The 72,089-nt window shown below is 44.8% G+C and overlaps 1 protein-coding gene across 1 annotated transcript; it reads right to left on the bottom strand.

The window, feature by feature from the left end:
- Positions 1-13,734: 13,734 nt before the first annotated feature.
- Positions 13,735-65,175, bottom strand: LOC124613683 (skin secretory protein xP2-like). The gene is made up of 3 exons (XM_047142400.1): positions 64,957-65,175; positions 13,930-14,400; positions 13,735-13,806 (listed from the first exon to the last, which is right to left on the bottom strand). Exons 1-3 carry the CDS (start codon positions 65,173-65,175, stop codon positions 13,735-13,737), a joined length of 762 nt encoding a protein of 253 aa, XP_046998356.1.
- Positions 65,176-72,089: the final 6,914 nt, after the last annotated feature.

The raw sequence follows: 72,089 nt of genomic DNA, 5'->3' as shown, positions 1-72,089 counted from the left end.
CATCTGCTTGTAAGGAACAGAAATCATTTTAGCACAATGTTCGCCACATTTTTCTATATTAAGTGTGGTCTCGCGTATAATTTTGTGCTTTCTGTAGTAAAAACCTCTAGCAGCTGAAGGACGTCTTACGCTCGTATCGAAATTTTTTTCACGTATTCTTTCAAAATAAATATGGGTGTGTTTTTACCGCACTTATTTCATTAGGCTTACTGAAGACATTGAGGACACATGTATCTGGAATTACATTCCGCACTCTTTCGAGTCACCAGTCTTCTGACTGGTTTGATGCGACCCGTCACAGTTGTCTTTCTTTTGAATACCTTCTCATTTCACAGTCGCACGTCCTCAGTTATTTATGGTATGTATTCCAGTTTTTGTATTCCTCTGAAATCTTTACCCCCTACAGCTCCATCTAGTACCCTGATGTAACACATATCCTATCATCTTATCCTTTCTTCTTGTCAATGGTTTTCCAAATATTCCTTTCTTCTACGATCCTGCAAAAAACCTCCTCATTCCTTACCTAAGCAGTTCACCTAATTTTCGGCATCCTTCTGTTGTTGTTAATGTTGTTGTTGTTGTTGCGGTCTTCAGTCCGAAGACTGGTTTCATGCAACTCTCATGCTACTGTATACTGTGCAAGCCTCTTCATCTCCGAGTAACTATTGCATCCTGCATCCTTTTGAATTTCCTTACTATATGCGTCTACGATTTACTTCCTACCAGTACTAAAACCCTTAATGTCTCAGAATGTCTCCTATCAACCGGTCTCTTCTTTAAGTCATATTGTTTGATAAATTTCTTTTTCTCCAATTCTATTCAGTACCTCCTCATTAGTTACGTTATCTACCCATCTAATCTTCCGTAACGCCACATTTCAGAAGCTTCTTGTCTAAACGGTTTATAGTCCATGTTTCACTTCCACACATAGTTAAAAATGGTACGTTGTCGACCTACACAACATCAGTAATTTTGGTTCCTACTGGCATCAGTTATCCAGGGTTAAAATTTCGTGACACAATTTTACTCCACTATATATATATATATATATATATATATATATATATATATATATATATATATATATATAACTCCGCAATTGCCCGTCCCAAGCCCAGATGAGAAAGTAGGAGGGTTAGAAGATGGGCCAACCTCCCACTTCTGTAAAAAAGAACCTGGTTAAAGAAAAAGACAAAAGGAACAACCAGATGAATCAAAACATTGACAAAACCGGATATGTGAATGGATTCTCTGGACTTAGAACTGGAATATGGAACGTAAAGTCAGTTATGACCGTGGGAATGAAACAATTTGGAGAAACACTCGGTAAATATCAATGCCTAGTGACAGCAATTCAGGAAACAAGACTATCTCAGGGAGTCATGAAGATTGAAGATACGCACACGCTCTTCAGCAGCAACGATCTAAGTCAAGCCCGGACTTCGGGAGTTGGATTTGCTGTCCTTAATAAAATTATACCAGCTATCAATATATGGTCTCCAGTAAATGACCGCATCTGCTGGATGATATTAAATGCTAAACCATATAAGGTCTGCTTAGTCAACTCTCATGCCCTATCAGAGGATGCTGACGAAGAAACCATCTCTATCTCGAGCTAGAAAATGTAGTAGATGGACTACCTAGGCATTCAATCCAACTGGTAATAGGAGATTTCAATGCCAAAGTGGGAAGAGAAAAGGAATATCGTCCAACAATTGGCACTGATAGTAGCCATGAAACAAGCAATGAGAACGGTGTCAGGCTAATCAACTTCGCTGAAACAAAGAGAATGACCATCAGAAGCATGTACTTCCCACGTAAAAAATACATAAAGTTACCTGAATGTCCCCAGATGGAAGTACGAAGAACCAGATCGATCATGTTCTAGTTGACCGAGGGCATCACGGAAGTGTCGAGAATGTACAAACCTTCCACGGGGCAGATATGATCTCCGACCACTTTTTGGTTATAGCAAAACTACCTTTGAAACTGTCCACCAAATGGGGAAATATTGCGGAAAGGACTGTCCGCTTTGACAAGGAAAAATTGAAAGATGTAGCAGTGAGACAGCGCTACCAAGAAAAAATTGCAGAACATCTCACAACATCGGAAAACCCTAACAACGTCGACGGTGCATGGCTGGCACTGTGGAATGCAATGCTACTGAGCGCAAATGAAGAGCTTGTTTGTCTTCCAAAACGTAAAAGTAAACCTTGGTTTGATGAAGAATGTCGGAAATCCATAGAGACCAAATCAGCCAGGAGGCTGAAGTGGCTAGAGCGACCTTCAGATGATACAAGAATCGCTTATTGTGGGGCGAGGAGAAACACAGACCAGCTCAGAAGTAGGAAGAAACAGGAACACCAAAAAATCTGTCGATAGCCGTCGAAGAGCCAGAGTCATCAACACACTCCTTTTTCCTGGCCTCGAGATTTCCCAGAGGTGTCTACCGGCGACATACGTTGGCTTTAACGAGTCAGACTGGTGAAGTGGTACCACCACTAGAGCAGGAAAACCTATTTAAAAACATTTTGAGTGTTTATTGAACCATGACAGCCCAACAGTGTTGACAACTCAGATACGGGTCCAGTTTGATAGAGAGGAAATCCCTGAACCAATAGAGGAAGAAATCCATGTTGCACTAAAGGCCTTCAAGAACAATTAGGTTCCAGGTGGTAGTGGTGGCACAGCTGATATGGTACGCCTAGGGGGTGAAGCACTGATGGAGGCGTTGAAGCGGCTAAGATCTACCATCTGGACAGTGGAAAAAATTCCTGGAGAATGGAAGGGCGCAATTATATGTCCCATCTTCAAGAAGGGAGATGCCACACAGGTATCCAACTAACGCAGGATTACCCTACTTGCGACTGAGTACAAAGTATTTTCAATGCTGCTCCTAAACTGCTTGAAACCATTGGCTGAAGAAATTATAGGCCCTTATCAATGTGGGTTCATCTCTGGATGGTCGACTCTTGATCACCCTCTTACCTTGTGGCAAGCAACAGAAAAATTCTACGAGTTTGGTCGGGAAGTTCACCTCATCTTCATTGATTTTAGACAAACGTACGACAGCAATGAGCGCTCCATGCTATCGAAGACATTAGAAGAACTCGACATTCTACCTAAGTACAACCGACTAATAGCACTTTGCTGCTCCCAATCAATTTGCCAAGTAAGGCTCGGCAGCCAACTATCATCACCATTCGGTATTCAAATTGGATTGTGACAAGGAGATCCACTGGCGTCAATACTATTCAACTTGACCTTGGGAAAAGTAAGCCGCGACAGTGGTCGAAACAGAGAAATGGAGATGGTGGGAACAGACACAATCCTGGCATTTGCTGACGATGTTGTGATCCTTGGCGAAACTCAGGAGCACGATTCCTCCGCAACGCGAAACAAATAGGGCTGGTAGTGAACGAGAGTAAAACAAAATACCTCGTTGTCTCGCGACATCTAGCTCCTCTCTCCTCCATTATTGTTGACAGGCATGTCTTCGAACGATCAGAGAATTCAAATACCTGGGATCCATACTAACCAACAAAAGTGAAGTGACGAAAGAGGTGCAGCAGCGAATGACAAACGCTAATCGCTTTTTCTTCAGCCTAAACAATTTATTCAAATCCCGGCTGATATCGCTAGAAAACAAGATTCGGCTATACATGAGATTAGTACGGCCGGTACTTTTATATAGTTGTGAAACCTGGGCAACTTCAGCAACAACTGAAGAAGCAACTTGTGCGTTCGATAGAAAGGTACTTCGAAAGATATAAGGACCCGTATACAATACCGTGGAAGGTAAATGGGAACGAAGAAGAAAAGAAGCCCTTTACCAGCGGCATGGAAAGCCACAAATCGGCCAGATATTGGGGCAGAAGAGGTTACAGTGGTTTGGCCACATCTTCCGACCCGGTGGATCCCTCCCTAACTGTGTCTCCGTTCCCAACCTGCTGGGAGACGCCCAAAGGGACGAGCGAGGACGTGATGGAATGATCGGGTACTGGCCATACTCAAGCAAATGAAGCCGACAGCGGTAGAGGATGAGGCTGGGGACCGACAGCGATGGACCGCCATCAGCAATAAATGTCTCCTGCACTGAGATTGTGACTGATTTGTTTTTTTTTTATTGTAGTTTGTATCCTTTTTATTCTGCAGTAGGTCTTAAAGGCCCGTAAATTCAATAAATGATTATATATATTGAACTGGGGACCTAGAAACGACGGAGAGGCTTGTGTTCCCGAAGTAGCCCGCAGTGGTTCACAACCCCACAACAGGCTACAGCAGTTCACTTACCCCACCGCCGCCCCAAAGCGAACCCAGGGTTATTTTGCGATTCGGCCCCCCAGTGCGTCCTCCCCCCCCCCCCTCCCCTCCCCGGGAACGTCTCACACCAGACGAGTGTAATCCCAATGTTTGCGTGGTAGAGTAACTATGGTGTACGCATACGTGTAGACAGTGTTTGCGCCGCAATCGCCGACATAGTGTAACTGAGGAGGAATAAGGGGAACCAGCCCACATTCGCCGAGGCAGATGGAAAACCGCCTTAAAAACCATCCACAGACCGGCCGGCACACCGGACCTCGACACTAATTCACTGGGCGGATTCGTGCCGGGGACCGGCAAGCGTTCCCGCCTGGAAAGCAGTGCGTTAGACAGCACATATATACCTGATCGTTATACTAATTGAATAACATCAGGGATAGGCTAAAACAATGCCTTACTTTCTTTTCAACCCCTGCTTACCTCTCGTGCTCCTCGACTCATAACTGCCGTCTGTTTCCTGTAGAAGTTGTAAATAACCTTTAGCTCCCTGTATTTTACTCCTACTACCTTCAGAATTTCAGAGAGTGTATTCCACTCAGCATTGTCAAAAGCTTTATCTAAGTCTACATTAGCTATAAATGTTGGTTTGCCTTTTCTTAACATAACACTCAGCATCACCCGATTTCTTTCGACTACCTTCCATTATTTTTTTGAGTATTCAACATTTCTATCGAATCCAAACCTATCTTCCCTGAGATTAGATTATATCAAATTTTCTATTCTTTCGTAAGAAATTCGTGTCAGTATTTTGAAACCACGACTTATTAAACTGATACTCCTGTAATATTCACAACCGAGAGCCTCTGTTTTCTTTGGATTTGGAATCATTTCATTCTTCTCGAAGTCTGAGAGTATTTCGCCTGTCTCATACGTCTCGCACGCCAGGTGGAATAGTTTTTTCATCGCTGGCTCTCTCAGCGATATTAGTATTTCTGACGGAATGCCTTCTATCACGGTGACTCGTTTTGATTTACGTCTTTCAGCTGTCTGTCAAATTCTTCTTGCAGAATCATACCTTCCATCTCATCTTCATCTAGATCCTCTTCCTTTTCTATGTTTCCCTCTAGTTTATCTCTCTTGTATAGCACCTCTGTAAACTCTTTCCACTTTTCAGCCTTCCCTTCTTTGCTATGTACTGGTTTTCCATTTGAGCTCTTTATATTCATACAGCGGCTTCTCTTTTTTACAAAGGCCTCTTTAAGTTTCCTATAAGTGGCTTTTGTCTTTCCCCTAGTAAGGTATGCTTCTTTATCTTTACACTTGTCCTCTAGCTATTGCTGCTTAGCCATTTTGCACTTCTTGGCGGTCTCATTTTTTTTAGAACTTTGTATTCCCTTTCGCCTGTTTCACTTGCTGCATTTTTAGATTTTGTGCTTTCATCAACTAAATTCAGTATCTCCTGTGATATCCAAGGACTTATGGCCTTGTCTTTTTACCTATTTGATCCTCTGCTGGCTTCACTATTTCTTCTCTCAGAGCTACCCATTCGTCTACTACTGTATTCCTTTCCCCGGATTAAGTCAATCGTTGCGTAATTCTCCCTCTGGCACTGTCAATTACCTCTGGTTCTTTCCACTTATCCAGGCTCCAACTCTTTAATTTCCTACACTTTAGCAATTTCTTCTAAAGAATGAACTTTGTGTAGCTTCTTTTTCAGATTAATGTCAGTGCATTCCTTGAAAATATGACATATTGCAAGTGTGCACATGTTCTATTTGCGAATTACATTCGTAAATTTCAGCTTAGTTTTTAAATCTTTTACTTGGCAATGCGGTTGGCAATTTCTCAAACCATAGGATTTAGATATTATTATTATTATTATTATTATTATTATTGGTTTACGTTGTTTCAAAATTAAAAGACGTGAAATTTCGCCTTCGAGTCATTGTGGCATCACGAAGTTTATTCATGGGAAGCACTGTGAGACAACAGATAATAATAAAAAGTGATTTACTCACCTTTGGAATGGTCCCATTCAGTGTCCATTGTTCGTCGTCGCTCAATGGTCCTACTCGTCGTGCTCCGACTCTCGACCTTTGATTGTATGGCGCGTGCTTCGTGCTTCCTTAAAAACGTAGATAGCCTGGAGTGTGTAAGGCGGCGTGTTTGTGTGGTACGAGGTTTCGCTAAATGGAAGGACCTGCAACTTTTTATTTACTACAGTGATTTGTATCTTTCCTACGAGTATCCAGGCTACATTACAAGAGCATCGGAAGTTCATTTATTAATGAACATTTTTTACCATCTATGACCTTCATATCTACTGAATTAGTGAGACTGAAGGGTGTGATTAACCCAGGAACAATACTTTCAACGTGAGAGGAGGGATGTAAAAGTAGTCATATCGTGTTTTAGTGTAAGGATGGCCACTTACCTGGAGCAGGTAGCTGTAGGGTCGAAGAAGAAATCCTTTCCAGCCTCATATCAGTCACGTTGTTATGGTGAATGCTTTATAAAATTACTGGGACGTAAGTGTGTGATCTTCTGTTGTTGGTGTAGAATAAATGCCATTAGTTAGCATATACTGTTTTGAAACTCTTTGTTACCCAGATACTGAATTTATCCAACCTGATGACTATGTAATGTGTATCAATGTTGCAGTTTATGTGCTCGAGCTCTTATTGTATGAAATGTGAATCTCAAACTGTACTATTATGTTCTTCATTTGTATGGCCGTGTTATCTGTAGTTGCATTACAGTTATTGTAGGCATCTAGAAACCATCTTCTCAAGTAGTAATTTTGTAAGACGGATTTTAAATATCTTTAATAATCGTAGGCTACTATTATTGTTGTTACGTTTAGTAAATTATCGATAAAATTTTACAAACCATTTTGATGTTGAATATGAATTGTAGGTGACGGCATGTTTTTTGTGTGCAAGCTAATATTTCCACTATACCACAATGAGTTCTCAGTCTTCATCCTCGCCATCAGGGTTAAAGGTTATTCGCTGCCGCTGCAGTTTTTTTCTACCGTGACATTAATGGTGATAATGCTTACCAATAACTGCAGTTGTGATGGTATAGCAACGTGGTCTGTGTAACGATAACATTCAAAGAAACGCTCTGGATTTACTATTAAAGCAGCTTCCTCAAAAAGACACAAGATTAGAGTTCAGCTTCACTAAGTTTGTTCTGAAATCTGTAGTTTTCTTAAGATCAATGGAAACAGTCTTCCTCTTCTTCACTTCAAGGAGTAGGCTTATAGCAAGCCTCTTCTGTTTTCAAAGAACCTACCTTTCCCTTGGTCGACCTGTATCTCTCTTTCCTACAGATCTATAATCTATTACATTTCTGCCTATCCTTTCTGCCCCCAATCTTTCAATATACTTCTTCCATTTTGTTATGCCGTTTTATATTCTTTCGTTCACGCAAAATAAATTGAAATTTTTCCTTATCTCAGAATTCTTTGTTTGATCTCTCAGAGTATACCATTTGACTTCCCCACAAAAATGTCACTTCAGCTGACTGTATACTTCTTTGATCTTTGTTAGTTATTTTCCAGCATGTGAGCACAGGCGTTGGCATTACTTGGCAGAATGTTGTCTCTGTGTCTTTACTGGTTTTATTGGATGGTGTTCTATGTATAGTGTGACGTATCATTTGAAACTTATTTAACTCATTGGAGACATCATTATAATATTCGTAGATTGCATCACATCCTTATAGCTAAAACAGTCTTCCAAATGAAAATATTGAATTGTGAGATTGTAACATACCGATAATATTAGCATAATAGTGTAAAATTTTGACACCCAATTAGTACGTTATGTTTTCAAAAGAAATCAAGAAGAAAAATGAAATTAGGTAACCAACTCATAAAAGCAGTAGCAAGAAGGTTTTCCGAATTTCAGTACATTATTCACAAGAGAGAGGTTTAAAGATGTGTCAGAAAAACTGGAAGCGGTGAAGTAAAGGGCGATTAAAATGGGAAATGTCTTGGACTCGCCGAAAACAGTGGATTGTGATATTTACTGGTGAGTCTTCTGGGTTACATGGCTGGGGTCCAAGACTTCTCGATTTCTCACGTTTCTTCCCGGGCTGCGCTGGACATCTTCGGAGGTACTCCTGGCGGTGCTGAGCCTTGCCAACTGATGAGTTGGACGTCGGAGAGAGAATAAAAACTGTGTAAAACAGGCGTGGTCTAGTTTACAAGTGATCGGCAGAGAGAATCCTTGTCAGTGATGAAACATAACTATCGATTGTCGCCTGTCAAGGATAAAAACTTGTCTACCGATTATGCAGAACCACTAGCAATATATCACTAAGTTTCATGGCTTCTTCATTTCTGTTAAAATCATGCCATATGGTTATATATTTCACAGAACATAAGAAGCAATGATACTCAGTGATATATGGACAATGGGTCTGCAGAATCTATACATAGGTTTTATCCTTGAGAGACGACAATCGGTAATTAAATTTCATCTCTGACATGGATTATCTCTGCTGATCACATGTAAACTAGACCACGCCCATTTTACACAGTGTTTAAGTCGCTCTCCAACTTCCGATTCGTCAATCGGCAAGACTCAGCATCGCCCCAGGAGCACCTCCGAAGATATCCAGCGCAGCTCTGGGTGAAATGTCAGGATCCGAAAAGTTTCTTGGACCACGTCCACACAACCCGGAAGATTCACTAGCAACTAAGACATACGCTCGTAAAGGCCTTCACTGTATGATCAGTGGATTCTGAGTTCGGATAAAAACATAACAAAGACTTTATCACAACAAAGAAACTGAAAATTTACATCAGAAAAAGAAGCTCGTACATGTGGAATTAAAGAGATCGAATGGCAGGATTTTCAGCCAGACTCGCCATTGGAGAAGCGGCGATTATAGAACCAAGGAACAGAGATGTGCGTCGGATAATAAATGTGTAATACTGGATAGAATGACATGCATGGAGGGAATACAGAAAATCGACTATGTTTACAGGAAACAAAAGAAACATTAAAAAATGCATGGAACAGAGATGTGTGTGTGTGTGTGTGTGTGTGTGTGTGTGTGTGTGTGTGTGTGTGTGTGTAACGCACTGCCTGCCATTACCGTTTCAAAACATTTTGTTCATCATAATGTGACTGCATTGCATTTACATGGCTAGCTACTTACCAGTTGTGTTTTTTTGGTGCGATGGTGTCATTGAAAGTGTCCCAGTTATTATTGATAACTTGCTTGTTTTGTGTAGAGCAAATCATGGCGTTGATATACTTATCACAGTATTACGAGCTTTTGTCAGCAGAGCCGCTTATGTAATGAGTTAAAATTTTATTGGCAACCATTTGCACTTGGACGATGAACAACTTCGTTTCACACTGGCAAAACAGTTTTTTTTTTTAAATGCTATGTCATCAATTTAGTGGTTGTTATATGCTATGTAACATATCCTCTTGTAATAATGTTTAGCGAATATCTTTTTTCCCGAAACTGTCTGCACTGTATAAGCGGTAAGGAACACTGGTTACAGGGAAATACGATTTACAAAACAACAAATAGAGAAGACATCTTTCAAATTTAATTTATTTACAAATTAGTAATTTTTCTTTTCTATTGTATATATTTTATCATAATAAAGAATAAACCGAAACACAAATTAAATATATTAGAGAAACTTTTTGCCACAATAATGGACACAGCCTAAGACAATCGTGTGACCGAACAAGAGAACAGATCATACGTAATAAGTATTTTTAAGTGACTGGGACGACAAAATTCTAAGCTGTAACACTCCGACGACAATATCGTAAAAAACAGACTCGTTTGAGCTTGTGTGCAGTTTGCGAGAGTGGTCCACGGTACTTTGCGACAAGTTCCCCGCCCTCCGTATTCCGGAAACAGAGTTTTACTCTAGGAATTGCTTTCAGAAAAAAAATATTTATATTTTTCACATTTCTACACAGAACTGTTTTCAAGTCGTGCCTAATGCTGATTCCGTGTGCTAACTTCCTTCTAGATTCAGCCAGTACCTGACGAAATCTCGTATCAGTGTCGGCGCATTTGCCCGTGTCCGGTCTAGAGCATGAGTCCGGGGGTAGGCTATGAAGGGTTAATAGGCGACCGACGTAGTTACCGACGACCGTATTTGGAACTCCGGAGCTCGTCTGGCGCGACAGTTATGGGCCGGGAAGTGATTACATCTTGTTTCACATTGCCGATATTTATGACAGCGATTTGCATACGTTTGTCGTTAAGTGCGATATAATCGAGTGGCGAGGCCGCAGAGCCGGCCGCGACCGCCGCCGATCGGAGATTAGGGCGGTGAATTGTGTGCGGCTGGGACCGTAAGAGCGCCGCTGCGATGTTTACTGCCCAGCCCGATACGTCATACTTAATAATTTACTTAGCGTGACGTTAAACAAATTACAGATAGGGCACAGATGTTGCGGCAGTGGCTCCTGCCCTAGAGATACGAGGCTCCCGTACTAATGCGACAGCGGCGATTTAAAATGGCTCTGAGTTACAGAGTGGCTCGTAATTAAATGATAAGGCTCCCAGAGTACCATTGTTGTAATGAGGAATGTCACGAAGCGAGAATCGTGCGCTTAAGAGGACCTCCATAAACATGTTGCAGTCGTTGTACTCATCTGCACATTAGGACAATTCTAAAGCTATACATCCCAATTGCTAAGCTATCATAGTCTCTAAAGTGAGCGTTGTCTTGCCTTCCATTTCATGAATCATTTCCAGGTGCACACTAGATACGTATGTCCGAATTTTTGCTGGCTACTTATCCTTTCAGCAAACATCCAAACACAAGGCAAGATTCATAGTGGTATAGGAATTCTTGAAGGCCAACATTTTCATCGTTGACTCTCTGTCGATAACCATATTGCAATCGTCATTTTCAAGAGCAACATTTCCTGCCTTTTCAAAAAATTTAAAATATTTTTTCGTAAATAAACATTTACTGCTGATATTTCACCTAGTTCTAACAACGGAATCCACAATAAGACTGTGTAAAAATCTTCCTGTGTGTGTGGGTGTGGTTATGGCAAGAAATGTTTCTATATTTCAAAAGATTTCTAAACGTTTATATAAATGCGTTCACTACTGAAAATCAGTATAAAAACGAAGCTGCAGTCTTGGTGATTGGTACTAATCAGTCAAAAGTGAGAATGATGTCCTTCAGCAAGGTAATTATGCTAACGCCGGGCTCAGTCAAATGAAGATTACTAATTTATTCGACGAGTATGGCAAAAAATGACTTTTCTAGTGTCGCAGACTTCTGCGACAATAGGAAAAGGGACGCATAAGCCATATACATCCATTTAAACAGCAAAATTTCCGTTTTACTAGCAGGAATTTACAAAAGCAGTACAATATTTCGTCCGTACTTCGTTTTCACTTACACAGGAATTTCTGCCAAATTTTTCTCCATGTAGCAGGAAACATTCCCCGAATAAAACAACAGAAACCTTTTCCAGCCGTTACCGAAAAGCTTGGTTCTATTTTGCAGCTTTTAATGTACCCGTAGCACTAACGAAACGGATTATTTGTTCGGCGTTCATTTGACTTTACACTTTAGCAATTTTCTTGTTGACACATTTCGTCTCAACAAACAGCCATTTTTCTTCTGCACCCCGACTATTCGTCCGGTCTCTCCTTCGCACATCCTTGTCTACAAAATTCCTACACTGGCACCTCTTCTTTTAAATTCTCGATTCGGTAATGCCTTAACCATTTTTATCTCTTTCTTTCGATAATATTTTCCCCTTCTCTCTTTGGATCACCTTCAGTTGTGAATAATGGTATCAGTCTCGTGTCACCAGAGAGGTTCCCTTCGCTCACTATCTCTTGTCTTAACAAAGAACTTCGTTTCTGTCACCTGTATCTCTCTTGCGTGACGTAAGCATTTGTTAATTTCACAGTGCTCGTGCAGCACCTTTCTTTTTGCTGTGAGTTATCTTAATTACAACCGATACCAAATGTTTGTTTCCAACATAGCTTGTTGAACAGTTTAAATTTTTTTTTTTTTTCAATCAGTACAAACTTCGACTATGCCGGACTGCTGTGTGCTCGTTTATTATTGATACGTAGAGAAGACGACTCAGGTCAGTTTGGCAGAGCGGAAGAGATGTCAAATTTGTGACAACACAGTGGCCGCCTACAAATTCTAGAGTCATGACGCTGTGAGCCTCTAGCGTATAAAATAAAATTTGTGAGCGGAACGTGAGCAGAGCCAACAGCGTCGCGGTAAGTGTCCGAGCGGCCTCCGGCGCCAACGCTCTCGCCTAACCTGCCGGCCCTTCCGACTCGCTGGCCCTCGCGCGTGGCCGGGCAGCGGGGGAGGGAGAGCCGCCCCCTTTGTGTGCCACCCCGCCCTCGCAGTGTACACTGGCCGTGGCTGGCCGCGTCCGCCGGCGTTTGTTTTAGTTCCCCCCGACAGCAGCGCCGCACCGCCGCTGTCTCATCCATATTTGCGAAATTAAGCTTCCGGTCGTCTGATCAGGGTCGTCGTAAAGAGAAAACACGACCCGCTCAACGCCACGGGCTCTCGGCCACCACTCTCAGCTCTGGCAAAGCTTCGGGACGAAAATTACTACACGAAGGACTCGGAAACACTGGACTGAAATTGAAACGTAGTAGATGAAAAAAAAAACCATCATAGATACGTGCGTCCCTGCGCTACCGTGCGTGTACAATAAAGGACTTTACCTAATTAAAACGCCTTTTTCAACGAATGCTCAAGGAAATTCGAAGTCCGAGAGAGAAGTCTGTTGCTTTTTGGAGCTTGTCGCAGTACCGTGGACCAGAAGGACCAACACAGAAGATGATTCTACCTCCAATAAGGCCTACACTTAGATTACAGTTTGGACCAACAGTATAAATAATTTGGCATCCGACGTATCGCTGCGAGATACCCTTCCCCTTCATTTTTCCCCCTCCCGTTTTCTCGTTTACCCCCCTCATTTTAAGTGTCCTGGGAGACACTGGGCTAAGAATTAAAAAAAAAAAAAAAAAGTAAGCATCTGACATGCCCAGTTTTAACTATCTCTAACGGTGGCTTACTGAATATGTTGGCAAAAGAAACAACTATTCCAGTAAATTTGGATCGTTATCCGATAAAAGCAAGAAAATGATTGGTGACGGCGCGGTACAAAGAGTTTACCTGCCCTGACAGTAGTAACTGTAGTAACAAACACTGTAACGAGAACGTAAGGAAAAATAGCATCGTGAACGTATGGCACACGTCTGTCATGTCCTGTCCCCCGTATGGGACCTGAAACGCTCCGTCCTGAGTCATTTCGTCACAAGCGTGGCACAACACTGCCGTCGCAAATTCCTCCAGCTTTGGCGAGCCTCGGGAAGGACCCTCCTCGGAGCTACAAAGACACAAGTTTTGTAGGGAGTGAGCGCTCAGAGCTCGCGGTGCGCCTGCAGTCCTGCTTGTCGGCGCTGCTTGTCGCGTAGTTAGCTGGAGGGCGACACGGGCCGCGGCGCCTCCATCAGCTCGGGCTGCGCCAGCGGAGCGGACATCTGCATCTGCACGGCGAGGGGCGGCGTCGAGACGGCGGCAGGGGCGGGCGTCGGCGTCGGGGGCGTCGGCGCCGGCAGGGGATCCACCACCATGGGCACGGGGGCGGCGACGGAAGGCGGCGTCGGCGCCAGCGCCGGCGTCTTGGGCGGCGACACGGTGGGCGACCGGCTGTTGTCCTGCACGCTCACCGTCAGCACGTGGTGCGGTGGCGGCGGGGGCGGCGGCTGCGTGGGGTCGCCGAAGCACGACTCGGAGGCGGAGCCGTCGCCGGCCGTGAAGACGGACGCGTTGGAGTGGTCCTCCCCGCTGCTGGGCGACGGCAGCGACGCTGGAGCGGCCGCGGGCCCCCCGCCTCCGGTGGACGGCGCGGGAGCTGGCGCGGCGCCGCCCCCCGCCCCCAGCTTGGCGCCGGGCAGCGCAGCCAACGGCGCCGCCTTGGCCCCCGGCTGCGCCGGCTTGGCAGGCGCGCCCTCCTTGGGCTTGGCGGCGCCGGCCTCTGGCTTGCCCGTCGCCTGGTTCTTGTGCTCGGCGGCCTCCGCGTTGCTGATGTTGTCCTGCTTCTTCCACTTGGTGCGCCGGTTCTGGAACCAGATCTTCACCTGAAACAAGACAAAGACCACACGCCACCTCAGTCGATTCCCCTGGAACAGATGGGAGCGGTGCTACAGCTGCAATGGGCGCTGAGCGCTGTCTGTTTTGTGCTGCCTCCGCCTCTTAATTCTGAGTGTGCAATTTTGATGATGAAGACAGCTAGTGCCAGGCACTACTACCAATAAAACGACTAAAGAGAGAAAGCATTCGCTGTGGCCACAAAGATTATCTCTCCGACTAAATCAGATACAGTGGTCGTTTCATAGTCATAAAATTGAGAACACTGCCGAAGAAGTGGTACATGTCAGAAAATGAACGAATCTGCTGATGTTCCAGTCACTGATCGAAAGCGAGGTGGTCCTCAAAAATAGGAAAAATTTTTGTTGAACTCGTTTCGGCGACTGGTGTAATGTATAGTGATCCAGGAAGCAGTACACTATTATGCGGTCATCATATCTGGAAGCCACAAAAACCGCACTACTCTTCCTAGGCATCGCTCACAGTCCAGGACTAGTATGCCACGCAGACTTATTTGCAAAATAGCCAACTTCCCAGTTCAGAAAAACTGAAATCTACGGGGTAGTTATCAATTGTAATTAAACTTCCGCTAGTTGAGAGGGCTCCCTTGAAAAACGAGTGATCGTAGAACAATGAAACTTTCGAGGAAACACTTGTATGCACTTGCAGAAGAGAAATAACGAATAAACCATCAAAAGAAACACATTTAAATTTCCAAATGAGAGGGTAAGATTTGTTTACAGCCGGCCGTTGTGGCCGAGCGGTTCTAGGCGCTTGTCCGGAACCGCGCTGCTGCTACGGTGGCAGGTTCGAATCCTGCCTCGGGGATGGATGTGTGTGATGTCCTTAGGTTAGTTAGGTTTAAGTAGACCTCAGATGTTAAGTCCCATAGTGCTCAGAGCCATTTGAACCAGTTGTTAACAGCATACTATGTCTATACTCCAGCTTATAAACTTTGCTCAATGTGACGACGAACTGCATCCGCGACATTATCGAACTGCACTACATGTACCATTGCACAATAGTTCGCAGCGCTTTTCAAACGGTGGACAATGGAATGTTAGCTTTCGAAACACACAGCTCGTGCAATTTTTAAAGATCGCACATTGCATCCAGCATTCTCAGCCATGGCGACACCAACTTGTTCAACAATTTGTGGCGCAATTGGTTGTTGGCTCCTCCCAGGAGCAGATCCCACATCGCCAGTTAATTTGAACTTCCGAATCCTTTTCTTTAACCCCGGAATGAAAGAGAGGACCTTTCCGTATTCCTTAAATGCGTCGATTCTCGCAAAGAGCAACAGCACAACTGCTGTTGTTTTGGGAAAACAGCTTTATGAGTAAAGCCCTCTTCACCTTGTCCAGACCTTTGTTGAGTGCGAGCAACTGTAAAGCACGCTGATGCTTGTGTTTCGGCCCTTCGTCGTCGTGCTAGCACCGGCACCTAACGACAAATCACGACACTGACACTACTAACAAGGCAAATCCTGCAGCGCACAGCCTGAATATCATTCCCATGAAGATGGGTACTCATACGGTAATTAGTGGGGTGAGGGTATCATCTGGAGTGCCCCAGGGAAGTGTGGTAGGTTCGCTGTTCTTTTCTATCTACATAAATGATCTTTTAGATACGGTGGATAGCAATGTGCGGCTGTTTGCTGATGATGCTGTGGTGTACGGGAAGGTGTCGTCGTTGAGTGACTGTAGGAAGATACAAGATGACTTGGTCAGGATTTGTGATTGGTGTAAAGAATGGCAGCTAACTCTAAAGATAGATAAATGTAAATAAATGCAGATGAATAGGAAAAAGAATCCTGTTATGTTTAAATACTCCATCAGTAGTGTAGCGCTTGACACAGTCACGTCGATTAAATATTTGGGCGTAACATTGCAGAGCGATATGAAGTGGAACAAGCATGTAATGGCAGTTGTGGGGAAGGCGGATAGTCGTATTCGGTTCATTGGTAGAATTTTGGGAAGATGTGGTTCATCTGTAAAGGAGACCGCTTATAAAACACTAATACGACCTATTCTTGAGTGCTGCTCGAGCGTTTGGGATCCCTATCAGGTCATATTGAGGGAGGAAATAGAAGCAATTCAGAGGCGGGCTGCTAGATTTGTTAGTGGTAGGTTTGATCATCACGCGAGTGTTACAGAAATGCTTCAGGAACTCGGGTGGGAGTCTCTAGAGGAAAGGAGGCGTTCTTTTCGTGAATCGCTACTGAGGAAATTTAGAGAACCAGCATTTGAGGCTGACTGCAGTACAATGTTACTGCCGCCAACTTATATTTCGCGAAAGGACCACAGAGATAAGATAAAAGAGATTAGGGCTCGTACAGAGGCATATAGGCAGTCATTTCTCCCTCGTTCTGTTTGGGAGTGGAACAGGGAGAGAAGATGCTAGTTGTGGTACGAGGTACCCTCCGCCACGCACCGTATGGTGGATTGCGGAATATGTATGTAGATGCAGTTTACCATCCAACACTGGTTCAAGGGGCGAAAATGTAATTATAACCAGACTGCACAGTTATCAATGTCGCCTTAAACATGACGGTGTTTCTCAGTAGGGTGTCGTACCACCCCACATGGCGCACCTCAGGCAGAAGAATGGTGCGAGTTGTCCGATGTGTTGCATGAAGCGACGCCACTCGTTCGTGGAACACGCAGTTGACTTATGGCCAGTGATAAACCACAAGATGTCGGCATGGACGCATTCAGTTGTGAAGAAAATGATGTCAGTGACATTTATAGATTAGATTTGATAACTGTTCGCTCTGTGCATCCTAGTAGGATGGGGAACATGTCACAAAACAAAACTACCTTTCGCCGACGACGTGGCCATACTTTCGGATAACGAGGCAACAGCGACCAACAAGCAGAAATACTAAAAGAATGTGCAGAAAAAGTTGGCCTGTAAAAGTCTTGCCAGAAGTCTGAATTCTTCTGCTCAAAATTTAAAATACAAAAATTAGACGCAAAATACGACAAGGTAACCTGGAATCTACAGGAGGAGTAAAGATCTCACAGAAGACTAGACTACAAAAAATGAAGAGAGCTTATGGCAGGACACAAGACATAAGAAATGCATGTTTGATCAAAGAAAGATCAGACACTACAGCACAGCAATGAAGCCTGAAATACTGTATGGAAGTGAGACACTTAACACTCAATGCGAAAAGTGACATTGGAAGTATACCGAAGGAAGAACGCAAAATCGTGAGAAAAATTCTTTGCCCGAAGCTTACACTCTAGGAAAACCACGGAGAAGATGTCAAAGCTAGCAGCAGATGTCAGAAAAAGAAGGTTAAAGTTCAAAGTTCTATGTGTACATAGGAAGGCTACCACCAACGAGACACACCAACAGAATTCTGACATATACACTAGGGGGCAAGACAACAACACCATGGCTCACTCAAGTCAAACTCGACCTAGAAAAAGCACACATCCATCCAGCACCAAGTTCAAGAGAGGAACATATTCAGAGACAAACTACACAAATGGAATGTTGGGTCACAGAATGTAGGTCCAAAAGGAACCTGGGACAAAGTGGCCTGAGAAAAGAAAAGGACTCCATGGAGAAAAAAATAAGAGAATCGTGGAAGATAAGAAAACACGCTCAAAGGAGGCAGAATTCTCTGTGGGATCCTATAGGGTCCCAACGCATATATATATGAAACTGCTTTATTTCGAGTTATGGTAGGCATTAAGTCATGATCCAGTGCAGGCTTTTGGCATGTCCTGTTCACCTGCATATCGACAAATTTTACTCTGTCAATGGTGCACCTACACATTTCAGTTGGGATGCAAGAGAGCATCTCAAAGTGGCCAGGTCATGAAGGACCAGTTGATTGGCCTGCAAGATCCCCAGATCTTAACTCCTGCATCTCTAATTTTGGGTCCGTCTGAAGGCGCTCATGTATGGTGTTGCAGATGAGAATGTGGTACAAGTACAATGTTCAATATGTGTGAAATCTTTTGGGACTTAACTGCTAAGGTCATCAGACCTTAAGCTTACACACTACGCCGGCCGGAGTGGCCGAGCGGTTCTAGGCGCTTCAGTCTGGAATCGCGCGACCGCTACGGTCGCAGGTTCGAATCCTGCTTCGGGCATGGATGTGTGTGATGTCCTTAGATTAGTTAGGTTTAAGTGTTTCTAAGTTCTAGGGGACTGATGACCTCAGATGTTAAGTCCCATAGTGCTCAGAGCCATTTGAACCAGTTTTTTTACACACTACTTAACCTAAATTATCCTAAGGACAAACACACACACCCATGCCCGAAGGGGGACCCGAACCTCCGCCGGGACCAGCCGCACAGTCCATGATTGCAGCGCCCTAGACCGCTCGGCTAATCCCGCGCGGCAGCTCAACTACAGCAGTGAACTGAAAACAGCTGTGCAGCTGCGCAGAATGAGATGAACGGAGCCTGCAACATGCCGAGAGTGGTAAGAAGTCGAGCAGATCACTCCTACTGTCTACATGGACATCATTTTGAACATGTCTCGGTCAGAGTTGAGTTGAATTACGGATCGTTTCACGTCATTGCTCTCCGAGAATAATTAATTTTGTGTTCTATATGTTGCACTTGTGATCCCTGCTCTCCTGCATGTTGCTGAAATAAAGTTGAGACAAAACTTTATTTAACGTTTTACTTTTATTTAATTCCATACATTACGCTCACGAAGTGTGGACAGCTACTTTTGAATCACACAGCTACACACTGCAAGGTAGCTCTGCGTTCTGGTGCAGACCATCGAATTGGGACTGGCCTCTGTGTCACTTTCAGCCAGTTGAGTCATTTGGATGTTGTGTGTAGAGGCATGGGCTTAGTAAAATACTCTTCCGGCCGTAGCCACTACTTCTCACTCAAATGGCTCCTCTACTGGTATCACGAGACCCGAGTGCAGCTCGTTCCAGCCCTACCACCGAGGAATTACAAGGGATCGAACTCTGGTCCTCCGCATAGGAACCAGACGTGCTGACCACTGAGCTAGACTGGCAGACACACTCTGCAAAGACCCCCATACATAGGCCGACTAGTCGGCCGTCCACCATTTGCGTGCGCATCTACCAAGCCGCACGCCTGTGTGTGGGAGACTTTTTAGCGGTCGGGTCCGTGGTTTGGCTGCGTCCTCTTGACGACGAAACCGCTACCTACTAGCTCCGACCGCTACCTGCTAGCCCACACTCCGCCAGTGCAGACAGCAGGTAGGACCCGCCAAGCAGCCGCCGTTGCCAACAGTCAGGCAGGACGGCTAGCGCGTCGTAGCAAAGGTCAGCCTGTGAATGGACGGCCTTAAGGTACCTTGCAGATTATAGATATCTGGAAAGAAGTAAATTTCCAAATAACATTAAGTGTATTTAAATATGTATTGCAAAGCCATTTCCTTTGCCAACGTGAAGACTGCCGGAGAGAGCCCGGTGCAGCTCGTGCTAGTGCGTACCCTAATAGAGCGCGCTGGTGCTCCCGCAGTTGCGCAGGCCGATTGTCACTCGCAGCCGGACAAAGAGGCCAGCCTGCCCTACACGTCAGGTGGGGCGGGAGCCGGCGGCAGCAAAACACGGCGCCAGGCCGTGATTTACGTCCTGCTTCGCTCCTTAACTGCTGCCCCAGTCATTCGTCATACCTCAGCGTAGCTCTTACTCTCGCATTAAAGCAGTGTCCAGCATCGGTGAGCCGGCGGAGTCATTAGCAATTATCAAGCGACGTTGGAGGTAGCGTCGTTCGTGCCGCATCTAAATGCCGGCTCGGCCATAAATCAGGTCCGCGTTCTGCAGTTGATGCTGGCGGCAGCTGCCAAACTGTCTCTCAGCCACTCGGCAGCTGACAGGGCTGTTAGATGGTGCGTCATATTCCTCCTCTCCGTAAAAACTAGTCGTATCCTCTGTTTAAACGTATATTCATGAGAGTTTCACTTATAACGTAATTAATGTTTGTACTCTCTGGCTAATCCTGGATTTGTGTGTTCTAGAAAGGTACTACCGTGGCTGGTTAGCCATTTCCCGTATACTACATCTACATCTACATCCATACTCCGCAAGCCACCTCACGGTGTGTGGCGGAGGGTACCCTGAGTACCTCTATCGGTTCTCCCTTCTATTCCAGTCTCGTATTGTTCGTGGAAAGAAGGATTGTCAGTATGCTTCTCTGTGGGCTCTAATCTCTGATTTTATCCTCATGGTCTCTTCGCGAGATACACGTAGGAGGGAGCAATATACTGCTTGACTCTTCGGTGAACGTATGTTCTCGAAACTTTAACAAAAGCCCGTACCGAGCTACTGAGCGTCTCTCCTGCAGAGTCTTCCACTGGAGTTTATCTATCATCTCCGTAAGGCTTTCGCAATTACTAAATGATCCTGTAACGAAGCGCGCTGCTCTCCGTTGGATCTTCTCTATCTCTTCTATCAACCCTATCTGGTACGGATCCCACACTGCTGAGCAGTATTCAAGCAGTGGGCGAACAAGCGTACTGTAACCTACTTCCTTTGTTTTCGGATTGCATTTCCTTAGGATTCTTCCAATGAATCTCAGTCTGGCATCTGCTTTACCGACGATCAACTGTATATGATCATTCCATTTTAAATCACTCCTAATGCGTACTCCCAGATAATTTATGGAATTAACTGCTTCCAGTCGCTGACCTGCTATTTTGTAGCTAAATGATAAGGGATCTATCTTTCTATGTATTCGCAGCACATTACACTTTTCTACATTGAGCCTGCAGACGATGTTTATTTGCACCAAACTTGTGACTGCTATCACTTTCGTTTTATTATGCACCAGTTGCTGTGCCCGGCGTCACCTGGGACGTTTAATACCTGCCATACGAAGTGATTGGCCCTGTGCCTTGATACAGAAAATGCAAGCTGCATGGAAGACTACAGTCGCATAAAATAGGAGAGCATATTTGATTCACTGGATGTCAACAGAAAGCGACGAATGAATACTTTGGTTTTCACCTGTATGAAAAAATGATTTTTTGCGCCATCTGTTATTACATTATGCGGTAAGTATCTCGTTGAGTTTTTGTAAAATTCGTCTCCCATTGTTTCAATTCAGTTTTCACTGTTTCGAGTAGGGCTGTGTTTGAGCACGACTCGAATTGTTCGAACAGTTTACGTCACAGTCCGATAAATCTCGGGTTCTGTTCGATCTTTTGATGAGACGGCGATCTAGTGGCTTTTGTTGGTACTATATCCACCTGTCTTAGCGTTTGTATGGCGCTGTGGATTTTAATAATAAGATTAACAGTTGAACACGGAGTAAAATATCTTCTAGGGTATATGCCATGTAGAACAATGGCAACTAATCAATAAATAAGAGTTAGGAATCATGCTTGTGTTAAATACTCGAGCTCTCGTTCCGCGATCTAGTGACGTCTGATGGTAGCCTGCTATCTCCAAGATCGATATTGCAGCTGTAATTTATCCTCGCAGTATAAATTACAGTCAAATGGCTCTGAGCGCTATGGGACTTAACATCTATGGTCATCAGTCCCCTAGAACTTAGAACTACTTAAACCTAACTAACCTAAGGACATCACACAACACCCAGTCATCACGAGGCAGAGAAAATCCCTGACCCCGCCGGGAATCGAACCCGTAAATTACAGTCAGTTTGCCACGATATACACTGACGAAAAGAAATATCGGATCATCAGGAAGGAGTTGTGCGACATAAATGACGGTTGGTAGGAGTGTTTCTACATCTTAAGGACGACGTCTATTCAAATTTCACGCCAGTTGCATAAGAGCGGCGCTCGTAACGCCACTATGAGGATGCATATGAGGTTTGCTTTAAATACACGGTCTAACGGTCATCAGCCTTAGTTGTCTTTGAGATTGGACGTGGTGAGTTGACGTTAGTCAGGAATGTCTTCAACGCTACAAAGACGTAACTATCAACACCTCACTGATCTTGAACGAGATGGAGAAGCTGGATGTTCCTTCTGCGATACTGCAGAAAGACGTGGTAGGAATGGAACCACTGTACACGATTGTTCGCAGAGGTGGTCACGAGAAATGTACCGTCGCAAGAAGACTGGGAGCAGGAAGGGCATGTGGCTTCCAGGATGGAACACCATCGTGTTCTGCAGACAGGTCTGGCGCATCGTGCAGCATTTGCAGCAGCAATCTGAGCGCAACAAACTGTCATAAATTGATCACTTTGAGGACAGTTCCGAGCCAGATGCCCTGCAGCGTGCATTCCACTGACCACAAACCACCGCCATTTGCGATTACATGGGTACCAAGCAAGGGCTCATTGGAAGGCAAGATGAAGGTCTGTTGAGTTTTCTGATGAAAGCTGGTTCTGCCTCGGTGTCAGTGATGTTGGTTAGAAGGAGACCAGTTGAGAGCCTGCAACCAACCTGTCTGCGTGCTAGACACACCGGACCTGGAATTATGGTCTGGGGTGCGACTTCGTATGACAGCAAGAGAACGCTCGTGGTTACCCCACACACCCCGACAGTTTGGTGATTCGACCTGCTGTGCTGCCATTCATGAACAGCATTCCGTGGGGTGTTTTCCAACAGGATAACGCACGCCCACATACTGCTGTTGTAAGCCAACATGTTCTACAGGGTGTCGACACGTGTCTTGGCCTGTTCGGACACCAGATCTGTCTTCAGTCGAGCACATAGGAGGCATCATCAGACGACAACTCCAGTCTCATCCACAAACAGCATTAATCGCCCCAGAATAGATCGACCAAGTACAGCCGGCACCTGTACAACACAATGCTCGCCCGTTAGCATGCTTGCATTCAGCATTCTGGCGGCTACACATGTTATTAATGAACCAGTATTTCACATTTTCAATGGTTTATCTCGCAGTTACATTAACCTTTGAACTTGTGATATTAACCACTTAAAGATGTTACTTCGACAAAAATTATCCTCGAAAATTCATTACATGTAGAAATTTCAAGCGCATCGGCCAAGAATTACCTTTTCGAGTCGTTTAAAGTACAGCGTAGGCTGCATTGTAGTACGTCAATCACATCGTGATTACGAGCAACGTAGAGTTCAAACTTGCATCTCGGGATGTGCAACAGCAGTGCGTTTCGTTTATTTCAAGTGTCAACTTCACTTTGCAATTTCTCGGGAGGTAATTGACGTATTGCGTTGCAACCAACAGCATTCTTTTTGTGGTTTTTCATATTATTTATTGCGTAAGAAATAGTACCTGGTGTCCATTTAAAAAACATAAGTTTGCGTTGAAAATAATATTTGCTTACGTTTTAGAACGTCCCATAATACTTTCTTTCATGAGCCCGTGTCTTACGTTCATACCCGTGAAAGTCTTTTTTCAATATCTGTTGTTGTTCCAGAGACATTTGCGCTCAAACGTTTAAGTTCCCCACCCTGTGTACGTAATCATATAAAGGTAGAGTGTGAAATCTGGGTGCTAGCGAATGGCTCTCAGAAAGTAGGAGTGGGAAGTCGGACAGATTCGACAAAATTCTCCATCTACACACGGAGAGCAATTTCATTTGTACACGTTTAGGAAATGACTAAAAATAGTAGACGAGCTTTGCTAATTGGACACGAAAGCAACAGACGACAGAAATAAAGAAGTAAAATCCAGACACAACATAAAGAAAGGCTCTTGTGTAAATGAGAAACACGTTAACACCGAATATAAATGTAAGTAGTATATTATTAAGTCTTTTTCTGAAGTGCTGAAGATTAACTTGGCTGGTAGGATAATAATGAAGGGGCTCTTTATCGTACTGCTAGAACGAGGCCGGAGAGAGTAGGGGGGGGGGGGCGAGGGGGGGGGGAGGAGAAGGAAGGAATGTGTAGGTTGACATAATATATCCTGGGACTTAAGAGAACAGTTAATTTGCAAATAGATGGATATATTGTAGAGAAGAGTGAATATCAGTATGTTCAAGAAGAACTGTTTGTTGATTTCAAAAAACCCTTTGGCAGTTTTAATAGAGACTATTTGTGGCAGACTATGACAGAATTCGACAGTGACAAAAAATTAGAGATGAAACCAAAATACATACAGAAAATGTAACGTTCCTCGTCAAAATTAAAAATTTCATTCTAGATGGCAGCAATATACACTCCAGTGTCAAAAAGGGAAATTCCCTTCACCCTAGTGTCAGAAAAAAATGAATCCACACCTCAGACAACTAAAATGAGAGCACAAAATTATAAAAATAATATTACAATACTGACTAAAACTGATGGAATATTTGGTTTAGGAAACAATAAAAGAGGAAAAAAAAATGGTTCAAATGGCTCTGAGCACTATGGGACTTAACATCTGTGGTCATCAGTCCCCTAGAACTTAGAACTACTTAAACCTATCTAACCTAAGGAGATCACACACATCCATGCCCGAGGCAGGATTCGAACCTGCGACCGTAGCAGTCGCACGGTTCCGGACTGAAGCGCGTAGAAACGCTCGGTCACACCGGCCGGCTACAGCTTTACAGTGAAAGAAGAAATGAAATTTATTAGTGTTTAACGCCCCGTCGACATCTCGGTCATTAAAGACAAACCGCAAGCTAAACTTTAAATGAGTGTGTACCGAGGCCGTTTTGGACAAAACGACCTGACTTCCAACGCAGCTGATTTCGGGAAACTACGGGCGTTTTATGTCAGCAAGGCCGGACGGCGAACTGAACGTCGTTTCTCACCAGTACATGAGCTATGTCTGAATTCCTGCAGCACATGGCTCGGTTCGTCAGTGTAAAAAAAAATTTTTATAACAAAATTTTGTAAAAAAAGTCTACAAAATTCTAGAACATTACAAAAAAGTCCATATTATCTGAGTAATTAAAAAAAAAGTAGCTTCGTTACTTTTCACTAAAGCTGACATCGGCTCAGAAACGGGCCAGTTACGGCGTGATATAAATGTGCGATCACTAATCAGGAATGAAGTTAACTAACAGACAATAGAAAAATTTTCTTTTTCCAAGTTTCTGTGCAAAGATCAATTTTCTTTCGCGAGCAACTTACAGCTCACATAAAGTGTTGGAAACGAGAACCGCAATCTGAGTGCACACACTCACAGAGAGTCGTTGCTGATGATCTGAGACGAGAATGAATTTTCATCATTTCAGATATACCGCAGTTGAAATGGCTCTTATCGATGAATAACAAAAACTATAGGTAGTTGGGCACTGTTTTGCCGCGCTGGATAACCCAGTGACAGACATGAAGTCGAAGTTGCAGATAATTACAACTATTGTCCCAGTATTTTCCATACCTTACTCTTCAAAATATGCAATTCAAGGACAAGTTGACTGGGACTCATGATGAATCTCGATCACTCTTCTCCCACATACTGTCACATCACATTCTCAAAATCTACTGTGCTAACAATTACTGCCGAGAACCCTGGCTCTCACAGCGATACATTTCTTCCGATTAAGATGATGCCTGTTGCGGATATTTTCTCTGTACATTCTTTCCGTTTCCGGGCACAAAGTCCTGCTGCTCTAAGCAGTAAATATACTGTCCAATCTCGTTAATGTGACCACCTGTCAAAAGCCTGAATAGCCACACTGTGCAGCGCAGATCGCAGTAAGAGAGCCAAAGAACTTCTACAAGGTACCGGCAGGGACGTGGAGCCATGCCAACTCAAGTGCGGTGGCCAGCTGCGTTAGGTTTCTTAGTTGAGGACCCGTGGCGTGAACAGCCAGATCGAGATGGTCCCAACGGATTCTCGGCTGGGTTTAAATCCGGGGAGTTTGGTGGCCAGTCGTCTGCCCTACGAACCACGCACGTACACTGCCAGCTGTGTCACACTTGTGCATTGTGGTGCTGGTAGATGACTCGTGGCGAGGATAAGCAAACTGCACTTACGGGTGCACATGATCCTAATGATAGATGCGTACTTGTGTTAATCCACTGTGCATTGCAGAACGACGAGACCACCTAGACACTTCCTACAACTGTTGCAGGTGCTTGCTTTCGAACGTTTCACGCCGTACACGCAAACGCCCATCTATCCAGTGGAGCATAAAACGTGTCTCATCTGCGATGGTCACCTGTCGCCACCCACTGGACGTTACTTTGCAGTACTGGCGTGCACCTATCAGTGGAATCTAGGTAGTGGCCAGGTTAATGGGTATGGACCGTGTATGTGTTTGATAGTTTATGAAATGAGTAATGTTCAGTTTTCGACAACTAGTAACGAACTACGCACACTGCTTAACTCCATCGTGGACACATCAGAAACGGTTGCGTTTGTTTTTTGAGATAGCGCCACCATCATTTACAGGGTGAAAAGTATTTAAACCGACAAACTCTGGGAGGTTGTAGGGGACATCAAAACAAATATTTTTCCCTAATGTCATTTTTTCCTATGAGGATTATTTAAACCGGTAGAGGCCGTATTACGCTCTTCAGTTGTTAGAGGGCGTATTACGCTCTTCAGTTGTAGGTAACAGCTCTCCACCAGTGTAGTAGTGCATTGTCTCTGTTTACTAATGGAGCGATACACCTGGAGTGAGTACACTGATATGGTTGGTGCGTACTACATAGCACACCACAACGGCGAGCTGCACAGCGGGTTTATCAACAACAATATCTTAATCGGCGTATCGCGCATCATAAGACCTTTGCTGCTGTGTATCAACGTCTGCGTGAGTCGGGTCATTTTGCAGATTACCTGAACAGGGACGCCGTCGCACAGTAAGAACGCTGCAATTTGAGGAAGCTGTCTTGTAGCATTTGGAGCGGGATCCTCAGATCAGCACACGTGCAATTGCACGTAACATGGGGACGAATCAGACGAATGTATGAACAGTCCTTCGAGAGCAATTGTTACGTCCATTTCACATACAGCGTGTCCGCAACCTGGAACCAGTTGATTATCCACCTAGCGCACAGTTTTCGCAGTGGTACGTGGAACAGTGTGAAATGCATCCTACATTTCTATCATCTATGTTGTTTACAGATGAAGCAACGCTCGGGCGAGAAGAAGTGTTCAACATGCACAGTTCGCATGTTTGGAGTGAGGATAAACCACATGCCACAGTTACTAGCGCTCATCAAGTTCGTTAATATGCGGGTCGGTGTTGTTGGGGACTGTTTAATTGCGCCGTATCTGCTACCTAGGCCATTAAATGGCAGGCACTACTGCAATTTTCTCGCCAGAGCATTGCCAGTATTGCTGGAAGACGTCCCGCACCCTACAAGACAACGCATGTGGTTCCAACATGACGGGGCGCCGGCACATTTCAGTCGTCGTGTGCGTCGATTCCTGGACCGACGGTTCCCAGAAACGTGGATTGGCAGAGGTGGTCCTGTACCATGGCCTGTTCGATCCCCAGACATGTCCCCTCTGGACTTTTTGTGTGGGGAGAGATGCGCAATCTTGTTTACGCAACTCATGTTGCATCAGAAGAGGATCTGGTTGCCCGGACAGTAGCAGCAGCAGCAGCAGGAACAATTCAGGGTACTCCTGGGGTTTTTGCCCGTGTCAGACAGAACATGATCCGACGGTGTAACCTTTGTTTACGTGTCAACTGAGGCAATTTTGAAAATCTACTGTAAATGAAATTGGGTTGTGTTTATGTGTTGTCTCTTGGTCATAAAAAAATAGAAAAGTGTTTGTTGGTTTAATTAATTTGCCGCCAAAGAAATCTTCCTCTACCGGTTTAAGTACTACTCATAGGGAAAAATGATATTAGGGAAAATATTTGCTTTGATATCCCCTACAACCTCCCAGAGTTTGTCGGTTTAAATACTTTTCACCCTGTATATGGCAGGCAGTTGTGTATTATGAAACATAAGCATTTCGCAGTCGCGTGATCTACACGAATTTCTCATTCAAGCTTTGTTATCACCTGAAATATTCTCTTCTGACCACAGGATCGTTATGTCAAAATATAAAGTTTAGTTCAAACAGCTTACGGGAATGCAACTGGTTGACGTCTTACGCCGGCCGGTGTGGCCGTGGGGTTCTAGGCGCTACAGTCTGGAGCCGAGCGAGCGCTACGGTCGCAGGTTCGAATCCTGCCTCGGGCATTGATGTGTGTGATGTCCTTAGGTTAGTTAGGTTTAATTAGTTCTAAGTTCTGGGCGACTGATGACCTCAGAAGTTAAGTCGCATAGTGCTCAGAGCCATTTGACGTCTTACGCAAGAAAACCAAGATCATACTTTTCAGACCCTAAAAGGGTCCCAGTCTTAGACCTACACCGTTTTTCCGCTGAATGCTGTCTGCGTAAGGTAAAAAAGTGCCACCTATGTACTTTCACTACTCACGCAATTTGGAATGTGCGTCTGATCTAGGATGATTTTGGTTTGCGGATGTCTACCGTATCCCTTGGAGTTGTGGCATATCGTACATTCGTCAGACCGTCAGCACCATGGAGGACCGGTATATAGAGCATAACCGTCACACATGCTTTCAACGGCCCAGTAAATTATCTGTTCCAGTGCATTCATTGCCTTGGTACCGATCATCCTATGGAATACGACAACACGGAGGTTTTGGTGTGCACTTCCAGTTACTGGGCTAGTGTTGCTAAGGAAGCATTTGAGATTAAATTCGCGAGTGATCTTATAAATAGAGACGGAGGTTTCTGCTTAGATTGTACAAAAATCCTGCTCCCTCCCTGGTCAGGCAACAGAGGGACGGAGTTCTAGCTTATGCGTTGGGTATTAATATTCACAGTCGATAACTTCTGAAGTTGGTCGTCTTGACGCTAGTAGTTTACGATGTCTGTGTGTGTGTGTGTGTGTGTGTGTGTGCGTGTGTGTGTGTGTGTGTGTGTGTGTGTGTGTGTTGCCTTTCTGTATGTGGTACATTATTGAAGTTCCTCGCACAGCGGTCTCTCACTGCATTTGTACTGTCGAAATACAGGCGGTCGCCGCAGACGTCACTCCGCTGCATTCCCGTAAGCTCTTTCAGTATTTTACAAATGGCTCTGAGCACTATGGGACTTAACGTCTAAGGTCATCAGTCCCGTAGAACTTACAACTGCTTAAACCTAACTAACATAAGGGCATCACACACATCTACGCCCAAGGCAGGATTCGAACCTGCGACCGTAGCGGTCGCACGTTTCCAAACTGTAGCGCCTAGAACCGCTCGGCCACCCCGGCCGGCTCAGTATTTTACACGCCGAGAGAAAACACGAGTCTCATAGTCAGTTTAGGATTATGTACCGTCTTGTACAACGGTTAGGTGCTTCCTGTATTTAGTAGTTCGCTACACACATACTTCAAATGCTTAATGATTTCATTAAAGTGCCTCTCAACTGATGTGTAACCGGCTCTGAGACACTACAGCCCTCCAAATAACTACCGGTATTGCCTACATTTTTATCGGCACCGTTATTGAAACCGACTTCCTCGTCTTCGAATAATCGTGATTTGAGCACAAAGGTATGTCATTATCTGTTTCTATCATAGGAACAGTACGTGCATATACTAATATTCCGCCTATGTAGGTAGGTCTTCACGTCGTGTCTTACAAACATTGTACGACACACGCCACTGGTAGTAATATAGCTAGCAGACGGCGCAGTGTAACTAAATGCCTATTGGCTTCATGGAAGGCATGCATAAGACTTGACAGTTCATTTCCTTTCGTTAATTCCCTTCTTAATCTTCTGTGTCCATGTGTGAGCGGTGTCGTAAGCAAGGATAACTGAGCGGTTATCAGTTTGGAGAGCAAATGTCATAACGGAGCAATGTGAAGTTGATTCGCCTCGGTTGCCGGACTGGAGCGCGCAGTTTCCGTACGTGGCAGTAGCGAGGATGTGTGCCCGCTGAAGTCGTAGAGGCGCGACCCGCATCGATTCGGTCTGCAGTCCCACCGGGGACAAAGGCTGCCTACCTGTAAAGGCGGGACCGCGCTGTTTGCAGGCACCGCTCCCATGAATAAATGGAATGGGAGCCCGGTTCCGCTGCCACACAGGTGCTGGAAGTGTAACCTTCAGCTTGTACGGGAAAGCTTTCGACATAATCTATCGCCTAGCTGCTCCACTAAAACAAGGAGAGCATTACCGATCTTGAACGCACACTATGTACTGTTTAGCTACGCGAGTCGGACGGCCATAATGTTAAGTTTACAGGATGGAGGGACGGTCGTTATTCGAGAAACGCTCGGTGAAAGGAAACGGCGGCTACCAGTCTTCCAGAGGAAGGAAACGCAAGTTTTAGTGATGTGCCCTGTGCTCTAGAAAGGAAAGTACGGTTTAACGTCACGTCGGCGATGGTGTTATTGGAGATGAAGCACAGTCCGGGCAAAGATGGGGCTGGAAATCGGCCGGAAAAACGAAATCTGTATTTTAAGTACTAATATAACGTCAGCTGGCAATTACTTTTGACTCCTCTTTGTTTATTTACAATGCGTGACTACACTGTCCAGTCACACTGATGTGACGAACTGTCAATAGCCTGAATAACCACCTTCTGCAGCGCGACCCGCTGCGAGACATCAAGGAAGAGCGTCAGTGGGGTTCTGAAAGGGTCAGACAGGGACGTGGAGCCACACTGACTCCAGGTCCGCGGCCAGCTGCGATAGGTTTCTAGGTTGAGGATCCACAACATGAACAACCCGATCTAGCTGGTTCGACATATTCTCGATTGGGTTTTAATCCGAGGAATTTGGTGGCCGTGGAGTACGGTAAACTCGCCCCGCTGTTCTTCGAATCGTGCTCGTACACTGATATTTGTGTGACAAGTTGCATTGTCCTGTTGGTAGATGTCGTCGTGCCGAGGAAACACAAACTGCATGTATGGGTGGACATGATCCACGAGGAGAGATGCACACTTGTTTTGATCCACTGTGCCTTCCAGAATGACAAGGTCACCCAGGGAATGCCACGAAAAACATTCACCAGACCATATTGCTCCCTCCTGCGGCCTGGAATCTTCGTACGACTGTTGCAGAGTGTTTGTTCAAAAATGGTTCAAATGGCTCTGAGCACTATGGGACTTAACATGTGAGGTCATCAGTCCCGTAAAACTTAGAACTGTTGAAACCTAACTAACCTAAGGACATCACACACATCCATGCCCGAGGCAGGATTCAAACCTGCGACCGTAGCAGCCCCGTCGTTCCGGACTGAAGCATCTAGGACCGGGGTGTTTGTTTTCAGACGTTTCACACCGAACACTCTAACGGCGATCTGTCATCCGAAAAGGCCACCTGTACCCACATAGTGGACGTCCAGCTGAGTGCAAATGCCAGCCCTCGTCGTCGATAAACAGCAGTCAGTATGGGTGCAATAAGCAGTCGCCTGAACGGTCGTTAAGGAGACATTGTTGGCAGTATATGCGTGTTTGCAGATGGGGATATTCAGCCGCCATACAGCTGTTAAAATTAATGCTGAAACCTGCAGCTGTCATTTATTTTGTACAATTCGCTACTAGTTCCGGTCAGTGAGCATTACCGAGCTTAGCTGGCATAAACGGCACGAAAGCTATACCATAATTTGAACAAAAGTAATTTGCTCTTTTAAGCCCACCATAGTACGTAAAAAATTTCTCAGCATAATAACTGTGTACGATAATTTTCGTCAAGAAGCAAGTCCACATCGACAGCTAGTAACACAGTGTTTCACAGCAAGTAATACAGTGCGAAAGTAGCTGCCGATGTGGGCTTGCTTCTCGACGAAAATTATCGTACGCAGTTATTATTTACGTACTATGGTGGGCTTAAAAGAGAAAATTACTTTTGTCTATGCCACCTACGCTTGATAATGGTCATTGACCGAAGCTACTAGCGAACTGTGCAAAATAAATAACAGCTGGAAGTTTTAGCCATGAATTTTAACATTGTTGGTAGTCTCTTGGATTATCTGGGCAATTAGTTGCTCAACAACTGCACGTCTGTTCGCTCGTACACACTCCGCAGCCGACGTTCTACCCTGTCATCTACGGCCACGGTGTACCACAGTTGCCTCGGTGCCAGTTCTAGATAGCACCATTTCGCTATGCACGATATATTTAACAACCATTCCAACACGCGAACAAGTTTTCAAATTCAGTAGTATCGGAAATGTTTCCTGAAGATCATATTAGCTTTTTGACGTCAGATAAATCACTCCGTTTCCGCATTTCCCCCCCCCCCTCCCCCCCACACACACACGCTTGTATACCCTCCACTACTGCCACGTACGGATACTGCGCGCTCCAGTCCAGCAACCGAAGCGATATCGCCTTCACATTGCTCCATTATGACATCTGCTCTACAAATTGATAACAGTTCAGTTGTCTTTACGCACGACACCACTCAAACATAACCACAGAAGACTGAGAAAGGAATTAAGGAAAAGTAATGAACTTTCAGGTCTTACGCACGCCTTCCGTGAAGCCAATAGGCATTTAGTTACACACTGCCATCAGCTAGCTATATTACTGCCCGTAGCTGGTTCGTACAATATTTGCAAGGGACGACGTAAAGACCTACCTACTTAGGCGGTACCTTAGTATATGCAGGTACTCCTCCCATGATAGAAGCAGCTCACATACCTTTGTGCTGAAATAACTATTACTCGAAGACGAGGAAGTCGGTTTCAATAACGGTGCCGAGAAAAATGTTGGCAGTACTAGTAGTTATTTGGCGCGCTACAGTTTCTCAATGCCGGTTAAAAGACTAGCGTACACAACAGTTGAAAAGATATTTTAACAAAACATTTGAATTATGTGTGTAATGAACCAGTGACTACAGAGAGCACCTAACCATTACACAGACGGTAGATAATTCTGAACTAGTATGGAACTTGAGTTTTGTCTCGGCGTGTAAAATAGTCAAACAACTTACGGGAATGCATACCGGGTGATGTCTGCGACAACCGCAGATATTTCGACAAGGCAAATGCAGTGAGAGGCGACATGTGAGAAAATTTAATGACTGCGAGTGCTCCCATCCACCCTCTGTGAGTGGTTATTGTACGTTGATGTCGAATATAGGCGGCGGTCACATTAATGTGACTGGACTGTGTAGTTTCAAGTAGGTAATCACTCGTCTTCAGATGTTCAGAACATGGGCTTTCATGTGCACTGCCTGAAAGAAGAACTGAAGCACCCAGGAGGGAGGACAGAACCCAAAAAAAAAAAAAATCTCAGGTGATGTTATCTGAGTGACTACAATACCGAGTCACAGTTACAAGGAACTTGCCAGTATGAGCGCACTTGGAAAAATGACATTGCACCTCCTCTGGCCTGGACGCGCTGATGCACTGACTGAGTTGGGAAAGGTGTCTTAAAGCCGTTTTATTCTCTCCGGAGGCAAACTGGCCCACAACTGTTGCGACAGGACCTTGATATCCTGGACACTGAGACGGAGTTGACGTCTGACCTGGTCCCACACTTGTTCCATCGGAAATAGACCTGAGGATCTTGCTCTCCACGGAGTACCTCATCATCACGCAGACAGTTCGTAGAGACACTTGCCATGTGTGGATGAGCACTGCCCCGTTGAAAAATGGCATACTGTCGCGTGAGAGGTAACACATGAGGGCGCAGGATGTCAGTGACGTACCGTTGTGCCACCAGAGTTCTCTCGATCACTACCTGCCGTGACCTGCAGTCGCACCCCACGCCAGCAGGAACACTGTTCTGCCTTTCCAAAACGTTGTCATCGACGACGACGACGGCCATCACTGAAGACAATGGGACGCAATTCACCAGCAACCAATGCTTCCCTGTTACTGCTCAACTGCAAAAGCAGCCGTATGTGTTGTGTTAACGGCAACCTGTGCATGGGACGATACTACCATAATCCGCTGCTGCTAGTCCTCCACCAATGGTGCGGGATGACACAGAACGTTCCAGGGGTGCATTACAATTCTCAAATGGCAGGCGCGGCGAAGTCACGGTTTTACGATGTACTTGGTGCACAATACGGCAATCCAACCTTTTGGTAATCAGACGTGACTGACTGGAACCTCGACGGAGAAGACGCTTGGCATCACGTTCCCAAGCAGTCCAACATCGAGCAAATGTTACAATGCCCCACAACTCTGGATATTGCGGTTCATGATACATACTGCGTGATGTCGTTTCACAATTCCCAAGAAAATCGGAAATGAAATTAAATAAACTGTTTATTCGAAATAAGAAAACGCCTCGCGCTGTAAAGTGGGTTCTTTCCAGAAATTTATAGCAGCTGTTGGACGAAATAACAAGAATACTATTGCAGAAGGAAAGATACACATTTATGGAAACTGAGCAAGGAAATGTCCCCTTTTGTCGAAGCAAAACAGGTCAGCCGACGATTGGGGAGTTATGATTTAGGTCTACCTTAGATGCGTGTAAATGAATACATTGTTTAAAGCAGTAATAGCGTAACGGAAGGCGGAGAGAGCGGTGATGATGTTCGGCACTAAATTAAATTTCACCGCTCGGAGGCAGCAACGCGGATTACTTCTGCCGCCTATCGCACTAACACGTGCCACTTCTCGGAAGCAGATGAAGAACGGCAAACAGTCACGCACAGTTATCTCCGGAAATAAAGTGCTAGAAAGAACTTCCGACGAAAAACGCCGCATCCTACGGCGGCTAATAAGCGAGGGAGATAAGGGCGCGCCGTTCCTGGAAGCGGCCGTGAGCGCCGTAATTGGAGAGCGGCTCCGGCCGACGCGTGTTGCGGGCGGCGAGTTATGACGCCGGTTTTTCCGCCGCGCTATCAATGCCTGCGATGAGCGTTTCGGTTGTGTAAGGAACGAGGAAATACGTTTGAAGTCCTGTCGACGGCGATGTCATTTGACAGACCACAGTCTGGGTTGGAGACGGAAAATGGCTGTGTCCTTTGCCCGGCATTACTGTTCAGCGATTTAGGGAAACTGCAGAACTTAAGCTGATGGCCAGAAGACAAATGGCTCTGAGCACTATGGGACTTAACTTCTAAGGTCATCAGTCCCCTAGAACTTAGAACTACTTAAACCTAAATAACCTAAGGACATCACTCACATCCATACCCGAGGCAGGATTCGAACCTGCGACCGTAGCGGTCGCGCGGTTCCACACTGTAGCGCCTAGAACCGCTCGGACACCCCGGCCGGCCGCCAGAAGACAGCTGAACATTACGCCTCCCATATCGCACCCCGGCGAGAACAGCGAAACAAATAAAAATGCAACACTTGAGAAAACACGACTTAAAGAATTAATTCCACAAAACGTATTGAAATAGTATAAGCTTTCCAGAATGAGATTTTCACTCTGCAGCGGAGTGTGCGCTGATATATATAAGCTTGCTTTAAATTTCAAGTAAGTATTGTTGCCAGTAAATTCCATTACATTTTTAGTGCACTCTGGGCATAACAAATAATGCTCCGTTTCACTCGCTTCTGTTACACGAAGTCGAGCTTACAAATGGACGCTCGTCATTCAATAAATATGAGTCTTTTTGAACTTTAAAGATGAGACCTTATTTAATGCCTATTCCAATCGCACTCTGTGTCTATTATACTGCATACTTCCGTGAAGTATTATATGCTATATGAAATATTGAGGAATATCACTTTTATTTACTCCTTAATGCTTCAAGGGAACGAAATTTCCTACCATGCACAAAATTACTGCACAGTACTTTACACATTCAGGAGCAATTGAAACTAAGCGTTTTTAGTAACAATAATAATAATAATAATGCCTAGGAATTCTACAATTAGGACAATATCAAGCATGGGCACGTAAGAAATGTGGTCAGCAAACAGCAGAGACAAAGGATTGGAAAAATTCTGAAAATCAAACTAAATCGTGTTAATACTATCAAGGCACTCAATACCTGGGTCATTCCCTTGATCAGACATGCTGTAGTCATTTTCGACTGTACACAAGTATAGCTGCATAACATGGACAGGAAATGCCGGCCAGTGTGGCCGAGAGGCTCTAGGCGCTTCAGTCTGTAACCGCGCGAGCGTTAGGGTCGCAGGTTCGAATTCTGCCTCAGGCATGGATGTGTGTGATGACCTCAGGGTAGTTAGGTTTAAGTAGTTCTAAGTTTTATCACTACGGCAAGACTATTGGCATCTAGAAATGAGAGGAAGAAACTGGAAGTATTTGAAATGTGGTGCTATCAAACAGTGTCATAAACTGAGTGGACGAATTCGTACAAAGCGCCGTCAGCTGCAACATACGTAAATGCATACAACTGTTTCACTTTACAAGTAATCCAGTAGAGACACGTTAGTTTTTTTTTAATACAACTGTTTCACTATACATGTAATCCAGTGCAGACACGTTAGGTTTTTTTACTGTAGAAAAAAACATAAAAAGTGGCGCTAAATTTTCAAATATTCTTGTGCAGTGCACGAGCGGACGGCATGCTGCTGACGAAAACATTAGTGCAATCGGAAACACTCGTCATGGGCGTGGTGGTCCGAAACGAGTTACGGCATTGAAATAAAGTTTTTTTGGAAGTATTTGTGGCTGGATGCGTTATCAACGGCCGCGGAGTTCACGAGATCCAGCATGAAAACAATGAAGAGGGACGGAACATTGGTCGTGTCCTTTTCAATCGAACTGTCAAGCTATTCGGCTTAAGCGATATAAGCAGACCATGGAAATGAACCTGAAATTTATTTTCACCATACTTCCCTTGTAAACTTCAACAGTCGCCCACCGTTCGACAAGGCGTTGAAAGCCTGCAGCATAGAATTCTTTTGACAGCGTTCGAATCTAACGAGTGGCATATCAGGATATAACATGTTTATTTGGTTCCTTAAATTGCTGCAGCCCACAAGACCGATGTGTCCAAATTCCCTAGACTGGATAACCAAGGTGGCAAAGACGTTTGTGATTTTTTCTTGTCCTTTGTGGAATTCCTGTATCTAACTGAACATGTTGTTGTTGTGGTCTTCAGTCCAGAGACTGGTTTGATGCAGCTCTCCATGCTACTCTATCCTGTGCAAGCTTCTTCATCTCACAGTGCTTACTGCAACCTACATCCTTCTGAATGTAATTAGTGTATTCATCTCTCGGACTCCCTCAACGATTTTTACCCTCCACGCTGCCCTCCAATACTAAATTGGTAATCCCTTGATGCCTCAGAATATGCCCTACCAACCGATCCCTTCTTCTAGCCAAGATGCGCCACAAATTTCTGTTCTCTCCAATTCTTTTCAATACCTCCTTATTAGTTATGTGATCTACCCATCTAATCTTCAGCAATCTTTCGCAGCACCACATTTCGAAGGCTTCCATTCTCTTATTGACCAAACTATTTATCGTCCATGTTTCACTTCCATACATGGCTACACTCCATACAAATACTTTCAGAAACGACTTCCTGACACTTAAATCTATACTAGAAGTTAACAAATTTCTCTTCTTCAGAAACGCTTTCCTTGCCATTGCCAGTCTACATTTTATATCCTCTCTACTTCGACCACCATCAGTTATTTTACTCCCCAAATAGCAAAACTCATTTACTACTTTAAGCGTCTCATTTCCTAATGTAATTCCCGCAGCATCAGCCGATTTAATTCGACTACAGTCCATTATCCTCGTTTTGCTTTTGTTGATGTTCATCTTATATCCTCGTTTTAAGACACTGTCCATTCCGTTCAGCTGCTCTTCCAGGTCCTTTGCTGTCTCTGACAGAATTACAATGTCATCGGCGAACCTCAGAGTTTTTATTTCTTCTCCATGGATTTTAATTCCTACTCCGAATTTATCTTTTGTTTCCTTTACTGCTTGCTCAATATACAGATTGAACAACATCGGGGATAGGCTACAACCCTGTCTCACCCCCTTCCCAACCACTACTTCCCTTTCATGCCCCTAGACTCTTATAACTGCCATCTGGTTTGTGTACAAATTGTAAATAGCCTTTCGCTCCTTGTATTTTACCCCTACCACCTTCAGAATTTGAAAGAGAATATTCCAGTCAACATTGACAAAAGCTTTCTCTAAGTCTACAAATGCTAGAAACGTAGGTTTGCCTTTCCTTAATCTATTTTCTAATACAAGTCGTAGGGTCAGTATTGCCTCACGTGTTCCAACATTTCTACGGAATCCAAACTGATCTTCCCCGAGGTCGGCTTCTGCCAGTTTTCCATTCGTCTGTAAAGAATTCGTGTTAGTATTTTGCAGCCGTGGCTTATTAAACTGATAGTTCGGTAATTTTCACATCTGTCAACACCTGCTGTCTTTGGGATTGGAATTATTATATTCTTCTTCCAACTGAGCATTTATTACTTTGACATACGGTTATAACGGTACGTGGGACGAATTTCACGATGGGCGTGCTCTGTGGACAGTCCGTCGGTTCGCAAAAGTCGCGTTGTTCTTGTCTGATACATACTCGTAGCTCATCTGCCATCTTAACCTGATTGCAGATCAGTAACCAATTATCGCGGAACGCTTTGTATTGGCTACTGTCCACGCGACGTCTGCTGCCACCTTCTAGATACGTACAGGCGCCAAATTTAAAGCGTTATGCGGTACTCTGTCTCTTGCGACTTATTTACTGCCTGACTTTCGCGCGAATCGGGATAGCCTGGGAGGTCTCAACTCCGCTCCTTCCGAATAGAAGTCCAGAACCTTAACCATTGCGTCACCTCTATCAGCTGTTTAAACTGGCACACGTGTCATACATATGCTGTTACTGGAAGGATCGATGGACAATCGTAACATGTGCTACATTTTGTCAACGTATAAACTGCACTTGGACGAACTGGTCTGGTTTCCATAGGCGCCTATGCTCTGTTAGCAGTCGTAGGCGTCGTGCTGATATTACGCTCCTTTCGCGAAGGACGAAGCCGTTGAGTTACCTCGTCTCGCTGCAATTGCGTTACCTGAGCCAACTGACATTTTTCACCGTTAATTGGAAAGCCCGGTCCGTCCAGAAGTGGCACGGAGCTGCAAATATAATTACCGGCGGCCCGTGTAGAAGGCGAGGAGCACAGACGCGAGCGCGCCCAGGCGCCCGGCGGGGAATTTAAAGCTGGCGGGCAAGTTGGCGCCAGTAACTTGCCCATCTAATCACGCAGGTAGCCGGGTGGCCGGGCAGCCGCGCGCAGGCTAATGGATTACTGCGGGCCCGCTCATTGTTGTGAGTTGTGCGGACTCTTTGCGGGGTAACGCGGTGCCATTCTCGTGAGCCAGTATCGCGTCCGGTAACTCTGCGCGGACCTGCGGACCTTCTAGCCCTGCATACAAATGAGAGCGCGCACTGCACCCCTGCGAAATGAGTACAAGCCGGCACGTGCCGCACTTCCCCTATTTTGCTGCTGTGCAACACTACCGGCGTCAGATTAGTCAAAAGCAACGGCACCGTTCTAGGCGCTTCAGTCTGGAAACGCGCGAGAGCTACGGTCGCAGGTTCGAATCCTGCCTCGGGTATGGATGTGTGTGATGTCCTTAGGTTAGTTAGGTTTAAGTAGTTCTAAGTTCTAGGGACTGACGACCTCCGATGTTGAGTCCCCTAGTGCTCAGAGCCATTTGAACCATTTTGAAAGAAATTGTGGATCGTTGACACTGCCATCCCATGTGATAGCAGAATCGGTGAGAAGCCAATTTTTTTCAACGGCACCAGCTGACCGAATTTCCGTAATGATAATATTCGAAAAAAAGAAAAAAATAGTTGTGGAATGATCCTGGACTTTCCTAAATGTAACCCCCACTATGCTGCGGCGTGTCTGTTGCACTGAAACCTCCTGACGGGGAACTGAAATGGAAAGACTCCAGATAGGAGCGGAATATTTCGCTTTACAGGTCTGTTTAATCAGCGCCATAGCAACACTGATATGCTCCACAAACTTCAGCAGCAAACGTCACAGGAGAGACGTAGAACCTCAAGAAGAGGTTTGCTGTTAAAATACGCAAGGCATGTGTCAAAATATTCAGGCAATGTACTACTTCGTTCAAGATAAAAGGTGGTATCCTCTAACTCCAGAAATATATTAATTAAAATTGTTACACCTTGCCTAGATCTTATTGTGCACCATAATCTTCAAAGCTTACACTTTCGGAGCGAATACACCAATCCCAACGATTCTGCCAATTTTAAAATGAATACTTGAAATTTGTCTTTGTTCGTGCTTAGTTCCCTTTACGGATGCGCTGGTACAGCGTCCACTGTACCAAATCTTTGATAACTTGACTGATCTTCTTGCGTAAGAGGAAGAAGTCACACGAAATCTAGTGACTACTGCGGGTATGAATCAACTGTCATCACATTTTTAGTCAAACTTTCCTGAATAATGAAGGCCTCCGGTGGTTGTACACCGACATGGTGGAGTACTCAGTCGTTTTTACGCCACTTTTGTGGGCCTTTCCTCTCATATCCTTCCTCAAACGTCTCAGGACATCTCGACAGAACTCTTTTTAAATGTTTGACCACGAGGTTCGACCTCTCTAGAAAAATCCCGTCGATATGAGGACAACACTGGTCAGCAAGGACTTACTGTTACTTTCGACCTGTCGAACTACTCGTATATTTGGCAGAAATGAACAACGACTCTTCCGTTGCTACGACTGCTGCTTAGTTTCAAGGTCGTAGCCGTCAATCCAACTTTCATCACAATAACAACCTCTGAAAGCAAAATTTCGATCGTCTTGTGGCTCTTTTCACACGATTTTAATTCTGACTGTCTTAAAGCAATCTTAGAACAAACTTTGCCGCAGATCTTCTTATAACAGTTCTTCTGGCAAGATACGGATTTACATCAACAATTTGTGGTAAGTGACGAATGCCGTGTCGGCAGTCGAACCTGTATTTTCCGCTTATCGCTAATGGTCACCTTAATCACTTGGGCTATAAAAGCATGCTTCCAGCATAGATCCAAACCTCCATATATCACGGGGTTTACAATCCGTATGGTCGTACGTTTCTTGATTTCCGCACAGAGAGGAACAAATATAGGTGTATCAAAAAGAATCATCCGAATTTTAAAAAATCGTAACTACGAGGGTTGCTCAGAAAGTAATGCACCGCATTTTTTTTTCTTCAACAATTCTTTATTGAACATAATGAGAATTACACACACGAAAGAATGGTGTTTTATCTAAACATCGTATTTTTCCACGTAATCTCCAACCCGTTCTAAGGCTTTCCTCCAGCGCGAATCCTTTTATGCCCTTTTGGTACAATTCCTTGTCCTGGTGCCGGAGCCAGTCCTTCACGGTATGAATCACATCCTCATCGTCCTGAAAGTGTCCTCCACGAATGGCGTCCTTTAATGACACAAACAACTGGAAGTGCGAGGGAGCTAGGTCAGGTGTGTCAAGGTGTGACAGCCGTGGATGGTCTCCCCGACCGCTGCAAATCGTGGATCTCCGCCGAACCGCCTTCTGATGTCCTCACCCTTCGTGCCCAGCGACTAACTGTACTTCTGTCGACAGCAGATGCTCCATAGATTTTGCACAAGCGTTTGTGAATATTCCCCACAGTTTCTTTCTCTGCAGTGAGATATTCAATGACGGCACGTCGCTTGTAACGTACATCACCTATAGATGCCACTTTGAAACTGTCCTGCAGATACGTTACCTGTCGCAAGTGACGGAAATTTGGCGCACCCACGCAGAAGACTTCAAATAATACATACGTAATGTTTTGCATTCGTAGCATTTTTTTCAGCTACCAGTTTATTGTTTTACAAGAACCGAGATCGCTCCCACGTGAGCACAATGTGCTCTCTACTAAATATTATTGGCAGTTAAGTGAAAAAGACGATTTTTCGAGAGAATTGTTGCACTATACGATACTAAAGACGCCAAAATCGATCCATCGATTTAGCTGGAGACTGTGAATATGCATCCATTCAGACGGATAGGTATTGCGTTCTGTATTTGTAATCTATACATGGATTCCCTTTTAAATGCTGTCACTCTTTTCACTTTTGTCTTATTCGAATGTGATTCACTGAGTAACGTTGTGGTTTGAAAAGACAGCGAGCGAGAGAGGGGGTGGGGGTGGGGGGAGGAATGTCGCGTTCTCGCATCCTCGCTGTATACACTACTGGCGATTAAAAATGCTACACCAAGAAGAAATGCAGATGATAAACGGGTATTCATTGGGAAAATATATTATACTAGAACTGACTTGTGGTTACTTTTTCACGCAATCTGGGTGTATAGATCCTGAGAAATCAGTACCCAGGACAACCACCTCTGGCCGCAATAACTGCCTTGATACGCCTGGACATTGAGTCAAACAGAGCTTGGATGGCGTGTACAGGTACAGCTGCCCATCCAGCTTCAACACGATACCACAGTTCATCAAGAGTAGTGACTGGCGTATTGTAACGAGTCAGTTGCTCGGCCATCATTGACCAGATGTTTTCAATTGGTGAGAGATCTGGAGAATATGCTGGCCAGGGCAGCAGTCGAACATTTTCTGTATCCAGAAAGGCCCGTACAAGACCTGCAACATGCCGTCGCGCGTTATCCTGCTGAAAATGTAGGGTTTCGCAGGGATTGAAGGAAGGGTGGGGCCACGGGTCGTAACACATCTGAAATGTAACGTCCACTGTTCAAAGTGCCGTCAATGCGAACAAAAGGTGACCAAGACGTGTAACCAATGGCACCCCATACCATCACGCCAGGTGATACGCCAATATGGAGATGACGAATTCACGGTTCCAATGTGGGTTCACCGCGATGCCGCCAAACACGGATGCGACCATCATGATGCTGTAAACAGAACCTGGATTCATGACGTTTTACCATTCGTGCACCCTGGTTCGTCGTTGAGTACACCGTCGCAGGCGCTCCTGTCTGTGATGCAGCGTCAAGGATAACCACTGTGCTCTCCGAGCTGATAGTCCATGCTGCTGCAGACGTCGTCGAACTGTTCGTGCAGATGGTTGTTGTATTGCAAACGTCCCCATCTGTTGACTCAGGGATCGAGACGTGGCTGCACGATCCGTTACAGCCATGCGAATAAGATGCCTGTCATCTCGACTGCTAGTGATACGAGGCCGTTGGGATCCAGCATGGCGTTCCATATTACCCTCCTGAACTCACCGATTCCATATTCTGCTAACAGTCATTGGATCTCGACCAACGCGAGCAGCAATGCCGCTATACGACAAACCGCGATCGCGATAGGCTACAATCCGAACATTATCAAAGTCGGAAACGTGATGGTACGCATTTCTCCTCCTTACACGAGGCATCACAACAACGTTTCACCAGGCAACGCCGGTCAACTGCTATTTGTGTATGAGAAATCAGCTGGAAGCTTTCCTCATGTCAGCACGTTGTAGGTGTCGCCACAGGCGCCAGCCTTGTGTGAATGCTCCGAAAAGCTAATCATTTGCATATCACAGCACCTTCTTCCTGTCGATTAAATTTCGCGTCTGTAGCACGTCATCTTCGTGTTGTAGTTCGCTTGCAGTATACACTTGTACCCACGGCCACTTGTGAGTGAAACACGAAGATGCCCTTTAACACCGGCACGAAGACGCTCGTGTCACGTGCTTAACAATGCCTGGCAGCTCGGTGGTCAGCCCCCGCCCCCGGCCTGCACGCAGCCGGCTGCCCCCTGCGCCACGGCCGGCAGTAGCGGCGCAGTCGTTGCCACCGCACCGCAACTCCCCTGGCCGGCGTCGTAAAGGGGCGGCTTTACAGCGCTCGCTTTACGAGCCGCCGCCAACGCCGCTGCTGAAATGTTAATACCTGCGTTATAACTTCATAGCGACTTTTATTTGCGCCAAGCTTTCCCGCGCCGCAGTTGAGAGGGCGCCGAGTGTCGTCGCGCCGACGTATCGCCGGGGAGCCCCCGAGGAGGCACTTTATAACGCGGCGGGCGGCTAGCAGCTGGTCAGGGCCGCTACTATTCTGCTCTCGTACGGCGAGGACAGAAACATGTGTCTCTGCCGTTAAAGTGTCCGTGGGAGGGGGAGAGGGGGAATGGGGAGGGGGTTTCGCTGTCCATCACTTCCGGGTAATGAAACTGTGGTTGGAAATGCGACATCTCTGATATCAGAGAAACGTGCTGACCAGGCACTTCTTCCACCACGGCTTCCCACTGGCCCAACGTTTTTACTACCGCCATATCAGTAACATCGTGTCGTGCACATCTCCCCGAACACATTCGATGCCCTTAGCGCCTTCAAGATTCAGGCTGGTACTTCCGTCTGTGACTGTATCACTTTAAAGCACCTAGAGTGTCAACTATTTCTTAATTAGACTGCCTCGGGCATGGATGTGTGTGATGTCATTATGTTAGTTAGGTTTAAGTAGTTGTAAGTCTAGGGGACTGATGACCTCTGATGTTAAGTCCCATAGTGCTTAGAGCCATTTGAACCATTTCTTAGCCGGCCGGTATGGCCGAGCGGTTCTAGGCGCTTCAGTCTGGCAGAACCACGCGACCGCTACGGTCGCAGGTTCGAATCCTGCCTCGGGCATGGATGTTTGTGATGTCCTTGGGTTAGTTAGGTTTAAGTAGTTCTAAGTTCTAGGGGACTGATGACCTCAGAAGTTAAGTCCCATAGTGCTCAGAGCCATTTGAACCATTTTGAACCCTTTCTTAATTAGATGCGGGCGACTAGTGATCTTGGCGATCAAGCCTTGTGGATAAGTAGGGACTCCAGGAAAGATCTGACAGTCACTGTCTCCTTCTGCTGGTATGCAAGCGACAGCATACGTACCTAATACGATCCAAAACACCGCACATAAAAACGGGATTTTCCAGTAGTCATACCTCGGGTTCTATAGGTGATAGAAAGGTAGTGTCAAGTGTTTCCGATGCCCATTGGGCTAGGGACCATTTATTTACTGAACAGACAAATCGTTTTGGTATCAGTGTCCCACAGTATAGGGTCAAAGCATAAATATTACACACTTCCTCCTGGTTAGGCTAATGAAACAGAATTTTTGAATTTGATATGATCTATGGTGGGCTGCATGGGAATTATGGAGGCACCATTATATCATAGTCAGTTCCTCGGAAAACCACCAATAAAGGACTTTTTTAATGTGTTTTCTCCGTCACCGGCGGAACAAAACCCAGCCGAGGATTCAAAGACGCTGGCGCAACAAATGGCTGAAATTTTCACGATGTATTCCAAAGACCCCGATATCGAACAACCTTGAATTTTTTCTTCGTAACTTTATCCATTTCCGAGACGCAGAGACTCAAAGTTAGCCTACTTGTACACTTTAAGTACGGTGTGAGATAAGAATGTAGTTGAAAAAGTTATGAAGCACTGAGAAATGTGCTGTAAAGTGTCTCAGTTACTATCTGGGAACTCTCATGTTGTAGTACTGAAGCACATGCAGAGCTCTCAGAAAACTATCCACAAATGGCTCTGAGCACTAGGGGACTTAACTGCTGTGGTCATCAGTCCCCTAGAACTTAGAACCACTTAAACCTAACTAACTTAATGACATCACACACATCCATGCCCGAGGCAGGATTCGAACCTGCGACCGTAGCGGTCACGCGGCTCCAGACTGTATAGCCTAGAACCGCACGGCCACTCCGGCCGACTAAAACTATCCACATTTTACTTACCAATACATTTGTTTTCATATGATTCACATGCCCTGCTGCAGCAGGGAAAAAGAAGGCAACCAGAGGAAAAAAGTTCCTATCCAAGCGCAAAAAATACAAATATATTCCTGTTTATTTAAAGTACTGAGTGAAAAGTGGGGTCCAGCTGCCTCATTCTGCCGTCCTCAGCAGCCGGTCGGAGTCGCCGAGCGCTTCTGGGCGCTACAGTCTGGAACCGCGCGACCGTTACGGTCGCAGGTTCGAATCCTGCCTCGCGCATGGATATGTGTGATGTCCTTAGGTTAGTTAGGTTTAAGTAGTTCTAAGTTCTAGGGGACTGATGACCTCAGAAGTTAAGTCCCATAGTGCTCAGAGCCATTTGCACCTTCCTCAGCACCTTTAAAAGTTTTGCCACAAATTTTAGCACGCGAACATACTTGCGATTTCTCATGATGAGAGAGAAGAAGACAATGTCAGTGGTAAGGAGACGAAAAAGTAATAAATGCTGGACGATAGTAAACAGTGGTTGTGATATAGAAACAGCGAAGGATACAGTGACAGTGTGAGAGAACGAGAGGGACACAGTGGCAGTGGAATATAGTTGACAGTGACGGTACAGTACTAGGAAAAGAGGTGAAACAGACACTGTCAGTGGGGAGGAATAAAGATAGAGAGGAAGTGGAAGTGGATGATAGTGAGAGGCAAGGTACATGACAATGACAACGAAAAAGAGAGAGATGGTAACACTGAGAAGAGACAGAAGAAGTGGGAAGGAATGAACGAGATAGTAGCAGAACGAGAGAGCAAAGGGGAGACAGTGACAATGAGAGGAGACAGTACTACGAGGACATAAGGAATGGCACTGTGGCTGTGACAGTGGAGACAGTGCACCGGGACACAAAGAGATAATGATAGTGAGTTGGGCTGAATGAGTGTGTGGGAATCGGCAAGTGGGAGTGGATGGGCATGAACGACTTACAGTGATGGACTAGTGGGTGTGAGCGAGTTTCACTTCGGGGAGCGTGTGGCAGTGAGAGGTGCGTTGTATGTTAAAAAGAACGCGAATACATTCGTGAGATGTATTTTGGTGGAAGTCGGATCGCGCTGCCGTCTGTAGCCAGTGCTGCTTTTCTAAACTTTCTCAATAGTGTTGCGTGAAAACGAAGTCTTCTTCCCTGCAGAAATTCCCTTCTGAGTTAATGTAGCACTTCCGTAATACTAGCGTGCTGAACGAACCTACCGGTAACAGAAGCTAGCAGCACACTTCGGAATTGCTTCCACGTCTTTCTTTCACTCTATCTGGTAGCGATTCCAATGACTGGAGCAGTAATTAAGAATGGGTGGCAAAAGTTTACTGTATACAGTCTCCCTTATGGATGGGCTACACTTTCCTAGAATTCTCCCGATAAACCGGAAACGACCACTCATCTTCCCTGCAATCGCCCTTACGTGCTAATTCCATTTCATAACGCTTTGCAACGATCTAACGACGTGACTTTAACAAGCAGAACATCACTAATTCAGTGTTTGAACACTAAAAGGTTATTTTTTCAATTCATCTTCGTTAATTTACACTTTCACCACATTTAGAGCAAGCTGACAGTCATCGCGTCAAATAAAACTACGTCAAAGTCATCCAGTATCCTCCTGCATACACTGCTGCTTAACCTCGTCTATGAACAGTCGCTGTCCAGGATAACATACTGGTCTGCATTACTTAGAACGTCTTCAGTTCACTCACATATCTGAAAACCTATTCTGTATGTTCGCACTTTAGTTAACAATGTGCGACGGGCACCGGGTCAGACTCTTTCCGGAAATCTAAGAGTATGGTAATGCCCTTTATCCATGATTCGCAAGACATCTTACGAGAAAACTGAACTCTTACTTTCGCACGAGAGATGTTTTCTAAGTCCGTGCTTATTTGTGAACAGAATCTTTTCTTCCTCAAAGAAATGTATTATATTCAAACTCAGAATATGTTCGAGAACTGTGCATCAAAGTGGTGTTAAGGGTGCTGGTCTTTAATTTTATGAATTAGTTCTTTATCGTTCGTATATACTAGAGTCACCTTAGAGGTGGATTTGGAAAGAAGCTCGAGGAAATCATTGACCCATTTAACCCCACTGGCAGGCACGTCCGTAGGAACTAATCTCATAGCCTTCCACCGCTAAACCTGAAGCCTTACTAAATCATGGTGGTCCGTTGTATGATAGAGATGACGATTAATGCTGAAACAACCGGTTTTAGGTTATATCGACTTTTCCAACGTCAGTTCCACCCGACTGCTAAAATGGCCCATAATAACTAGTTTCTGAAATAACCGATTTTCGTTCTTTTATTTATTTATTTATTTTTAATTCCTCTTATTACCGAGGGAGGTGGTGCAGTGGTTAGCACACTGGACTCGAATTCGTGAGGACGACGGTCAAACCTACGTCCAGCCACCCAGATTGAGGCCTTCCGTGATTTCCCTAAAATTGCTCCACCCAAATACCGGGACGGTTTCTTTGAAAGGGGACGGCCCATTTCCTTCCCCACACTCGACACAATTCGAGCCTGGTCTCCGTCTATAATGACCTCGATGTCGACGGGACATTAAACCCTGTCTTCCTCCCTTTATTCCCCTGTAGTAAATGCAGAAATCGAAAAAGGTTGAAATATTTTGACTTCCTCGGTTTCAAGATACATGGGATCAAAATATTAAATTAAATACGCAAATAAAAGAGAGAAATAGTCCGTCCATGGTTCTTCTCTTCTTCTAAAAGTAGTAAAAGGCGATATACTACAAAAAGTCACCAGTATTCTCCTGCTTATTCAAATTTTTTGAAACTCCGCTCAAGAATCACGTTGTATTTGAGGATGGTAACACTATTTTGGCATTAGCAATAGTCAGCGCTAAAGGGTGAAAACTGTGGTTCAAGAACTCCTTTCTTCGTTTTAATTTGTCCGTTTTCACGGATTACAAGCACAGAAAGGTATATTATGTAGACACAGGCAGCAGACTAGCTACTTCCTACTTTTATTTTAAACTATGAATAGTTATTTTTTTAATTTTCTCTTCATCTGATCTCGGCAGTCTGTTGTGCATCCGCCCGTATTTAATCTTTTAAAGTAAATGGAGCATTGTACCTCACTGATACTGCACTTCGCTAAAACACTTTCAGTATAGGAATGGTGCCACTCTTTAATCAGACTATGACCGGCGACATCGAGAAACTACTGTACAGACCACTAAGAGGAAAATAGAATCAGTACCTTCACTGATAACAACGGTGAAATCGCTGATCACAGTGCCACTAAAGCAGAGCTACTAAAAACACGGTTTCCCGAAACTCCTTCACTAAAGAAGACGAAGTAAATATTCCTGATTCCAATCAAGAACAACTGCCAAGATGAGAAACATAGAAGCTGATATCCTCGATGTAGCAAAGCAGCCTAAATCACTTAATAAAGGCAAGGCCTCCGGTTCAGACTGTATACCAGTCAGGTTCCTTTCAGAGTATGCTGATACAATAGCTCCATGTTTAGCAATTACATACAACCGCTCGCTCACAGAAAGTTCCGTACCTACAGACTGGAAAATTGCTTAAATCACACCAATACACAAAAAGGGAAGTAGGAGTACTCCGGTGAATTACAGGCCCATATCACTAACGTCGATTCGCAATAGGGTTTTGGAACATTACTGTGTTCGAACGTTATGAAGTACCTCGAAGAAAACAATTTATTGACACATAGCCACCACGGATTTAGAAAATATCGTTCTTGTGAAACACAACTAGCTCCTTATACTCGTGAAGTAATGAGTGCTATCGACAGGGGATGTCAAATTGCTATTTTTAGATTTCCAGAAGGCTTTCGACACCGTTCCTCACAAGCGTCTTCTAACCAAACTGCATGCCTATGGAATATCGCCTCAGCTGTGCGACTGGATTTGTGATTTCCTGTCAGAAAGGTCACAGTTCGTAGTAATAGACGGAAAGTCGTCGAGTAAAACAGAAGTAATATCCGGTGTTCCCCAAGGAAGTGTTACAGGCTCTCTGCTGTTCCTGATCTATATTAACGACAAAGTAGACACTCTGAGTAACCCTATTAGATTGTTTGGAGATGATGGTGTCATTTACCGCCTTGTAAAGTCATCAGATGACCAAAACTAGTTTCAAAATGATTTAGATACATCTGTATGGTGTGAAAAGCGGCAATTGACCATGAATATACCGAACGAGGTGGTGCAGTGGATAGCACACTGGACTCGCATTCGAGAGGACGACAGTTCAATCCCGCGTCCTGATATAGGTTTTCCCTGATCTCCCTAAATCGCTCCTGGCAAATGCCGGGATGGTTGCTTTGAAAGGGCACGGCCGACTTCCTTCCCCATCCTTCCCTAATCCAATGAGACCGATAACATTGTAGTTTGGTCTCTTCCCCCAAACAACAGATCACAACTGACTCTAAATATACTAAAGTGTGAAGTTATTCACATGCGTACTAAAAGAAATCCACTAAATTTCGATTACGCGATAAGTCACACAAATCTGAAGGCTGTAAATTCAACTAAATACAAAGGGATTACAAATACAAATAATCTAAATTGGAACGTTCACATAGACAATGTAGTGGGTAGAGCAAACCAAAGACTGCGATGCATTGGCAGAACACTTAGAAGGTGCAACAGGTTTACTAAAGAGACTTCTTACACCACGCTTGTCCGCCCTATTCTGGAGTATTGCTGTGCGGTGTGGAATACGCATCAGGTGAGACTGACGGATGACATCGAAAATGTTCAAAGAAGGACAGCACGTTTTGAACCATCGCGAAATAGGGGAGATAGTGCTACAGACATGATACGTGAATTGGAGTGGCAATCATTAAAACAAATGCGTTTTTCGTTGCTGCGGGATCTTCTAATGAAATTTCAATCACCATTTTTGACCTCGGATTGCGAAAACATTCTGTTGTTTCCCACCTACGTAGAGAGAAATTCAAATGGTTCAAATGGCTCTGAGCACTATGGGACTCAACTGCTGAGGTCATTAGTCCCCTAGAACTTAGAACTAGTTAAACCTAACTAACCTAAGGACATCACAAACATCCATGCCCGAGGCAGGATTCGAACCTGCGACCGTAGCGGTCTTGCGGTTCCAGACTGCAGCGCCTTTAACCGCACGGCCACTTCGGCCGGCTAGAGAGAAATGATCATCACTATAAAATAAGAGAAATTAGGACTCGCATAGCAAAAATTTAAGTGCTCGTTTTTCCCGCGCGCTTTTAGAGAGTGGAACAATAGAGAGACAGCTTGAAGGTGGTTCATTGAACCCCCTGCCAGGCAATTTATTGTGAATAGCAGAGTAATCACGTAGATGTAGATGAATTGGCGGACGGACTTGGATGAGAGAGTGGTAGTGCTTGTACCCCGCGATGACCAGGCTGCTGGTGGTGAAACTGTAGACGCACTGGAATTGCTTAGCTTCAAGCTGTAGCGGTGTGACCTGTAAAGGCAGCGGGCACGCGTGCTAGGGTTGGCGAGGTCTCGGGGGGGGGCCACGCGGCAGGCGGTGCGTGCGTCTCTGTCAGTCGCCTGCGCTGGATGTCTGACGCCGCACAGCCAGCTGCCGTTCACACGCTCAACACAAACTGTTTTGCTTAACAATCATATACAACCGTTCTCTCGACGAAAGATCCGTACCCAAAGACTGGAAAGTTGCACAGGTCACACCAATGATAGGTAGTAGGAGTAATTCACTAAATTACAGGCCCATATCGTTAACGTCGATATGCCGTAGGGTTTTTGAACATATACTGCGCTCAAACATTATGAATTACCTCGAAAGAAACGGTCTATTGACACACAGGCAACATGGGTTTAGAAAACATCGTTCCTGTGAAACACAACTAGCTCTCTATTCACATGAAGTGGTGAGTGATATTGACAAGGGATTACAGATCGATTCCGTATTCCTGGATTTACGGAAGGCTTTTGACACTGTACCACACAAGCGGTCCGTAGTAAAATTGCGTGCTTATGGAATATCGTCTCAGTTATGTGACTGGATTTGTGATTTCCTGTCAGAGAGGTCACAGTTCGTAGTAATTGACGGAAAGTCATCGAGTAAAGCAGAAGTAATTTCTGGCGTTCCCCAAGGTAATGTTATAGGCCCTTTGCTGTTCCTTATCTATATTAACGATTTTGGAGACAATATGAGCAGCCGCCTTCGGTTGTTTGCAGATGACGCTGTCGTTTATCGACCAATAAAGTCATCAGAAGATCAAAACAAACTGGAAAACGATTTAGAAAAAAATCTGAATTGTGCGAAACGTGGCAGTTGACCCCCAATTACGAAAAGTGTGAGGTCATCCACATGAGTGCTAAAAGGAACTCGTTAAACTTCGGTTACACGATAAATCAGTCTAATCTAAAAGCCGTAAATTCAACTAAACACCTAGGTATTACAATTACGAACAACTTAAATTGGAAGGAACACATAGAAAATGTTGTGGGGGAAGGCTTACCAAAGACTGCGTTTTATTGGCAGGACACTTAGAAAATATAACAGGTCTACTAAGGAGACTGCCTACCCTACGCTTGTCCGTCCTCTTTTAGAATACTGCTGCGCGATGTGGGATCCTTACGAGATAGGACTGACGAAGTACATCTAAAAAGTCTAACGAAAGGCAGCACGTTTTGTACTATCGCGACATATGAGAGAGAGTGTCACAGAAATGATACAGGATTTGGGCTGGACATCATTAAAAGAGAGGCATTTTTAGTTGCGACAAAATCTTCTCACCAAATTCCAATCACTAAATTTCTCCTCCGAATGCGAAAATATTTTGTTGACACCGACCTACATAGGGAGGAATGATCACCTAGAAAAAATAAGGGAAAAGCTCGTACGGAAAGATATAGGTGTTCATTCTTTCCGCGCGCTGTACGAGATTGGAACAATAAAGAACTGTGAAGGTGGTTCGATGAACCCTCTGCCAAGCACTTAAATGCGATTTGCAGGGCATCCATGTAGATGTAGATACGCCTGATTTTCCACCTCGTGTTCACGTACCAGCCAATCAGATTACTGTTCAACGTTCTTGTTAAATATTCTCGCGCAGGATGACCACACACACGTTACTGTCACACAGCTTTCCCTCGCCTGTCAAACTGCACTGTCACTTAAGAATAGACAACAAGCGTCCCGTCGAATCACCACCACCTCTACCCCTGCACCTGCAAACATCTACTTTCAATCCATCTCGACAATGTGTATATGGATCCCACAATTCTAACTACAGAGGATCACGCAGTAACATTTAAAAAGGCATTCATAGCAAGCATTCCTTCCCTTGGCAACATACATATACGTCTTCTTAGGCCGGTATTACACTATCAAATTTCTTTGTCAAAGATTTGATCAAAGATGTGATCCAATATTCCGTCCAATATATTTGACAAAGATCTTTGACGTAGCGCTAGAAGGGGTATTACACTGTCATCAAATTTTTCGTCAAAGTTCAAGATGGCTGACAACAACTTGTTATTTAACCGCAGCAGTTCTACGTACTCCAATTGCATTGTGTGCACATGCGGAAAAGAAGTGGGGGGAAAAATGGAACCATACATACGAGGTTGACAGTCTTAAAAGTCCTGGGATTACAACTTGATAATAAATTCAGTTGGGAGGAGCACACCACAGAACTGCAGAAAGGCCTGAACAAATCTGTATTTGCAATTCGAGTGTTAGCAGACATAGGCAACATAAAAATGAAAAAACTTGCGTACTTTCATTCCATAATGTCATATGGGATAATATTTTGGGGGTAAATCTTGAAGTCAAACAAAAGTTTTCAAGGTCCAAAAGCGTGTAATACGTATTATTTATGGAGTAAATTCACGGACCTCCTGCAGAAACCTCATCAAAGAACTGGGTATACTAACTACTGCCTCTCAGTATATTTACTTCTTAATGAAATTTGTCGTAAATAATATATCTCTTTTTCCAACAAACAACTCAGTTCATACATACAATACCAGGAACAAAAAGGGGTCCACTACTCGGGAACACTCATCTTAAATAATTTGCCAGCAAACATAAAAAATTTAGTTAGAAATAAAGATCAGTTTAAAAGGAGCCTGAAAGACTTACTACTGGCCAACTCCTTCTACTCCATTGGCGAAATTTTTAATAGAAACAAATGATGTATTGTATTTATTCATACTATTAGTATTGTTATTTCAGCTTAAAAAAATCGTCATGTTTCACATCCACGAGGATCTCCTCAGCACGGATCTAATCTGGGTGAAGCCGTGGGTTTTACGACGACACGATAAAAGCATTCAACAAAACTTGTTACGTGAGCTTACAGTGGAAGACGTCAAGTCGTACATCAATTACTTAAGAATGGATGAGCATACATTTCTGTATGTGCTCAATGAAGTGTATCCTCATGTCACAAAGCACAATATCCACTTAAGAACTGCTACATCTTCTGAAGACAGGCTCACTATAACACTCCGATTCCTTGCTACAGGAGAGAGTTAGGTTAGGTTAGGTTAGGTGTCCAATCTTCTTAATCTATTTTTGTATTCAGGGTGCCTCACGTTGTAAAGCGCCTCATCAGTTTCAGACATCTCTATTAATTTTGTAGTTGTCGGCACACACCAATTGTATTTACCGGCAATGGTTATAAAAACACTACAGACGACAGAACGCTGCAGCGATGCTAGCGCTCCATGTGGTAACATGTCACATTGCAGTGAACAGAAGACAAGCGGTTTCTTTGATCAAATATACAGCGAGGCCCTAGATTTGATCAAATATTGGACGACATTTGACAAAGTCCCTATTACACTATCAAATATCTTTGACAAAGATATTGGACAAAGAAAATTGATAGTGTAATACCAGCCTTATCTCCAGCCTGACAACGTGTCCAGAGTCTGCACCGTTTTCTCACTTCTCAATGGCAGACAGCCCGCTCGTAGGGCGCGAAGCGTTTTTATTCTCCTCACGTACAACAGAAGCTGTGTGACGCGCTGTAGGACACCTCTCTGCAAGAGGTACGTGCCTTTCAAGGAGGGCGGCGAGCTCCTTCCTCAGAGTGCGGTCATTGTATGTTGGCTGCCTGACGTCTACGGGCGAAGATATCACAAACTATCTAAAACTACAGCAACTTCACGTAGGACATGCAACAGAACACAGCCAGTGTGTCTATGACACCGTTATGAGGTGATTTTGATGAAAGGAAGCGTCACTGTCAGTTGTCTAAAGAAAGGTTGCAACACTCTGCTCAGGCGCCTATCAGTAGCTATAGTTTGGTGCAGAAAGATCAGTTCAACAGTTCGTGTTAACCAAAGTTCCACTCCACAGTTCTTTCTCATGTCAACAGCGATTCCTGATCTGATTGATCAGTGATTTTCAGCTCTCAAGTGTTGACTCTTCTGCGTGTGCACGTACCACAGAAACAACCATTTAAATAAAAATAAATTTTTATTTACTATGTTTCTCAATCGACCCAAAAGTATGAAATATTTCCTCCTAACCCCTACAGATTCCTAACCCCATACAGATAGTCCTGAAAATTGAGACTGTGAATTTCTAATAGCTATGGAACACTTGTAGAGATCTGGAACGCAAAACGTGGACTTAACGCAACAGAAAGGAGATGAACTTACAATTAGTAAGTACTGTAATACTGCGGAGGTAAACTACTCATGCACCAATTATTTATTCCATGCACTCCACGATTTTCGTTTTAAATTTTACAAGTATTTTCACAGCTATTAAAAATACACAACCACAAATCTTCAGGATTATTTGTATAGGGTTAGGAATCTGTATGGGGCAAGCAGAAATTACTTGTAGCCGAATTTAAAAACGTGATATATTAAAAATTCATTTTTATTTACGTAATTACTTTCTGCTTTTTAGTCTTGCGTATATAAAATTTTTCAACCTATTTCGAACATTTTGATGAGAACTCAACAGAAACATGTGGTAAATTTCAGGTATATTTCAGTTTCTCTTCAGCTGACCCAACCAATACATTGCTTCTTCCTTTCCTCACGCAAAGACCATCAAGGTAAAAATTAGAGAGATCCCAGCTCACGTGAAGGCTTACCAGCTTTCGTTCTTTGCATGAACCATTCGTGACTGAAACAGGAAAAGGGTGAAACAGCAGTTGTACATAAACATGCAAGTCGTGTTGGGCAGTCTATGTGTCAGGTGTACCAAACTTTTCCACCCCTACTCCCACCTCTTCTGATCAGACCGACAAGAAAGCGAGTTAATGTCACACAGTCATCCATTTCTGGGTTATGCTTAAAATTTCAAGCGTCCAACTCATTGAGAAGTTAGTTTAAAATCAGCTGAGAAATTTGCACCGAACAGAGAGACAAGAAAGTATGTAAGTAGGCTGTCTAGGTTTTTATATTGGTAACGCCACGTAGCGCTCTATTTGAAAATTACTGACTGTGCAGTGTGAAGGCTGTGGTTGGTTTGCATTGTTGGAGTAATATTCGCCATTGTAGTGTTGGGCAGTTGGCTGTTAACAGCGCGTAGCGTTGCGCAGTTGGAGGTGAGCCGCCAGCAGTGGTGGATGTGGGGAAGTGAGATGGCGGATTTTTGAGAGCGGATGATCTGGACGTGTGTCCATCAGAAACAGTACATTTGTAAGAATGGATGTCATGAATAGCTATATGTATTATGACTTTAGAACACTATTAAGGTAAATACATTGCTTGTTCTCCATCAAAATCTTTCATTTGCTAACTATGCCTATCAGTAGTTAGTGCCTTCAGTAGTTAGAATCTTTTATTTAGCTGGCAGTATTGGCGCTCGCTCTTTTGCAGTAGTTCGAGTAACGAAGATTTTTGTGAGATAAGTGATTCATGAAAGGTATAGGTTAATGTTAGTCAGGGCCATTCTTTTGTAGGGATTATTGAAAGTCAGATTGCGTTGCGCTAAAAAAAGTATTGTGTGTCAGTTTAGTGTTGATCAGAATAGGTAAAAAACGGAATGTCTGAGTACGTTCAGTTTTGTTCAGCTGTTTGAAAATCAAATAATGTAAGAGATTTATCAGCACAGTAATTCAATAATTTTTCTAAGGGGACGTTTCAAGCATCCTAATAAAAACGTGGTAAAAAAAAGCATCTTAGAATTATTTCCATCGCCCACAAACTGCACTAGCCATTTGCAATACTGATGTCGAGCAAAAACACCTGAAGTGTTAAGTCGAATATCCACCTTCATTTCACAAGGTGTCAGTTCGAATTTGTAGGCCTTACACAGCTCTGTGAGCCGCTGCTGCAAACACTTCGATTTGGAACTACAGTGATATTAAAAAAGAAGGAACAGTTTCAAATATTTATTGCTTCCAAACTGCAAAACATAGACACACAGTTTCAACGTTTCCGGAAAGAGAAAAGTTCAAATTTTTATGCAGGTAAGGTCGGACGCGCTTAGAGAAATTCTCACTGTCAAAGCTTCACCCTCCAATTCTGGTACATGGGGGCGAAGCTTTGACAATGAGAAATTCTCTAAGCACGTTCGACGTTATCTGAATGACACCATTCCAGAACGTCGGATTGGAAGAGGAGGAGCAGGAGATGAACTTCATCGCCGGTGATCTCCCAGGTCTCCAGACCTCATACCCTATGACTTTTATTCGTGGGGTTACGTAAAAGACACCGTTTTGATTCCCCCTGTGCCTCACACTCTTGAAAGTCTGCGGTCTCTCTTGCTGAAGCTGTCAATACGGTAACGAGAGACCAGCTGCTCCGTGTGTGGCAGGAAATGAGCCACCATTTTCATATTTGTCGTGTAACGTATGGTGTTCACACTGAATGCATAACAATTTGAACTTTTCCCTTTCCAGGAACGCTGAAATTGAGTTTCTGTCTTTTGCAGTTTGGAAGCAATGAATGCTTGAAATCTGTTTATTCCTTTTGAATAGCGCTGTATGTTCTCCGACTTCTTTGCAAGGCCGCTTCTAACTCATCCATTTCGGCTGAAATTGATGTACCACTTTGCAGAGTCTGAGAAACGAACAGCAGCTTATGTGACGATCAGAACATACACTACTGGCCATTAAAATAGCTACACCACGAAGATGACATGCTACAGAAGCGAAATTTAACCGACAGGAAGACGATGCTGTGATATGTAAATGATTAGCTTTTCAGAGCAATCACGTATGGTTGGCGCCGATGGCAACACCTACGACGTGCTGACATGAGGAAAGTTTCCAACCAATTTCTCATACACAATCTGCAGTTGACCGGCGTTGCCTGGTGAAAAGTTGTTGTGATGCCTCGTCTAAGGAGGAGAAACGCGTACCATCACGTTTCCGACTTTGCTAAAGGTCAGATTGTAGCCTATCGCGATTGCGGTTTATCGTATCGTGACATTGCTGCTCACGTTGGTTGAGATCCAATGACTGTCAGCAGAATATGGAATCGGTGGGTTCAGGAGGATAATACGGAACGCCGTGCTGGATCCCAACGGCTCTTATCACTAGCAGTCGAGATAACAGGCATCTCATCCGCATGGCTGTAACGGATCGTGCAGCCACGTCTCGATCCCTGAGTCAACAGATGGGGACGTTTGCAAGATAACAACCATCTGCACGAGCAGTCCGACAACGTTTGCAGCAGCATGGACTATCAGCTCGGAGACTATGGCTGCGGTTACCCTTGACGCAGCATCACAGACAGGAGCGCCTGCTATGGTGCACTCAACGACGAATCTGGGTGCACGAATAGCAAAACGTCATTTTTTCGGATGAATCCAGGTTCTTTTTACAGCATCACGATGGTCGCATCCGTGTTTGGCGACATCGCGGTGAACGCACATAGGAATCGTGTATTCGTCATCGCCATACTGGCGTATCACCCGGCGTGATGGTATGGGGAGGCAATGGTTCGCGTCTCGGTCACCTCTTGTTCGCATTGACGGCACTTTGAACAGTGGACGTTACATTTCAGATGTGTTACGACGCGTGGCTCTACCCTTCATTCGATCCCTGCGAAACCCAACATTTCAGCAGGATAACGCACGACCGCATGTTGCAGGTCCTGTACGGGCCTTTCTGGATACAGAAAATGTTCGACTGCTGCCCTGGCCAACACATTCTCCAGATCTCTCAGCAATCGAAAACGTCTGGTCAATGGTGGCCGAGCAACTGGCTCGTCACAATACGCCAGTCACTACTCTTGATGAACTGTGGTATCGTGTTGAAGCTGCATGGGCAGCTGTAGCTGTACACGCCATCCAAGCTGTTTGAATCAATGCCCAGGCGTATCAAGGCCGTTATTAAGGCCAGAGGTGGATTGTTCTGGGTACTGATTTCTCAGGATCTGTGCATCCAAATTGCGTGAAAGTGTAATCACATGTCAGTTCTAGTATAATATATTTGACCAATGAATACCCGTTTATCATCTCCATTTCTTCTTGGTGCAGCAATTTTAATGGCCAGTAGTGTAGAATTCGGATACCAGTATTGAAACTGATGCGTGAAGCGCATTATGAAGCCAATACACTGTGCAGAGTATGAAATTTTGCAGGTACGCGGGCAGGTGACGTACAGAGTCGGTGTCGACTGGTGGGCGGACGCCGGACCAGAGAGCTCGGAAGCGAGTTTGGTCGTCCGTGTAATCCCCTCGGGAGTGCGTAGTTTGGGGTGAACCGGGCGCGAAGTGGAGGCAGGGCCAAGGCCGCGGAAACGGGCGGCCGGCATGCGATAGCCGGATTAGGGGCGCCACTTGTCAGCCCGGCTAATGGCCGCCTGGCGTGACCGGGCAGGCAAGGCCGCTTTCCACACCTACACCCCGCGTCTGGCAGGTACCGGCCAGTAGGGGGGAACGAACTGGCTGCGGCTTTCGCATATCGAAGGATTTCGATAGTCATTTGTGGATCACTCCTAAAAACCAGTTTAGCGTCTGAACATCTACACGACTTCGGTCAGGAGTACAAATCTAGTTCGCAATAGTGAGAACACGAATAATAATGTCATATGATGACATGGCTGGAGACCGTGGCTGTTATTTGAAGACAAATGTTGATGGTGTTGAGACAGCAACCAACCACAAATTTATTTTCAGTTCCTTTATTCAAAAGGTACCGTTACCGGTTTCGAATCATTACGATTCATCTTCAGACGGTTTTCATGCTTTAATTACAACATGTGGTGCGTTCTTTTACAGATTAATTGTCCTAAAATATAAATAATACATAATTATAAGCACGTCACACATGGTTGAGTTACAGATTTGCATTGGATGTGACTTACGTGAAATGTCGGTTTGGAATGTTTGTTTTCATAGTTTTCGTCCAACAGATGTGAATACATTCCCACTGCATTCTTATCGATGCACAATTGAATTTTTCTCACTGAACACTTTAGAATTGTCACAGAATAGATTTCTAACATGCACCACATGTTTTGATACATAAAAAGAGCTTACAAACATATGAGTGTCAAAGATGCTATGATGTATCGTAACATTATAGAGATGTCCCATGTTCAGAAAAAGATTATAATTTTTTTAGTACTGTATAGGTCATTTAACGCAAACGGTTGGTCGTGTTTAGTGGTCGCGTAGCGCCGCCGCTTGTGTTGCTGACAACCGGGCACGCAAAGCTTTTCGCGCTGCGAATGAAGTGGAGGGACGAACTGCTACTCGTATTCCATTAGCATTCGCGGCGGCGCTCAGGCAGTGACTGATACAGGGCTGACCACTGAGGCACTGAGAATCAGGCTGTCAGCCGTGGGTCGAGAGCAGTGGAAATGCGGGATCATCGATTCGCGGACTCCTTTATCTTTGCAGCTGAAAGATGGGCGACTGTGTCCGCTAGATATGCATATAGACTGCCTATTCGATGAATGGTAATGTGAACGATTTCATTATGCCAAATTTAGTGTCAAGTGGTAGAGGTAGGATATGAGTATTTTTCTTTTTGCTCATTTTCCAACTTCACTTAGTCAACTTCTTAGTCACACAGCCAAATTTTTTGTTATGAATCCCATCTCACAAAATAAACGTGCATACTCTGTGAACTCTTGTATTCCCAGTAGGCCCTACCACTGCAATTACTTTGAAGTCGCCAAGTGTTATTCCTCCGTTTTCATTGCATTGCAATGAAATTAACATACTTCCTAAGAAGTCGTAAACATTTGAAGTCGAGCTGGTGTACGCAGTTGCGAAAGAGGACATTTTATTTCCATTGTGGAAACAACACAACTGAGACGTCTTTCGACGTATTTATGAGAAGTCTCCTTCCCTGTGAAGTGTCTCTAAAATAATCTTGAAAACGAAATTCTGGTACCAGATTTGCATTTACCTTGGAAAATTAGTTTACGATCGTCCACTTTCATATTAGAAATGTGAGTGCTTATCATGCTTATTATTCTCTAGGCAACGCGGTTTGTTCGACTTCTCATTCACTGTAGTGTCAGGCACTTTTCGTACTGTAGCAGAGGAAATATTTGAAAGTAGAGTTCCAGTTCCAGCTTTTGGCTTACAGCTGAGGAAAACCTCCTGAAACCTTCTCCAAAACGGGGTGATGGGCGCTACATTCTAGGACACACACACACAAAAAAAGACGCACCACGAAGGAATTATCCGAATGGGACGGAAGTCGGTACATGTGCTGTACATGTAAAGACGAACAAATGATCACAATTCCAGAAAAAATCGATAATTTATTCAAGAGAAAGAACTTCACAAATTGAGCAAGTCAGTAACACGTTGGTCCACCACTGACCTTTATGCAAGCGGTCATTCAGCATCGCACTGACTGACAGAGTTGCTGCGTGTCCTTCTGAGGGATATCGTTCCTATTTCTGTCCAATTGGCGCACTGGATCTTCAAAATCCAGCGTCAGTTGGAGGGCCTCGCCCATAATACACCAAACTTTCTCAACTGGGGAAAGATCCGTGAACCTTACTGGCCACGTTGGGGTTTGGCAAGCACTAAGACAAGCAGTAAAAACACTCGTGGCGGGTGGGTGGGCATTATCTTGCTGAACTTTTAAGGCCAGGATGGCTTGTCATGAAAGGCAACAAGACGGGGCGTAGAATACCGTCGACGCAATGCTATGCTGTAAGCGTAGGGCGGGTGACAACCAAAGAGGTCCTTCTATGAAAAGAAATGTCATCCCAGATAATCACTGCTGGTTGTCGCGTCATATGGCAGGCGACAGTTAGGCTGGTATCCGACCGCTCTCTGGGGCGTCTCCAGAAATGTCTTTCCTTGTCATCAGGGCCCTGTTCGAGCGGAATTCATTACTGAAGATAATTCCATTCCAGCCAGCAAAATTTCAGGCTGAAGACATCTTCATAACGATCGAGTTCGAGTGTCTAACTATCAAGTTGTGTAGCTTAACTGACATGTTTAGGGACTGTAATAACAGTCTCGTTAAGACCAGACGCGATTTGCTTTATTTTAAAGCGACTTCAGTGGTCACTATAACAACATGGTTTTTTTTCCCTTACAATTTTATTTGTTACGATGATTAACAGTTCACATTCTTTACTTATTACCGTAACTAGTCTTTATTCTTTTCGATACTCACAGTTTTTTATTACATTCTTCTTAGTTTTCCATGTATTATTGAGTTCTTGCACACACCACTTTCACTTCAATTAACACGTTTACATTCCTGTATTCCTGTGTTGGAAACTATCACTGTCCTCTCGCCATTTCACGTATCACTATTCTTCCGCTATTTCACGTGTTTTGTTTTACTATTGAGGGCTGTGTTAGTCTTTGTTTTGATAGTAGTGGAAGCATCTACTATAGTTCTGTGAGTGCTTATATTTTCCAACTAGGAAGGGAGAGAGAATATATATATATATATATATATATATATATAGAGAGAGAGAGAGAGAGAGAGAGAGAGAGAGAGAGAGAGAGAGAGAAAGATAATCAACTTCACTTTATGGCCGGCCGCTGTGGCCGAGAGGCTCTAGGCGCGTCAGTCTGGAACCGCGCGACTGCTACGGTCGCAGGTTCGAATCCTGCTTCGGGCATGGATGTGTGTGATGTCCTTAGGTTAGTTAGGTTTAAGTAATTGTAAGTTCTAGGGGACTGATGACCTCAGTGCTCAGAGTCATTTGAACTTCTTTTTTAAATAAAGATTTTAAAAATATCGAGAGAACAGTGTCGGCAGATGATGTTTGAAGTGATTGCTGGATCAAGTAGGAATCCATAGATACCAGTCTTCTAATGCTGGCCCCACTTTTGACCGGAACCGAGGTAGAAATCTTCCTATGCGTCGATCGCGGGGCTTGAAGACGGCGTAATATATCGCAGAAACTGTTAGCCCAGTAAAATAACAGCTTGCAAATTAAATAGCTAAATGGTTTTTAATCTCACATTCTCTACCGAACAGCCGAGATCCCGCACCCGCAACCAGCTCTGAAAAGATCAACATACACAGAAAAGAAATTTTATTCCTTTATCGATTTCAAAAAATGGTTCAAATGGCTCTGAGCACTATGGGACTTAACATCTGAGGTCATCAGTTCCATAGAACTTAGAACTACTTAAACCTAACTAACCTAAGGACATCACACACATCCATGCCCGAGGCAAAATTCGAACCTGCGACCGTAGCAGTCGCGAGTTTCCAGACTGAAGCGCCTAGAACCGCTCGACCACCGCGGCCGGCTATCGGTTTCAGGCATTTAGTGCCCGTCTTCGGAAGGTTATAACTATCGCATTATTTGCGAGCCGGCCGAAGTGGCCGTGCGGTTAAAGGCGCTGCAGTCTGGAACCGCAAGACCGCTACGGTCGCAGGTTCGAATCCTGCCTCGGGCATGGATGTTTGTGATGTCCTTAGGTTAGTTAGGTTTAACTAGTTCTAAGTTCTAGGGGACTAATGACCTCAGCAGTTGAGTCCCATAGTGCTCAGAGCCATTTGAACCATTATTTGCGAGCGTTAAATGTAACCAGATGTAAGCAGCATACATCTACTTATGTTTGATTTCTTTTAATGCTGACTAGGATCTGTCTCATTTCGTGGATGTACTCGACCAACTATTGTCCCACCTATTAGGTCGTCGTCCGCGTAGTCGTTTTCCCTTGCGGCCGCCCGTGATTTCAAATTTTAGCTAGTCTTGAAGGATCCATCCTTTCTAGATGATCCTTCTAATTTATTTTTGCCGTCTTCATCCATTTATTCATATTTTGTATCCCACAATGTTGCCTTGTCGACGCATTTGTTCTGTCTAGAGACTGTTATCACCAGCTATAAAGACTTAACCGTGGCAGTGAAAAATCAAGTGAAAAAGGTAGTAAAGGATAGCCGGATGCCTGCAAAATACTGTACAGAGAAACAAATTTAGGACAACTGGGGGGGAAAAAAAAATATATAAAACAATAGTGCCTCCTGATTTGATTTACGCCAAACAAACTAGAGCTGAAACGAAAAAGATACAGAAGTTAATGGCAGTGGAAATGAAGCTATTAGCACAGACCCTAGGGCTACTAGCACAGGTCCAAGGAGTAATCGTGTGGGACCAAAGAACTTACGTTTGATGCTGGCAAATGATGCGATGGTTATAACCTTCTGAAGAAAGGCACTAGGTGCCTGAAACTGTAAAGGAATAAAATTTCTTGTGTGCAAATCGTTCCTGTTATTTCAACAAATAGGGAAGTAGTTGCTGAAGGTGGATAAAATACCTAACTGGGATGACTTTTACGCAGTGTGGAGCCAGTTGTGGGTGGTAACCACAAAGTAGCAATTATTTCGCAAATAGTTTTAGGTTTACTGAGGCTTTTTTTGTTTCCAGTATCGTATACTATCACCGGTGTGACGTTTACGCCATTAATTATGATGAACCCTGTATATCCGAACGAAGCTTTTTAGCGGATTAAGCACATCTACAGACGGCAACTATTTGCAGAAACCGGTATTTTGGATTTTTTTATGCATCTAGGTGATTGTAAAGTAATAAATTATTACACATACATTTACATTGCAGATTCCAGTTGGCAGTATGTCAGCTATTGTAGAAACTGTATGTCTACAGTATGCGAAATTGTATTTATTTAGGTGTACACTGTCTGTGACGTACTCGACTTGTCCAGTGCACCAGTGAAAAATAGTGTATAATTTATCCCGCCTACATGACATGCTCACGAGGCACTAACAGTAGGTCTCTGGGACGGCATAGACCTACCCGGAGCACAAGATGCCAGCGGACGAAGCCAGTAAACGCTTGTACGGCAGCTCGGAACACATCCCGCGTGTTAACTAATTCAGCTCGGTCGGTCGTCATCGAGCCGCGCAGCAGTGGTCTTCGTTGGCGTTCTGTCCGCCGCAGATACCGGCGGTGCGCCGGTTGCCCTTTCTTGCGCGCGAAATGCGGCCTGCGGCAGCGGCGGCCGCCTCGGCGCATAGCAGGCGTGGTTTCTCAGGAGCTATGCGCGGCGGAAAGTGCGCCAAAAATAGGCAAAGTTCTTTTCCGGAGCGAGCATTAATGCGGGTCGGTACGTGAGGCGACTGCGCGCGGCCCCGCGCGTTACCCGAGGCACTTTACCGGCAGCGCGACCGTGATGGATGGCCGTCCCGCAAGAAGAGGATGACGCGCAAAGTGGTGTAGCGCGGCCTCGGCGTACAGCATTCCGGCCCGGCCTGTGCCTGCGCTGAGCACACAACTTCTTTGCGGGCGGTTACTGCTCGCCTGACGCGGCGTGATTGATTCCGGGCGGTCGGCTGCTAGTGGTCGGCAATTTTCCAATACTTTCGGCCAGTTCGTGGCTCCCTGACGTTTTTGGCCGTCATAATTGCACGATGCGGGTCGATCGCCCTCGGAAGATAATTTCCCCTTCTGCGTCCTCTTTCTGGAGACTGACATTTCCGCCGAACGAGTGAGCTCCCTCCTGAACGCCGTACTTGGCTCCGGTGGAGGATCGGCACTGAAAGGCTGCCATTTTCTTAACTATCCCTTGTCAAAAGCCGGTCGCTATCGTACAAATCACTTTTTCAGCAATTTGACAGTGGCGAATGAAGAAATTCATCTCGGCTATCCCGGTTCGAGCCGGAATGGCTCGTAGCAGTCCTGGTGAAGACGTAAAGTGGACTGTTCAGTCTGGTTTCCAGCTGGCTTCGCTCGAATGATACCCCTGTCGTTATCAACTTCTTCTACCTAGCATTCTGGATAATCACGATACTTAGTCTCGTTTACCTGACTCATGTGAGGGAAGATTGGTAAGTAACACATAATAATTTTATCACCAAAAAGTTTGATAAATAACAAAACAAAACAAAAATCACAAATGAACTTACGTCTTTTACCTTCTTTTCTACATTTACACCAATGTTGTCAACACATTTCTCCCATAATGGTACCAGTTCCAGTACGTCCCGTTCGTGCAAGTAAGTTTGGCTGTTAGTACAGCCATCTGCGGACTGCTGATCTCAGTTCAGCATCTGTCTACACCTACATCTACATCTACATCCATACTCCGCAAGCCACCTGACGGTGTGTGGCAGAGGGTACCTTGAGTACCTCTATCGGTTCTCCCTTCTATTCCAGTCTCCTATTGTTCGTGGAAAGAAGGATTGTCGGTATGCCTCTGTGTGGGCTCTAATCTCTCTAATTTTATCCGCATGGTCTCTTCGCGATATATACGTAGGAGGGAGCAACATACTGCTTGACTCCTCGGCGAAGGTATGTTCTCGAGACTTCGACAAAAGCCCGTACCGAGCTGTCGCAAGACGTTGGCCGGCCAGGAATTTCTTCAAGGGACTAAACACATGAAAATCCGACAGTGCAAGTTCCGGACTCTATTGTGGGAGCTGGTGCACCTCCAACCGAAAACGGCGATTTTCCCACTGACGGGAGCAGCAACATGGGTGCGAGTACTGTCAAGAACAAATTTGACATCGTTTTCATTAATGTTGTGAACCAAATCGTACACCGCAACATAGAAAACGTTGAACTGCTGTGATACGCTTCGCGGTTGCACACGCTTGTCGTTCAAAATTTCTGCCTAAATGGGGCCGACATTTTACTGGGTTGCAGATGTTATCGGTCGCCCGGAGCGTGGCGAATCACACGGCCCTCTTGGAAGAATGCACATCACGTGGAGACATTGCTACGATCCACACAGTCGTCTCCGTACACGCAACGCATGTCCCTGTGAATTTCACCCAGTTTACCCTCTTTGGCTCGCAAATATCGAACTACACTTCGCTGCTCTTCACAAGTTGAAGATGGTAACATGCATGTCTTGTTTGTTTCATAGTTCAGGCTTCTCTCGTTACATTGCATATGAAAACAAAATAATATCTGTAGCACAAACTTCAAATTATGTCGCCGTGAAATTTCAACATTTCAGCTGCAATACCAGAGGAGCAAAAATTATTGTGCGTTACTTTCCGATCCTTCATCATATTAACAGAATCTTCCGTCGGTTCTTGGTAGAACAACATTATAATAATAAATGAAAAGCACCAGTTTGCTTTTGTTCTGCAATATTATTTTTATTGCTAACCGGTTTTCGGCTTACAAGGCCATCTTCAGACATTTACTCACTAAATGTCTGAAGATGGCCTTGTAAGCCGAAAACCGGTTAGCAATAAAAATAATATTGTAGAACAAAAGCAAACTGGTGCTGATCCTTCATCATATTACTCGTTCGTCCATGTACTCTCCCTACACTCACTCTGCACGTAAGTATTAAATCATACGTCAGTCACAGAGTACCGAGTAGTACAGTGTGTAAGTGCTTAGATATACCTGTTTATTGCGTGACACACGCTCACTGGCGTACTTTTTCCTAGGACCTGACGACACTACAATAGTCCGGTCGTAACTGTGGGTTCTTTGATTGCTCTGGAAGGTGGCTGATCGGAACTACAACATACCCACATCTACATCTAGATGATCACCGCAAGCCACCATACGGCGCGTGGCGGAGGGTACCCTCTACCACTTCTAGTCATTCCCTCCCGTGGTCCACTCGCAAACAGAGCGAGGGACAAACGACTGTCTGTATGCTTCCGTATAAGCCCTAATTTCTCGTATCTTACCTTCGTGGACGTTACGCGTTTTCGCGGCAGTAGAACTGTTTGACAGTCAGCTTCATATGCCGATTCTCTAAAGTTTCTCAATAGTGTTTCTCGAAAAAAACTTCACCTTCCCTCCTCAGATTCCCATTTGAGTTCCCGAAGCAATTCCGTAACACGTGTTGTTAAACCTATAGGTAACAAATCTAGCAGCCCGTATCTGAATTGATACGAAGTCTTCTTCAATCCGATCTGGTACAGATCCCAAACACTTGAGCAGTACTCAAGAATAGGTCGCACCACCGTTCTATATGCCGTCGCGTTTACAGATCAACCATACTTCACTAAAATTCTCCCGATAAATCAAACTTGACCATTCGCCTTCCCTACCATAGTTCTCACACGCCCATTCCGTTTCATATCACTTTACAACGTTGCGCACATATTTAAACGTCGTGACTGTCAGGCAGAACGGCAGCAATACTATATCCGAACATTGCAGATTTGATCTTCCTACTCATCGGCATTAACTTACATTTTGCCACATTTAAAGGTAGCTGCCATTCATCACACCAACCGGAAATTCTATCTAGGCCATCTTGTATCTTCCTACAGTCATTCAACTTCAATGCCTTACCGTACACAACGGCATCGTCAGAAAACAACCGCAGACTGCTGCCCACTCTGTCTGCCAGATCATTTACGTATACAGACAACAACAGCTGTCCTATCATACTTTCCTGGGACACTCCTGACGATAACCTTGTCTCTTATAAACACTCGCCGTCTTGGGTAACATATTGGGTTCTATTATTTAAAAGGTCTTCAAGCCAATCACGTATCTGTGAACTTATTCCATATGCGCCTACCTTCATTAATAGCCTGCAGTGGGGCACCGTGTCGAAAGCTTTGCGTAAATATAGAAATATGGAATCAGCCTGTAGCTCTTCAACCACTGTTCGCAGCGTATCATTTGAGAAAAGGGCAAGCTGAATTTCGAATGAGCGATGCTTTCCAAAACCATGCTGATTCGTGGAAATAAGCTTCTCAGTCTCAAGAAAACTTATTGCACTACTGGCCATTAAAATTGCTACACCAAGAAGAAATGCAGATGATAAACGGGTATTCATTGGACAAATATATTATACTATAACTGACTTGTGAATACATTTTCACGTAATTTGGGTGCATAGATCCTGAGAAATCAGTACCCAGAACACCCACCTCTGGCCGTAATAACGGCCTTGATACGCCTGGGCATTGAGTCAAACAGAGCTTGGATGACGTGTACAGCTACAGTTGCCCATGCAGCTTCAACACGATACCACAGTTCATCAAGGGTAGTGACTGGCGTATTGTGACGAGCCACTTCCTCGGCCACCATTGACCAGGCGTTTTCAGTTGGTGAGAGATCTGGAGAATGTGCTGGCCAGGGCAGCAGTCGAACATTTTCTGTATCCAGAAAGGCCCGTACAGGACCTGCAACATGCGGTCGTGCATTATCCTGCTGAAATGTAGGGTTTCGCAGGGATAGAATGAAGGATAGAGCCGCGGGTCGTAACACATCTGAAATGTGACGTCCACTGTTCAAAGTGCCGTTAATGCGAACAAAAGCTGACCGAGACGTGTAACCAATGGCACCCCATACCATCACGCCTGGTGATACGCTAGTATGGCGATGACGAATACACGCTTCCAACGTGCGTTCACCGCGATGTCGCCAAAGAAGGATTCCACTATCATTGATGCTGTATACCTAACCTGGATTCATCCGGAAAAATGACGTTTTCCCATTCGTGCACCCAGGTTCGTCGTTGAGTACACCATCGCAGGCCCTCCTGTCTGTGATGCAGCGTCAAGGGTAACCACAGCCATAGTTTCCAAGCTGATAGTCCATGCGGATAAGATGCCTGTCATCTCGACTGCTAGTGATACGAGGTGTTGGGTTCCAGCACGGCGTTCCGTATTACCCTCCTGAATCCACCGATTCCATATTCTGCTAACAGTCATTCGATCTCGACCAACGCGAGCAGCAATGTCGCGATACGATAAACTGCAATGGCGATAGGCTACAATCCGACCTTTTTCAAAGTCGGAAACGTGATGGTACGCATTTCTCTTCCTTACACGAGGCATCACAACAGCGTTTCACCAGGCAACGCCGGTCAACTGCTGTTTGTGTATGAGAAATCGGTTGGGAACTTTCCTCATGTCAGCACGTTGTAGGTGTCGCCACCGGCGCCGACCTTGTGTGAATGCTCTGAAAAGCTAATCATTTGCATATCACAGCACCTTCTTCCTGTCGGTTAAATTTCGCGTCTGTAGCACGTCATGTTCGTAGTGCAGCAATTTTAATGGCCAGTAGTGTATATTCGAACTGAGAACCTATTCAAGGATCGTGCAGCAAACCGAAGTTCACTTTATTACAAGAATGATAAAAAGATTTACTTAACTTTATACAATCCATTGCCAGAGGACTTTGTTGAATATCGGCATCTGTCTTTGAACAGTAAAGCATCACTAGATGCACACAACTACAAACTCTTTCCTTGACGTTCAGCATTTGCAAAGGTAATTTACAAAGTAAATTGATTAGCAGTGGTGTCCTAACTAGAGGATGTTAACTGCTTCATTGCAGGCCACGAACTGGGACAGAGTGAGCCCATGATCGGCTCTATATCGACCTCCGTGCGATGGTGCTGTCGTTCTGAGTGAGGGGGCGTGGCTTCAGGAGCGGCTCCCAGTCATCACAGGGCTGGCAGCGGGAAATCGATAATGTGTGTAGTATCGATTACACATTGCTGACTTTGGTGTGGCGCTGCAAACTTAGGACGATACCACATTTTTTCCTCTTTTGGTGTATTTCTACGTAACGCTGTATAAAATCTTATTGCTAGCCATTTCGGTCTCTCAACTCCTGCGCTTGTTGGCGGGCGGGTGGGGAGGGAGGGGGTGGGGGGGGGGGAGGGGGACACGGATAACAGTGCAGTTGTGGTCGTAATGAGGAAACGAAGCGATTTACCTCATGTCCACAAGGGCATGATCATTAGCTTTTGAGCCAACGGTGGAAGCATTTTCGAAACGGCTAAGTTTATAAACTGTTCGCGTTCCGCCATGGTTGAAGTATACCGTGCATGGCAATACGCGAGAGAAGGCTTGCAACTGTCGAGCAACTGACCATTCACCTGAACCAACGAGCTACCAATAGCATCTCCGCAGCAGGCGCCTGGTCCGTGCACCCATGTTGACTGCTGTTCATCGGCGACGAAGGCTAGAATTTGGACGCCATTACCTAAACAGGACGTCCATTAAAGTGGCGACAGGGTGGCCTTTTAAGATGAAGCACATTTTGTGCTCCATGGACGTGAAACGTCTGAAAGCAAGCATCCTACAACGGTCGTCAGAAGGGTCCAGGACAGGGACGGGAGCGTTATGGTCTGGAGAATATTTTCGTGGGATTTCCTGATGATTTCATCATTCTGGGAGAATGCATCTATCCTTGGGGACCATGTTCAGACCTACACGCAGTTTTCTTTTCCTCAGCGCGACGGCATCTATCAGCAGGACAACGCAAGTTATCACACAGCTCGCTGTGTACGTGTGTGGTTCGAAGAGCACGTGAGTGAGTTTACTGTACTTCCCTGGCCGTAAAACTCTCCAGATTTAAATCCAGTGGAGAATCTGTGGGACCACCTTGGCGTTCTGCTCGCACCATGGATCCTCAACCGTGTAACATAGCTGGCAACGGCAATGTAGTTTGCATGGCTCCACATCCCTGTCAATACCTTTCAGAGCATGAATGACTCTCGTCCTGCACCTCTCACAGCTGTCTGCGCGGCAAAAGGCGGTTATTCAGGCTTTTGACAGGAGGTCACACTGATGCAACTGGGCACTGTAGTACACAACATGGATTACTACAGGAAGTCATTGGCAAATCCGCAAATTCGCGGAAGGAAATATCCTCTTGCGAAACGACACTGGACTGTCGAAGCCCCTTGCTACTATTCGTACAAATATTTCAAACCGGTTACCGATTCTGTAACCACTGCCAAAAGTAAACTCTTCCATTCCGACACAGTAATTTGGCTAACAGGCTGTATTCGACGTCTTTCTGACGCAGGCATGTGAATTAATAAAGTGTAGCTCTTGAATTTTCCATCCCCCTGCTGTCTTACACCAGAATTCAACAACTTCTTTACGGATTACAGTGAAGATGACGAAAGAGTGGGAAAGGATGTGACAGTGGTACAGTGGGACAGGATGTGAAAGCGTTACACAGAGTAGCCACCTCCACACATT

The sequence above is a fragment of the Schistocerca americana genome, chromosome 4 (genome assembly GCF_021461395.2).
Source record: "Schistocerca americana isolate TAMUIC-IGC-003095 chromosome 4, iqSchAmer2.1, whole genome shotgun sequence".
Taxonomy (NCBI): Eukaryota; Metazoa; Arthropoda; class Insecta; order Orthoptera; family Acrididae; genus Schistocerca; species Schistocerca americana.
The sequence above is the reverse complement of the archived record's forward strand: the minus strand, read 5'-3'. Positions and strand labels throughout refer to the sequence as shown.

Coding starts and splice junctions, on each gene's coding strand:
- LOC124613683 (XM_047142400.1), bottom strand. CDS start 65,175: ATGCGCCGAGGCGGCCGCCGCTGCCGCAGGCCGCATTTCGCGCGCAAG. Junction 14,401..64,956: donor GCTGGCATCTTGTGCTCCGG/GTAGGTCTATGC, acceptor GTCTTGTTTCAG/GTGAAGATCTGGTTCCAGAA. Junction 13,807..13,929: donor CGCCCAAGACGCCGGCGCTG/GCGCCGACGCCG, acceptor CTCGCCGTGCAG/ATGCAGATGTCCGCTCCGCT.